The sequence below is a fragment of the Leguminivora glycinivorella genome, chromosome 1 (genome assembly GCF_023078275.1).
Source record: "Leguminivora glycinivorella isolate SPB_JAAS2020 chromosome 1, LegGlyc_1.1, whole genome shotgun sequence".
Classification (NCBI taxonomy): Eukaryota; Metazoa; Arthropoda; class Insecta; order Lepidoptera; family Tortricidae; genus Leguminivora; species Leguminivora glycinivorella.
The window spans coordinates 28,358,021-28,417,322 of NC_062971.1; the positions used below are offsets into that span (position 1 = coordinate 28,358,021).

At 37.4% G+C, this 59,302-nt stretch overlaps 1 protein-coding gene across 1 annotated transcript; it reads left to right on the forward strand.

Annotated features, from left to right (window-relative positions):
- The first annotated feature begins 5,055 nt into the window (after nt 1-5,055).
- Nucleotides 5,056-57,762, forward strand: LOC125229320 (acyl-CoA Delta-9 desaturase-like). Its single transcript, XM_048134131.1, has 7 exons — nt 5,056-5,209; nt 22,360-22,526; nt 36,637-36,767; nt 45,308-45,513; nt 52,131-52,316; nt 56,181-56,287; nt 57,520-57,762. The coding sequence occupies exons 2-7, from the start codon at nt 22,379-22,381 to the stop codon at nt 57,702-57,704; spliced, it is 963 nt and encodes a 320-aa protein (XP_047990088.1). The 5' UTR covers nt 5,056-5,209; nt 22,360-22,378; the 3' UTR covers nt 57,705-57,762.
- Nucleotides 57,763-59,302: the final 1,540 nt, after the last annotated feature.

A 59,302-nucleotide genomic window follows, 5' to 3' on the forward strand; every position in this document is an offset into this window, starting at 1 on the left:
TAATGTTATTTGGCTGCGGTTTTCTGTAAAGATGGTTTTATGTAGTTATTGAATTTAATTATAGAGGTATGCAGTCTATGACGTGATGCTAGAACTAAGCGCAGGAAACTAAAGCCGGGCTCTGTCTGGTCTAGCATGAGTCTTCCTCAAGTATGCCTAAACTAAATAATATGCGGCTCTTTATCCTTCCAGTTGCTTCTCAGCATACTAATTAAGCGTGGGCGGTTTCCTACTGCGCGGTTGTACATTGTATCCGAAAATACTTTATGGTTTGTTTGGAACAACAATTATGAAATTGAGTACTGTTCAGTTAGTAATACCTTTTGAAATATACGAGGAATAATTATTAGAAAAACCGGCCAAGAGCGTGTCGTGCTACGCTCAGTGTAGGGTTCCGTAGTTTTCCGTATTTTTCTCAAAAACTAATGAACCTATCAAGTTCAAAATAATTTTCCTAGAAAGTCTTTGTAAAGTTCTACTTTTGTGATTTTTTTCATTTTTTTGAACATATGGTTCAAAAGTTAGAGGGGAGGGGGGGACGCACCAAATTGGTACCAAATTTCAGCTTTCTAGTGCTAACGGTTACTGAGATTATCCGCGGACGGACGGACGGACAGACAGACATGGCGAAACTATAAGGGTTCCTAGTTGACTACGGAACCCTAAAAACAAATACTTACGTGTATGTAAATACAGAATATATTTGAAAATGTAGGTATCTTAATTTTGGCTTTCATGAAAATAGGAATAATTCTGAACGGTATATTTTACAAGAACACGTCCCTACTAGCATCCTCAAACTGTCCGTTTAAGCCTCGGCGACGGACGAAATTGTAGTAGTTTTTGAGATTATCGTGAACACATTACTTAGTTTTATAAGGTGTAGGTACCTAGTGATAAAAAACACGTGAAGTCAAGACGATATCCATTTATTTATTTAATAAGTTTACACGGCATTACAGCATAAACACCAATACACCGAATAAACTAAAATTGACAAAAAAATACAATTTATAATAATTTTTAAGAAAAATAATTTTTAAGAAAAAAAAACCGCCTTCCTTTGGGGTTCTGGTGATAAATACTTTCAAATGTTGGATTATGTTATCAATTCGTCTGTATATTTTTTAATGTTTGTTATTCGATATCTCCGTCATTTCTGAACCAATTTTGAAATTTGGATGATTCTGAAGTACTTACAGATGAGAATGATTATCAGAACGGAACTCTAACCAGGGGCGGCTCACTCTTCATCAGCAGTTCCACTGCACCAAATGTCACTGTTCTGGACGTAAGTGCATGCTGTTCTTATAAAAATACCAAAGTCACTATAAGTGTGCCGTTCAGATTTGAGGACTTCCGTTCTGACCATTATCAGCAATTCCACTGTTCTGGACGTAAGTACATGCTGTTCTTATAAAAATACCAAAGTCACTATAAGTGTGCCGTTCAGATTTGAGGAGTTCCATTCTGACCATCATTAGGAGTTCCACTGCACCAAATGTCACTGTTCCGTACGTAAATGCATGCTGTTCCTTTAAAAACACAAAAATCACCATATGTATGCCTTTCAGATTTGAGGAGTTCCCTCGACTTCTCCAGGATCCCATCATCAGAACTGGGTTCTGAGAAAAATGGGACCAATCTGTATGCATATACATTCAATCAAAAAAAAATTTTTCAAAATCGGTCTAGTAACGACGGAGATATCGAGGAACAAACATTAAAAAAAAAACATACAGACGACTTGAGAACCGTCCTTCTTGAGAGATTTGAGGCGACGGTTAAAAAAGTATTATAACGACACACAATTACTTCAAAATATCATACACCGACCGTGGAAGGCCTATCATCCATCGTCTAGCAATACCTCAGACACTCAAGATACACTGTCTTCCATCTCCATGCAAACAAATCGCAATCAGGTGCTGACGTCAGTAGCGCATTGAGAAGTGTCAAAGCTCGAGGAAGCCAACTGATAGAGGAGGATGACAACTTTTGTGTCAAAAGGCATGGTGGCCATCTTTGATTCCAAAGTCTCATCACGTCTGCGAAATATATGACGACTTTTGAGTCAAATACCTATTACCGGCCCTCCTGAATTCCAAAAGGGTCAAAATTTTGAATTTTCCTTCATGAGGGTGCCAAAAAAGAAATGGACATGGGTAATTTGTTTGTCTTGTTGTATTAATTGTCACGAAAATGTACAAATACCAATGCGAAATATTAAATGAGCATTTCTTTTTTTTTCGCCACTTTTATGAAATGTGATATTTTTGAAAAAAATTATGCTATTTCTACTCAGAATCACTAGATTTTTCAATCCTATTAGTTTAAAAAATTGTCCCATTTTTGCTTATTTTGTTACCATTTTCCGTACATTTTGTGTGGGGTAGCAAAAGAGGAAAGTAACAAAAATATATGGAAATTCTGGGACACTTTTTGTCTCCCAGTGAGATTGAAAGTAGGTACTCGTGATTCTGAGTACAATTGGCCTAAAATTCCCTAAAAAAATCAAAATAAAAAAATGGCAAAAAAAAAAAGAAATGCTCAAATAAGTACCGCTGTAAGTAGTAGGTTAAGGTTTTAGTAACTAAAGAACATTGGCCTCCGGTACTTAAACTAGTGCGTGATTATACCTAATCGTAGTGCAATCAATGGATGTAATTGACTGGTAAGAGTTACCTTATAGTTTACAATATTTGCTTATTTGAACAATCTAAGTTTTCATTTCTTTGTAACTTTTTTATACTATGTTGCTGGCAAACAAGCTTTCGGTCCGCCTGGTGGAAAGCGGTCATCTTAACCTATGGACGCCTACAACTCAATAGGTGTCACATGCGCGTTGCCGACCCATTAGAAACTTGTAGGTACACTCCCTTTTGTTGTGTTAAATATACACAACCAAAATGAGAGAGGGAGAGGTACCTGTGTTAGAGCAGGATCAAATCCAAAATAACATAGGTAAATAGTATCACACAAGAATGTAAGACAAATCAGATAATTATATTTACCTGCAACATGTTTAATATGTGTACTGGTTGGCTGGTCTATCAATAAAAAAATGTAACATTTCAGTTATAATATCTATAGTGCAGTAGTATTGAAAAACATGTCTTTTTTTAATTGCTGCTGTCCTCAAATAAATGCCAGGAGAGCCAGGAGGATGATTGGCGACAAGAAGCTAGCGGCCAAGCTACAGTCTTTGGCCCATCGGCGGAAAGTCGCCAGTCTGTCGGTGTTTTACGGCTCGGCCACGACATTGGTCTAAGCGCGACAGCGGTGAGCGGCAGCCATACATTGGAGCGAGACACAGCGATGGGACTTTTCATTCACACGTATGGCTGCCGCTCTCCGCTGTCGCGCTTAGATCAATGTCGTGGCCGGGCCGTTACAGGTTGCACTTCGGGGAGTGTGCTCTTCAACTATCTCCACTTAAAAAATCACGTCATTCCGTCGCTCCGCCGTTTTGCCGTGAAAGGCGGACAAACGAACAGACACACACACTTTCCCATTTATAATATTAGTATGGATACATTGAGTGGAAGACTAGCCTGTATTCCCAAAAGGGCTCGGCAGAGCACATAAAACTGCTTATGTTGTAATGCCACCTAATATAATAAATAAGTATAACCTACCTTTAATGCTGAGCACGCCGACAACGGTGTCGCGAGTTGGTTTACATCGTGAGTGTGTCAGTCGCAAAGGTAGATTTATTGAGATCACATCTAGGTTCAAGTTTAGGCGGTCTCTTAGTAAATTGCTAGCAGTAATACCAGTATATAAACAACTTCGATTAAACCTATAGTTACTTACTACACATTCCGAGCCCAACTATTAATATGTATAGCCTAAGGCAGGCGTTATAGGCATTGCATATTTTAAATAGGTAGGCGCAACGACATTAAAGGACAACGCAGTTGGAATAATTTTGAATGTAAAGTCAACACTTTGTATGAAAATCCTACACGTTGTAACCCTTTTTATTGTTGTTCGTAGTAAGGCATTTATTTTTGTGAAGTGCAAAATATTTGTTCCATGATTTAATTTCGTATCATGAATATCATGAATTCATGATACATACCTATGTATCGTATTAACGCGGTGCTCGCGAGGAACCCGCATAACTTGAACCACGCGTTTCTGAGGCCAAAAGAAAGAAAAAATGTTATATGAATTTTAAAATTTTTCGAAAAAAAAAAATGTTTTTTTGCTTTTTTTTCAACTTTTTTGGACGTATTTTCACATAAAAAGCAATTTTTATGCATAAAGTTGGCAATTAAAATGAGTTCCTTAATATTTTTTTCTAAAAACCAAATTTTTTGGAAGTTTTTCTTGTCACATTTTGACATCTATCAATGACTACTGTGAGACTATGCTCCACAATTGCGCATCAGCGCCGTTAAGAAGACCTTTTCTACTGAGTAACAATACCGAAATGTTTTTTTTTAATTGGCAATAACTCTGAAACTAGACGAAATTTATATGACATTTTAGTCTTAAAATGTGACCAAAAATATGCCGTTAAAGTTATATGGGTTCCTCGCGAGCACCTTGTATAGACCTTCGTTAAGTTCATAAAATAAAAATCATGTCTTCAGACTGTTTCGGGGATTTCCTTTCATGTAAGGTTATAAACCCCCGGAAAGTCAATACTTGAAACCAACAAGGAAACAGAAAAATACATATATTTATTAATTTTATTATAGGGATATTCTTGTAAAAAAATAACTACACATGTAGATAAAATGAAATTTTATCATTCGTTTTTGCACAATCAAGAGAGCCTGTAGCTGTTGTAGAGAAAATGAAATGTTAGGTACAGGTCCTCTAGCCAAGAGCCGTTCTGTAGCGTAGCGTATTGTACTCGTATTTAGTTATCGCTTTCTATTGTTCTTCTATATTGGCGCAACGGAAACACTTGCGTTTCGATCGCAACTCAGCGTTATCGATTGTTACTTCAGGTAGGCCAGTAGGTAGATACCGTTGGTAATCTACCTCCACCATGACGCGGTAAAACGGCGTATAATTTGCACTGCACCCGACTAATGTCACTGACTGTTGTTAGTTACGATCCGAGCGCGCGCCACACCGCAGCGCCCTTTCAAACGAAACTCGATTAAACAAACTATTAAACAAAACTTTCAAATAATATCTGGTGCTCATTCAATAACGGAAAACGTGAAAGAGTTGTACTTTATGCATTGAGGTGAGTTCTTATTACAATAATCGATAAATGTAATTATGCGAATTTATTGAGGTTAAGCATCATAAAACCTAAGCACAGGTTAAATTTATAATGTGTCCCGATGCCCAACCAAATCAATAGTCTGTGGTTTGTGTCTTTGGATTTAGCATATTTCAAACTAGTTTTTCTACACTGTTGCACTGATGACTACGTTAAGAAATGCACAGTTGTGCTCATTAAATAAAAACTGCAACCTAAATGCAATGCGCAATGTATCAAACAGTACCTACATAATTACTAGGGCCGGATGTTCCGTTTCAAACATGGTTTATTTAAAATCATATTTTTATCTCGTATTTAATAGAATCTATTTAATATTTACTTATTGATAATGCTATATGCTATAATATTCAAAAACGTATATTTTTTATATGTTTTTCATTATTTTAAGTCAAAATAGAAATTATTTAAAAAATATTTTGCGTCATATGTGAAATTTCTCTTTTTTGCATAATGATAAAATTAAAAAGTTGCGAGCTTTGACTTAACTTTTATGTAATTACTTAATAGATACTTTCCTAATTAATTAGCATGATGCAGTGCGTTCATTAGTAGTTAGGTTCCTTGACGGATTTTATAATGGTCAAAACTAGTACAAGTTACTTAAAGCTATAAATTTAGCTATGACCTTTTTATTAAAAATGTAAAAGAAGTATATTATCACGATAGCTTAGCTTTGCTAGTGTTAGTTTCAAAAAAATAAATAACTAGTATTAGTTTCAGATCATAAAATAAATAATCCTGCGCATAAAAATAAATAAATAAATTATAAAGTTACTTTCAAAGTTTTCAGTCTTTTTTATCTTATAATACCACGAAATAGTAGACGCCATGTTATGAGGTCATTTCGCTATGTAGGCAAAAGCGACAGCTTTACAACAATTTTATTATGAGGAGCAAACTCTGTAAAATTGCTATCGCCTCCGATTGCAGCGCCACCTATCTTTGGTTTTATATGTATGTGCACTTCTGATACTTGAAGATTTTTCTCCTTTCCTTTCTAATCTCCATAACCAGCGGATTGGTTTACATATCCAACTGACGTCACGACCACGGAGTAAATATGGCGTCCTGAAATTTCGCAAAAAAATTTGAAGTTGTGAATTTTAAAGGTAGTAGTAGTAGGAGTAGTAGTAGTAATCACAATTTTTTTTGTACAAGTTTATATACAATTTGTAGGAATAGAGATACAAAGGCGAGCTTATATGTAATTATAAGGGATTTCATCCAGCTAACTAGGTAGTTTAGCGCTTGCATAAAAAAATGTATGATTTTTTTGTGGTTCATTAGCTCTATAGAATTTGACTGAAATACTTTTCAAAAATGAGTGTACTTATAGGCATGTTGTAAATGTTGTACCTAATAAATAACCTTAGTTACGCCAATTTGACATCAAACATTAGGTCAGTGACACCGTGGATAAAATTGTGTGATAAAATTGTGTCCTCTGAAATAGACGTCAGGATTATGATGCCGTATAAATTCAATATTACAATTTACTAGGCACAGGTACTATATGAAGCCAATTCGAATTTCATTACGTTTTATCTGTTTGCTTGTACATCGTACTTGGCGCGACTCCAGAGACTCACGAGTGCACAATAGTATATTACATAATGGTAACTTTATGAAGGCTATAAAAGGTGAGTACCGCGTTTAGGCCACGAGAGCCTAAGTAAGGTACGAGACTTTTAGCCTTCATAATGTTACAATTGTATACTATACTTTTTCTACGACAGCCAAATACATACCTATCCGAGAACAATACAATGGGTTAATTTCCATGTACGCTCTCTTCGACTTTTCAGGTAACAAATTGTCAGTCACTTTGAGCGCCACGTATAGCTTTGATTTCTTTGGGAGTACATTGTTCATCAGAATCACTCATAATAATTAATAATTTAAGATTTTGCACAATAACGTCGACCGATAATAAAGTAGGTACAAAATACTGAAATAGTTTCGAAAAAGTTTACAAATTTCCAACAAAACACGCGCCGAACAAGCCATAGACAAGATAAATAGAAAATAAGCCGGTTCTCAATTACGAAAAATGTGGTTGGGTTCAAGAATATTTAAATGTCGAATGAATTATGTGATAGAATTAGGTAGATATGCTTTTTACCTTTGTTTTGCAATATCTAAGATATAAAACGCATTTCAGTATATTTTTTCATCTTGAATAAGAAAGTCTAAGTGTCTATAGGTTCCAGCAGCGGCTGATCCCACAGGCTTGCCTAAAATTGATTACTACTATTACTAGTAAAGTGCCTAATGTAAAAGTAGGTTTCTTTTTGCTCAGTGTTGTCTAGCAGAAATTTTCACCAGCCGCTATATAACTATATTATGTATAACGAAGCTGCTACCTATTTAACGTTACCTTGTATCACGGGAGTGCTAAGATAAGGGTTCAAGTTCAAATCCAAGGCTTCCCATCAAGTCATCTGATCCGGCGAAAGTACAATGGGTGTCCCTCTAGTAATATGTACTTAGTCAAAAAGTCATCGAAATTACCTACAGCCATTGTTAATAGAGGTACAATCAGCCACATAAATATGTACACACCTGTATTCAATTTTGAACCTTCTTCCTCAGTAATAGGTTACAATATGTATAGATATTTATACGACGACTGTATAATAAGCTTGGTTATATGGCTATTGTTATACTGATGGTGATGGCCATTGTGACGTGCCGTGTACTATGTTACGTTCCTTGTGGCATATTAACCCTTTGACCGCCAAGAATTTCACCACCCCTTATATTCCCGTGGGTATCGTAGAAGTCGACTGTGGGATATTATGGGCTAAATTGTGGCGTAGGCGAGAGGCTGGCAACTTGTCACTGCAATGTCACAATTTCGTTTTTTTTTTCAACCCCTTAATTGCCAAGAAAGGCTTCATTTGAGGGGGTAGTTTCATGTGCTGTACCTACCCCTTTATGGGATAGAGGCGTGATTGTATGTATGTAAACCAAAAACAGAATACAATTGCAAAATGTATTCAAATGGTAAGTACTGCTGGAGTTGGACCAACCTATCTGCCGTCCGATCACTAAAACCCCTCTAAGCTGCATATTACCAGTTTTCATTTGGATAAATATTCTTAAATAGGAAAGAATTCCCCATCGACTGGTCTTGGAATCATATTTTTATCATTTTTAGTTACCGAGATACAGAGTCGACATACCTCGCTAAGTGCACTATTTTATAACCCTTTTCAATAGTATAAAACCGCAAACCCACATTTGTCTTCTATAACTTATATTAAAGCGCTTAGCAGTTGTTTATCTTCATAGTTTTATCACACGATACATAACTATAACAACGTTACTTGACATAAGCTTCATAAATTCCCATTAAAGCCGTTTAATTGCGTTATTACATTTTATAACATTCACTTTTTTTAAATAAAATACTACGCTTAAATACGGCTAAAGTCCTTTAACCGTGTATTTAAAGACTTTCATTGTAATTTCGGTTACAAATACATCACTAAAACCTAGTTACTGCGCTTTACGGTGAATTTATTACTAAAAAATATTCATAATGCCACACTGAAATAGGACAAACCAGAAAAGCTACGCTAAAACCCCGCTAGTTGTAAAAGTATACCTTCCAAAGTTATTGCGCCAGTCCGACAGTCGGCCGAGCGGCTCGCGCGCAGAAGGTTGTGCGAAGGCTGTAGTGACCGGTGAATGAACATTTTCTCCTTAAAATGTTAAGAAACCGAAGACCAGGTAAGTGTTAAATATCTTTTTTTTAAGGTTTTTTCAAGCACAACTTGCGTTTTGCTAACGTATTATCACACGTTTGCCGCGACAAGTAAATACCTAACTCATAAGTTATTCGATCAAGAGCCCAGTTAAAACTATTGTGTACAAATAAAGCGTAAACAAAAAAGTCAAGAAATTACATTGTACCATCCTATTGCTATGTAGGCATTGCCATAGCCACATACATTTTGTAAGCATTTATTTACCTTACAATGTTTAAGTACCTATGTAGGTATTGTAGGTATGGATTACTTGCGCAACATTATATTACCGTCAAGCTGATTTAATAATGCAGTCAAAAATCAAATTAATTAATGTTATTTCTTTTAGGCTTGTTACGAACTTCAGGATACAAATGATAGCAGAGATTTGCGAATAAAATGAATACCGAAAAACCGACCACAAGTCATCACACCAGCAGTAAGTTTAGTAAATGTAGAACAGAAGGGGATTGCTCAACTCGATCTTTACCAAGGAACATTCTATCGTTGTGTATTGTTTCAAGAGTTTTTGAGATTGATACCTCAGAATTTTTTGCCTAACTTAGCCACGTCGAACGTTTCTGCTTTAATTTTCAATGCTGACGAAAATACATCAATTTTAAAACTCCCTTTTACTGGTCCAAGCTAAAACCGTTGCTGACGATCATCGAATTTGGGTTTATCCTTCGTTGTAACAAAATCGAACAACGTTTACTTCTTTAATCATTCGTAAAATGCTTCTCATCTTGATATAAGGAAAGAAGGTTTTTGACTATTCCGTCGCAGACATTCATACAAACAACAGAGAAACAGACTTAAATTTAACCTAGTTAATACAATTTTAAGCAATGATGCACCTGATTTTACCAGAAATTGTTAACAAAGATCTCTATATTGATTCTAGTTTAAAGAAAAAAAAATGTATGATATATAAGTATTCTGCTGTACCAATTCATTCAGACCCTTCAAATCCAGAACTTTTACATACAGAAAAGGAGGACTGACCTACACATAAGTACATATAACCATTTATCGATGTAGAACCACCGTCGATATAGAGCACTACACTCGTAATATTAATATTAATAATACAACTGTCGAAAACCAAACGCACAAAAAAAGAAAAATAAATTTTAAGAAGAACGGAATCAAGCGGAAAGAGAGAAAATTATTATTTCAAACAATCCTAAATGTATTTTGAATTTTTGAAGTATTAAATAAATAAAGATTGCTATTTTCACTTGCTTGGCGAATAATAAATGAAATCCGTGTTTCTTTTTGTAAGAACTGCCGACATCAACCGTTTTTAACCTTATATAACTCGGTAATAAAAACATTATTTTAATAGTGTATTATAGTAATAATACGAATAACTTTGGATATCCAAGAGCGACACCTTTCGCCGTGTCGGTATAGCAAATTGATTTGTTGCAATGTAGAAAGCGAATTTTATTGTTTCATATTAATGTTATGTTAGTTTTCACTAATGTTAGAATATTATATTAAGTTTAAATATGTTAATTTGTAACATAACTTATAACGAGGTTTTTTATGCATGCAAATAAATGGTTAAAATATCATACAGTTGTCTTTTATTCACTGCAGTTGCAGTTGTTTTTATTTTATTTTATTTTTTACTGCAGGTAAACGGGACATTGCTAAAATGATAAACTCCTTTTAAAAAGAATGACAATGCTAAAACCTAGTAATCGTCGCTGGTTTGTCATATAGTGGGCTTTTAGATTAGGAATGCATACAAATTATTTCGATGTTAGTAGTCATTGCATAGCTTAAAAACGGTTACAGCATTTTTTTAGAGCATATACGATAGTATAAAATTGTTTAGTGTCTTTGCGGTTATTAAGCTATGTTTTTAGATTATTATGCAATGCTCAGTTACGATTACTATAAACACGTAAATTTACTTGAGATATGGGTTTTTATGTTTTTTGCCCATATCTCAAAACTATCATTTGTGGGTTAGATGGGTTTTAGTGATAGGACGGCAGAAATGGTTTAAGCTCAGCTGGCTTTTAGGTTAGTATTACTAATCACAAATATAAAGAATTAAGAAACAATAAACACTTTATGAAATAATAAAGTTAATTGTGTATGTTGAGCCTACCCTTATTTTAAATTGAAATGTGTATAAGTTACACCTATGACCCACACTTTTACATAAAACATTTAACACGTCAGTATTAAACTCATTGAATACTGGAACGCATTGCCCGCATTTTTATATTTAAACATTTAACATACAGTTATTGGATACCATGTGCGTAGCCGAATGCACAAATGCTCACGACGCGCTCACAATAATATCTCTTTCGTAACTATCAATGTCTATCGCTCTTGCGTATTGGCGCGATAGAGCCAGACTATATTTCTGCGGCGTTTCGCGTCGCAGAAATGCCATTCGGCTACGGGGCCTGGAATGCATCGGTTCACCATTGCAGGCACGTTTGAGGGATGTTTTTCCGTACAGGTCGTGTCACACTAAAACCTAGAAAATACTGCGTAAAAAGACTGCTTATGCAAGCTACTTATGCTTCCGGCAAAATTTTGATCGAAACCTGCACAATATGCAGAAAGCAAGCCGATTTGCATAGTGATAATACTATTGGGATCACTACGAATGAATTGATCCGAGGGTTTCACAGGATGTCCCGGAGGGACGTCAAAAAGTGAGGATATGATAGAGCCCAGCTCTAAACTTTTACACTCAATCAAAAAAATGATCGGGAAAACACAATTTCTACTCACTTGTTTTAAATCCAGTGAATGATAGCCTATTGATAGCTATTGTTTTGTATGTTCCTCTTTTTGGCACATGGTAGCGCCCGTATAACGTACATAGGTACATGCGCACGACCTACTGCAACTATAAACAGACATCGTAACTTTTCCAGCAATTTCGGTGCAGCATGTTAGAAATAAAGGAATTCATACATGTTTATTGCATTATAAATATTACAAGACTGTGCCTGTTGTTGTCTCCTAGCAAATACGCTTTTCACTGTATGTGTCTTAATAACGTTAGTCTTTCTCCTACGTGTGCATGAATGATCTGGTTTGTACGTGGTTTGTTTATGGGTTTTTAAAATTAGATGGAGGACGTATAATTTTCTCACTGATAGTAGATCACAGAGTAAATAGAGTTCATTAGTTGGGAATCTAAACGGCTTTTGATACATAACTTTTAGTAGTGCTCTTTGAGCCCGCTCAAGCTCAAGAAACTTAGTCTTAGTCGCACCACCCCATACAGAGATACAATATGTGATGACTGATTGAGCCAGTGATATGTAAACTTGATTTAGCACAGCTTTTGTAGTCACATGTCTAAGATTACTAAAAGTCCAGATCAGTTTACGGATCCTATTCATAATGTTCTCTGCATGAAGATGCCACGTAAGACGCTGGTCAATGGTAATTCCTAAATATTTAGTGTATTCTGCTTTGCAAATCGTTGGACAGGAACAGGTGGACAGTGGGTTACAGCAGTTATGTATTTTTATAGAAAACTCACATTTTGGCTGTGACCGATTATAGTTGGCGAAGCATATGTAGTTGGTTTTACTGATATTAAGGGTGAGCAAATGTCTTTGTAGCCAGTTAGCAATTTTTGCTAGTCCGAGTTCTGCAGCATGACGAACCTCCTCCCACGTGTCTCCAGAGAATACCACTGCTGTGTCATCTGCATAAGTTAAAATTGTTCCTGCCTCTATAGAAATGTTGCATAGCTCATTTATATAAACCAGGAACAGTGTAGGGCCGAGCACACTGCCCTGTGGCACTCCATAGGATATGGGACGAGCATCACTGAAGTAATCACCCAGTTTGACCTTCTGAGTACGGTCCTGGAGGTAACTACTAAAAAGAGATAGAGGGGTGCCCCTGATTCCTGTCTTTTCCAAAATGTTTACAAGGATGGGAACAGACACAGTATCGAAGTGTTCTAAGTAGGTTAATTAAGGCTCATTTTACTGTTGTTGGTCCTAATTAACTATTCTAGCTGGCTCCGTACAGATATGTAGACAATACTGCTTCAAAACTGCTGGAAATAATCGCTAGATTTGGCAAACGATACGTTTCAGCCACATCGCTACAATACAATCGGTATTATGGTTGCTTTTTTTGATACATCTGTATTACAGGTTCACAGCTCAGGGAGAGTAGCAGCTCAGTGCTCGGAGTATGTGTGAAGCCCAGGGTTCTCTTTAAATGGATCTGATTTTGTTCAAAACAATTTTCGTGGAAAGTGTTTATTTTCCCAATTTTCTTCTTCTCTTTTTCGGAATCTTGGTGCATGGATTCATGGAAAAGTATTTACTAAACCAAAAAAATATTTTAGCCTTATTTTTATTCACATTTCGATTGGTGTTCCATAATTTCCATATGTTATGTTATGAAAAGATAATATATTATGTTTTCAGTTTGTCACAAATTCCTACTTTTACATTGCCAACCCAAAGTAAACGGGACAAGGGCATGCAAATAAAATCGTTTAGTTTTTGAAAAAAAAAAAAGGCTATTGACATATTTGACATACGGAGTTCCTACTGAACAGACGGGCGAACATAACGAAATATTATCCCATAAATATTTGCCACTTTGTCCTACAATATAAATAATTTATTTCATTTCGGACATCTAACTCTATGAAGCTGAACTGAACATCAGAAAATAAAGTTATCTATGTTTTTGTCGTGAAATATCTGGTGAAAAAATAAGAAATTCCGGCAACGACTGTGATATTGAAATGTTCGTAGCACCGCCAAAAATCCGGGACGCCGCAAATCAACGACCGTGACTTGGTAGATTAGAATCCAACACAAATAATAGAATATTTATTATTTGTGTTGGATTTCTGTGAGGATACGATACCGAAGCACGAATTCAAATTTGAGATTTTTAGGTCAGTATCGCCGTCGCGCTGACGGGGGTGGAACCCACAGAGGGGCCCTGTGTGCGTGCGCGTGGCGCACGCACACAACCGCGTCCGTCGCCGGCGCAAGTAGCTACTCGCGCTCGAGCGCTCTCTATATTTCTCTAGTTTCGGACTTCTGATGCGTAATGTTTTGGACTCCGTGAAGTATACTAAGTGTACTGATTTGACTAAAATGCAAATTTGTAATGTTTTAAGTATTGTAAAAACAGTTCCTTATCATATACATAATGTGATTATCTTAAAAGAAATCATGTTAGCGAAATAAAGTTATTCGGTTAAGTATGTAAAAAGCTAAAACATTTTCGATGTCAAAGAGAAGCCATATTATAGGAGTAGGTACGTACAGTCAACCAATCTGAATCCTAGGTCATAGGCCACTGTAAACCTCTTTCACAGTAAAAGTAAAACTGACTTCTATAGCAAATAAAGCACGGTGTCAATACGACAGGGTTCTAGAGTGGCCTAGGATTCTACATAATTGGTTGACAGTATCTACCTACCAAAAGTTTATGTGAATCTTATTCATTATTTTTTGCACATGTTTGACAGAAATGACAGCGTAGGAAAATTTAACTAGGGCAATTTGGTACCAGACACGATTATGTTCCAAGAGTGTAGGTAATTAGAACTTTTTAGCAGAATTCTAACAAAAAATCTGCCAAACAAAATCTTATTGCATATGAGGCATAAGGACCTATTTCAGATGGAAAGCTACATATGCATCTTATATTTCTAATTTTCTAGGGTTGTAGGAATACATATTATTATACCTACCTAGCATTAGAAATACAAGGCTTAGCACAGAACAAGACCAACCATAAAAATGCTTAACTAATTTGCCAGCTAAATTTAAACCTAGGTATCGGTACTTAAACGTATAGATACTTTTGATATCTTTATTATTTAGAACTTATTGATACTTAGATATCAGTATTTCTGTTACCATAGAATTAAAACGTAGATAACACTCATTTCATCTACCAACTAAGGGCATCTGTAATCTACATACAAATAAGGCCCGGTTAAAAGTCTCGAAATGTTATGTACATTTTATAATTAGGTAAGTGTAAATGGGTCAAAAATTTGGGTCCATGTGCAATTGTGCATTAAGTAGGTGCACACAGACCCAAATTGCTGCATGTATGAAATAAGGCCCCTCAGTAAGTTAACAAAAATTAAAAATTAATTAATTAATTATTATTCTTACATACCGAATTAAGCGTAATTGTGTCGCTTAACTTCAAACCTGAATAAATCCATTCTGCTATAAGGATAATATATATTTTTTATATATTCAATCTTAAAGCAGAATGGATTTAAGTACCCAAGTTTGAAACTAAGCGACACAATTGATAGTACGTATCTAGGAGATATTTTCTTTACAAATACAAATCGTATTATTCAAGAGCGCTATGATAAAAGCACGTCGCAGCGTCGCACAAATAAAGTAAAATTGACAATATTTACCGATGAGATTGTGCTCTGTGTGTAATGGCAAACATTATTAATATGAAATAGTTATTTGTTTTACAAGGGGGCAAAGTAGTTGTTTAACCGCACGTGCCAATATTGATACCAGAGCAAGCAAAAGATTCCAATATTGAACCGCGAGCGTAGCGAGTGGTTCAAAAAGTGGAATCTTGAGCGTTGCGAGGGTATCAAGGCGCGAAGGTTAAACAAACTTTGCCACCGAGTGCAACACAAAATTTTTCACCACACCAACACGAACAAAATACTGACTATAAAACATCAAAATAAATGAAATCGATAAATTTATTCAATATTTATGATTCAAAATCATCATTTATAGGTAAAATCTAGCAGCCAGATTAAGACATCGAGTTAAAATTTGTATGAAATTACTTTGCCCCCTTGTGGATAAAATGCAATTTTGCTATCTGTTTTCGAATAGCAGAGAAAGCCTTTACCAGTTGGTGTGGTGAAAAGTAATTGTTTTAGTTAGAGCATCTTCACTTGTCAGAGCAAAACCGCGTAAAGAACTGATTGACGAGCTCTTATTTGTAAAATTTATCTATCGTCAATTTCGTCTTACTCTTTAGTTGTGAAACATGGGTGATTAAGGAACTGACACACAAGCTGAAAGTGTTTGTCAATACGTCCTTCCGTTCGCCGGAAGGAAAAGAATAAAAATATATGGATATATATATTATAATATTTATCCCGTAGGACAGCAGGTTACTCCAAACTACTTTAATTAACTACCTAATTATAATGTTGTCTTCGGTTACCGCGATAGTTACTCATGAAATAAAACTATGAAACGGATTAGATCGCGTATAATGAGTCATATGTGGGGCAGACGAATCGAAGTATTTCCACACGGGTGAAGGAACACATAGCGGATGTCAAGCACCGTCGGCAAAAGTCTGCAGTCTCTGAACATGTCATGGATAAAGTCAATCATGCTATAAAGTTTGATAAGCCTCTGGTTCTTGCTAAGGAGAAGCGGTATATACCCAGAATGTTGCGCGAGGCCATTGAGATCAAGAAATATCCAAACTTTAATAGAGAAGATGGCTTTACTTTACCACCGGCTTGGGATCCAGTAGTACTTACATCTGATAATGGAACAAGCACGACGAAGACTGTGAGGCATTTGTGTTCGGTTGTATGGTGTTGGAAATTTGCAGTTTGTTTTTGTAAATTTTGTGTAGATTAATTGATTGCTTTTTTTTTGTAATATAGTAAAGGTAAATTTTTTGAACATTGTATAACTAGCTTTATTAATAGTGTGTGAACCTGCCTCAGAAATCTATTTTATTTGTAGTGATGGTTCGTTAATATTTCTTATATGTAAGTAGCTTTTGCATATTGTAATTTTTCCTCAGTCACCCGTTGACCACGAGCGCTGTAAAGTGTTCGAAACGTCGGGATGAATTGTAAATTCATTATACACCATTTAATCCGTTTCTATAGTTTTATTTCATACCTAATTTTATCCATTTAAACTATATATGAAATAAAGTATGCCAATGTTGTCCGCATTGACCTTAACGCACCACTTGCTAGGACTCGGACCCTCTAATTTTAGAGCACCATAACCTAAATGCATAGTCTTGAGTAAATGTGTTTTAGACGATAGACCTTAGTTTAAATACTTATTACAAAAATAGATAGTATTCATGAACACAATGTTTACACCAAGTTATAAAATTAACAAGCGAGCGATGGGCCTTATTTAGAGCAATAGTACTTTATCCTCTATAGCGGCCCACACAATCAATGGTACTTATTCTATGTCTGCGAAGAAAATGTACAAAACGGCATGATTGATAAAACTTAGAAGAAATATAAGCACTGGGCCTTATTAAGAGCAGTACAGGTATCAACCTGAACAAACTATGTATTACTAAATAAGGCCCATCGTTTTTTTAAATATTTAAAACATGAATTATATTATTAATATTATGTTTGTCTTTATTGTATGTAAATAAGTACATATAATATAACTACTTACCTAATTGGTGTTCGGCAGAATAGTAATAAATAAGCAATGATGACCGAATACCAAATTTTCGGCAAAGTGGCTGAAAAGACCGAATACCAAATAGTTGCCTAATATTCGTGGAATCTGTCGTAAAATACAGCATTACTTTATAATTGTTACTAGTAAACCGATGACGAGAAAAGTTATGCATGTATAAAATAAACCTATACCTGTATGCAATTGTTACGTACCTATACTTGTAAAAATATGGACTTCGTATTTCCACAAAATATATAAAAGTATGTATTTCTAACTAAAAAGTTCGTCAAACACGGTATGTCGATATTTCGACGTGGTATATCGATAACTTTTCACATCACTAGATTATCGACATTAGATGTCGAGTATTACCCATCACTTTATTTCAGTGTACGTATTTAAAAACTTAGCCCCGCCCCTAAATTTGGTGCGATAGGGACAACTGCAGCTCAGGCGCAAAATCCCGCGTAAAAACCGCAAAAATCGAGGTTTCGCTCTCGACTGTTTCCTCCTCCAAAACTTAACCAATCGTTACGAAATTTGGAAATCAGAATGACAAGGAAATTATCTGTGTCGGACCGTTTCGTTTTTTTGGATAATTGATCTCAGTTTTGAATACCACGCCTTTCTTTCTGGCAAATTCAATTAAGCCGTTTTGGCCAACTTTGAGAGGCTCTAATTCCTTTTAAAACAAAAATATCAAAAAAAGCAAAACGGTCCGACACAGATATTGATAATAAAAATCTGTGTTGAAAAAACCATTGATCTAGCTTCAAAAACCAGAGAGGAAACAGGCGAGAGCGTTTGTATGGAGAAATGAGGGGTATCGTATCGTCTTAATAATACCAGGAACTTGAAATGTAGGCCACATCTGTACATAATTACATATTATAGAAAAGAAAACCTATTGCATGCATGTAGAAAAAGTTATGTAGGTAATTAAGTATGCAACTGTAGTTAATTAGACATAAAACACTAGTGATTAATTCCCTGTAATTATGCACCAATCACTTTAATAAGTATACTACTAGCATGATTTTCGCAGTGCAATACCAATTTGCGAAAGCAAAATATCGTCACTACTTTGAAAAACTCTCCTATCTCACGCTGCTCCTCAAAGTTAAGACGCAGTAAGTCTATATGCATTCCATACATACTTACTACAATTTTCTTTTCATTGACAGACGAAGATACAAGTTTTTTTAAAGTAGTGAAGACATTTGTTTCACCTCGTACAAAATTGTGTATGAAATTGAGTTATTAAGCTATATCGCTGAGCTCGTGTCACCATTGCACGGGAACGAGATTCTGCAATACACTGCGGGAGCAATGCCCGCGGCAGAAAACAAAGGCCATAGGTGGGAAAGTGTCAATTTTCCGCGCTGCTTCTCGGGATTGTAGCTTCATCTTAGCTAAGATATCGTTCATACTTTGGACACTTTATGAAATACGTTGTATAACTTGTATTTGATACAACTTTGGACCTTTATAACCCCCAAACAAGTATTAAACAGCGTCGTTTAATATTCAATAGGTACACAATCAATATAAATAATGAACAATAGTCATATTATTAGATATACGATAAGTATTTACCAATCGCTTTTGGGTGATGAAAACATCGTAATGAATCCGAACTAATCCCAATAATGGCTAGTTTGTTTACTATCTGAGTGGATAGGCCGGTTGACAATCGCTTTCGTAAAAAGTGTTGGCGTAGGAACTAGCCTACGCCAATTCTTGGAACTAAACTCCGTGCCTGTTAATTAATACCAACAATATTCTTACATATACGCAACCAAATTGAAAGTTTGCACGTCTGTTACCTTTGCCTCCCTCCGTAACGATGTTGCAACAGGTCGCAGGTTCGACTCGTGTCTGAGGTGTACATTTTTCCATGTTCTCTGTAATTTAAAAGATTGCAAACAAAGTTCAACTAAATATAAGTACTATCGATAGATATCACCGTTTTGTACGATTTAGGATTGAAAATTTACGTAGATCCGTCCTATTCGTCTGATTGTGGTAACTGTTGACCAAAGAGCTGACGATATCTTTGCACAAAGTGTCCGTATTGCGATAAATCAAGGAAATGCCGCCAGTGTCCTTAATAGAATTCCTCAAAAGCCTGTTGCAGTCTGCAATGCAGATTTAAGTTAACTACTTAGTTGTATCCTTAAATAAATATTTACAGTAAATGTTTCAAAATCATGCTCGTTCATAGACCTAGAGTAAAAATTATATTCTAGAGTAAAAAGGCGAAGAATTATATTCTGGGGCGACTTTTATATTTAATTTTTATCACACTTGTGTAATGTATTGCGTATATTGCACAATATAATTCGATACTGATGTTGACTTCATAATTTTTAAAAGTGAACAAATGTTGAGTTTCGCAATAATTCCATTAAAAAATATTTCGGTTTATTTCGCAATAATTCCATTAAAAAGGTTTATGGCAGATGAATTGAATACCTATTATGATAAAATAAAATGCTTCACATTTTTAACTACAGTATATGAAACGTAAACATCAACATTCCATACAACACAAACATATTAAAACAAAATTCCACTACTATAGTACGACTTCTTAACCAATTCTACAGTCCCGTCTGGCAGAAAGCATGACACTTGGCATGTATATAGCTTATAGGGTTATAAGACAAAAGTTAGGGTTTGACGACCGGTCTGGCGCAGTCGGTAGTGACCCTGCCTGCTGCGCCGCGGTCCCGGGTTCGAATCCCGGTAAGGGCATTTATTAGTGTGATGAGCACAGATATTTGTTCCTGAGTCATGGATGTTTTCTATGTATATAAGTATTTATATATTATATATATTGTTGTCTGAGTACCCACAGCACAAGCCTTCTTGAGCTTACCGTGGGCCTCAGTCAATCTGTGTAAGAATGTCCTACAATATTTATTTATTTATTATTTATTTTATTTATAATAGAAGTAGAAACACGCCGAGGTGTCAATGTTTCCCCTCCTTCCCCCCACTTTTGTATCCCTGATTTCAGTTGTTTAATATTTCCATGAAAACCGTGAAAGCTACCATCACGATACATTCATCATGATATATTCTCCATAAAATTTACTACAATATTGTCTTTGGAAGTATATAGCTAGAACTTATAATTTTCAAACTATGCTCATTTTCCCCTAACAATGTTTGATGACCTGTACGAAAAGTAAGACTAGCGACTTTGCTGCTTTAGCTGTGGCGATGTTGCTTGACAAAATTGTTCCTTGGGTCAAACTGATCCGATTTAGCTCAATAGTCATGAAATCGCACGTCACTACCCCCCACAAAGACAAGGGGAAAGGGCCGGTTTCCTCGTCTTATACTTCCTTATAAATATACTTCCAAAGTCAATATATTGTAGAAAATTTTATGGAGAATATACTTCTCCTAAACATCGTGATGGTAGCTTTCACTGTTTTCATGGAAATATTAAAAAACTGAAATCAGGGATACAAAAGTGGGGGGAAGGAGGGGAAACATTGACACCTCGGCGTGTTTCGTATAAGCTATATACATGTCAAGTTTCATACTTTCTGCCCAGCAGGGACTATACATTCATACTGATTCGCCGTTTCCGCCCCGCACTACTAGCAGTAAAGTTAAACCGAAAGGTAAATAAAAACCGGTTAAGTGCGAGTCGTACTCACCCACCGAGGGCTCTGTACAAACTTTCAATAGTTGAATCATCAAATATTATTCACATAACTCTACAGACTTGACTAAATCCCTCAAGACTCAATTTCCCACTTAACAAGTAATATTTAAAACTTATACCTACAATTTTATTGTTAGATAACGTCCAAAGAAAATCAAAACTATTCGACTTCAATAGTTTACGACATGTCGTAAGGACGCTCCAGGCCCCGTAGCCGAATGGCATTTCTCCGACGCCAAACGAAAGCGATACGCCGCTGGCTCTGTCGCGCCAATACGCAAGCGCGATAGAGATAGATATCTACTAGCGCTTCGTTTCGTGAGCGATTGTGCCATTCGGCTAGCCACCCTGAACCGATCCCATTTTATCAGGCAAAACGCGATGTAGAAAATGAGAGTTCAAAGTACAGCGACATCTATCGGCAAATTAAGTAAACTAATGTGCGCGAGATAGTATGAAAGATGATTTTTCTGAGATAATTATTTATTGCGTGAACCGATTTTAACCATTTTTCCTCTGTTTAAAAGCAGGTACTTTCATTGTTATTCTGTAAAAAATACAGGTTCAATAAACACCCGCAAGGGTGTTGAAATTGAAAATGTAAATCTGAAAGGTTTTTATAAATTAAAAAAAAAAAGTTTTCAAGATACGTATACGGTTTTATTTTTCCTGTAATATTCATTATAATATCCATGTTTGATAAAAATTTCATAAAATATTTTTTCCACAACAAAAAAATTATAAAAGTAGGTACTTAGGTAGTTTTGATATGTGCAGTTAGAGCTCTTTCTAACGATACCCCAGTTGGCCTAGTAATTTGAAATTTACAGTTTGCCCCCCTTTCAGTTTGACCTTTTTCTACTATTAAAATTAATAAATAAATAAAAAATATACTTTCAATTTCTAGAAGTTTATAATGTTCATAACTATTCCAAATTTCAAGTTGATAGCTTTAGTAGTTCTCGAGATATTTCGTAATGTGACAGACGGACAGACAGACAGACAGACGGCGGCACCAATAGGCGGCACCATCCTTCCAGGGTTCCTTTTGTACCTTTTTGGTACGGAATCCTAAAAGGAACCCATATTTTTTTTTATAAATATGAAAATAAAACCTTTTTATATTCCTGTTTAAGTCGAAACCTCTTCCCCCCCCCCCCCCCCCCCCCATTATCAATGATTATTTAAACTAATTATTCCCATCTTAACTAATATTCCCAAATATTCCCATTGCAGCGCTCACCCGGCGTGCAGAATGGTGAGCATCAGCGAAGCGCCGGCGCAGGACAAGAGCCGAGAGGCCGACTGGCCCTTCGTCCTCTTCTTCATTCACATCCATCTGCTCTCGCTCTACGGGCTATGGCTACTGCTCTTTGAAGTCAAACTGCTGACAATTTTGTTCCGTAAGTAGACAGTATTTTCTCACTCGTCTGCATTTTCACCCAGGACAAGAGCCGAAGCCGACTGGCCATTAGTCCTTTTCTTCATCCACATCCATCTACTCTCGCTCTACGGGATATGGCTACTGCTCTTTGAAGTCAAGCTGCTGACAATGTTATTCCGTAAGTAGACAGTATTTTCTCAGTCGTCTGCATTTTCAACCAGGACAAGAGCCGAAGCCAACTGGCCCTTCGTCAATTTCTTCATTCACATCCATCTACTCTCGTTCTACAGGATATGGCTGCTGCTCTTTGAAGTCAAACTGCTGATAATCTTGTTCCGTAAGTACAGAGTTTCCTCACACATCTACATTTTCTGAGCCATTTTTAAGTACCATGGGAACAATTATTTGTCTCTCATATAAATTGTTAAAGTCCAAATGGCCAAAATGTATGAAGAAACGGTAAATTTGTCTTCGCGATTTCGGGGATGATCTCATAGTAAAGGTTGCTGAGTATGTTCTATGTATATTCGCACCCTAAATTATTGTACGTGAGTAAATAAACAGCCTGTTTGTACATAGGTAACGTCTGTCCTAAAATAGTGTATCGTAATTTACTTTTATTTTATTTTATTTATCGTACCTACTCGTATTTACTATTTTTTGACATTATTCCGGCCAGAGAGCGTCAAATTTCAGGCCGCTGCGCTAAACGAAATTGCCGCTTTCCAGTTCCGTCGAACAGAAAAATATTATACACACCTTGGCTAATAAATAAGAAAGCCACAGATCCCATGTTTGTTGCCCTCGGCTCGGCCGACAATCATATGATCTGAGACATTTTCTTACTTTATTGGGTATTTTCGCGAGAACAATCACCAAAAAAAAATTTTTTTCTGAGCTAGGTAAATTTTATGTCTTTCCTGATCTAGGACAAAAAACAAGAGACAATAAAATGGTCCCAAATTTTTATATTATTTCGCATACTTTCCACTTTGTAACCACTATACTAAGTGTTTGAAAATGGTAACAAAGTGAAAAAAATAAATTTGGGACGCTTTTTTTCACTTAGTAGGATCGAAAGGCTCGTGATTATGAGTAGGCAAAACATTAAATTTACCTATGTATTTTAGAAAAAAATGTTTTTGAATCTTTTTTCGTGGAAATGTGCTATTGGGGGCGTAGCACTACTTAGTTGGATAAACTTTATCGCATCGATGCGTCCCTATCGCACTTACAAATAGTGCGAAAAGTACGGCCTTTTTTTACGTTCAGGAAATGCATTTACGCATGCCATCCGGTCCGGGGGACCAGGGGCGATGACGGACTAACCAGGAGGACTACCGTCTAAAACCACCAACGAATTCCGTCTCCGCCTTGGGTGGAGTGTCGCAGGGTCGCTATAAAGCATTCCACCACGTACAGTCAACCAATTTGAATCCTAGGCCACTGTAGAACATTTGCACAGTAAACGTCAATGTGACTTCTTATGGCAAATAGAACATGATTCAAATGAGACAGGGTTCTAGAGTGGCCTAGGATTCAAATTGGTTGACCGTACACCCTGGCGGGCAGTTCAGTTGGGCAGGCACCCCCATTTGCGTGGGCGTTTAGGCACGGGTACTTCCCCGGAGCACCGCGCAGCCCATTACGGCCGAGGCATCAGGTGCGCGTAGCGCCTGGCTCTGCCGCCAGCCCGTCGACGGCGGAGTGGGTGCGCGTCAGGGTCGTTCTCGCGCGCACGTTCCGCTGTCTCCTTCTGTGACATAACATAATGGCTGAAGGAGACCATCGCCATCCATGCCTCCTCGCTGTCAAGCATAGACCACAATGCTTTGCAGCGAGAGGGCTGTACCTATTATTGCCTGGAGGCTGGCCCGCTGGGGATTATTGCCTGGAGGCTGGCCTGCTGGGGGTTATTGCCTGGAGGCTGGCCCGCTGGGGACGAAAAGGATGGCCTGACGTTATATCGTTTATCACGCGACCATGCTTGCCCACCTTGCCTAGGTATATAATTTAATATTTATTAAAGCGCAAACAACGAGAGTTTATATGTAAACATGGGCTTTTACGTTATAGAAAATAAAAAACACGAAGTATTTAATCATAAAATCTCTTTGATGCATAAACTTATGGATTACGCTCTGTTTTTAAAAGGTATTCGCGTAGAAAAGTACGACTTAGCAATAACGAAGGACACACAACAACAACAATTTACGAACTTCGTCATCGCAAAATGAAATGACATGTAGTTTTAATTTGGCCTGTGTCTTCCGTATCTTGAGGTTACGATGGAGCTTAGTCAATTCATTTAAGAATGTCCTGTACCTAAGTATTGAATACATTTATTAATAGTTACACAAATGTTTTTAATATACGTATAATAATATAAAAAAGTAATATCCTAAAGAAACCCGTTCTGTGCCATGCCGGCTCCAAACGTCCCCATCACGCTAGCAGCGTTACCCCGCTGTATGGCGATGGAGACCTGTTGGACAAGCCATGAAAATATTTATATTAATTTATCTGTATACTTACCTAAATATATTTTGAGTTATCCTTTAACCAATTCGTTAAATTTGATTTAGTATATCGATGAAATCTTCTAATTCAAGGCAATATGTAATTACATTAGGGCATGATTAGGGCATGAGATATGGAAATTTACTCGTAAACTCATTTATATTCAATTTTCTGGATTGTTTGTGTCGTGAAGCAATATCATATTGTAAGTGGATATCCTTGTTTACGCAAACGTTATTAGAATAATTTACATTGCCAGTATTATCCCATTTGTTAAGTGAACTTTAATAATAATAAGACTTTGAAACTGTTGGATACCTAATTCGAAGAAATGAAAAAACGTCAAATCCGATGAATGGGTAGAGTATACACCGTGTCCAATAAGTTCAGTTGTGGGCACCACGGTTAGAAAACATTCCGGGCAACCAGAAAAGTGTTCTTAGGTTCCAGAGCTCACCATCGGTCATGGTGTGGGATACAGTATGTAAGCGAGGTAGACAACCTTCAGTCATCATTATTTTTAAGAGGGCCTCACCCTCTGTCGTTGCAGCATTGTCCAATCGTGCCTATTCTCGGCCTTCGTCTTGACTCCTTGGTATGTGTGGCTACAGCACCATTCCTTAACTTGCGCCATGTATGGTTTTCTAGGTCTTTCTCTGCCTCTCTTCGCCTCGATTTTTCCCTCAAGGATGGTAATGTTGAGTCCTTCGTGTCTGAGTATGTGGCCTATGCATTTAGCTCTACGTTTTTCTATAACGAACATTAGGTTTCTTTTCTCTTTGGCCTTATCTGGAACCTCTTTGTTGGTACGTTTTTCCGTCCAGCTGATCTTCAGCATCCTGCGCCAACACCACCTGCAGCAACACAACCTTCGGTACTTATAGATAAAAGCCTTAAAAAAACCGCCTTCAAAAATAAGCGCATTACAAAACACGGAGAAACTAAAAAGCAAAAAATAATAAACCTTTGAATTCAGATTTCTTATCGGATTGCAATAATCTAAACATCCAAATTATAAACAAATCAATTATTTTTGTAGTCGGTACCAGACCTGTTCGTCGCCTTGTTATTTCCTGTTTGCTCCACCCAGGCTGGCCCCGACTCCAAAAATAATTGATTTGTTTATAATTTGGATGTTTAGATTATTGCAATCCGATAAGAAATCTGAATTCAAAGGTTTATTATTTTTTGCTTTTTAGTTTCTCCGTGTTTTGTAATGCGCTTATTTTTGAAGGCGGTTTTATTTTTTGTTAAAAAGTTTATTTATTTGTTGATTTTTAGTGATTCCTAGTGGTATTATATGTATCGGTCCGAATATATGTACAGTAGTGAAAGAATTATCCTTTAACTCCTAACCATTGAGGAGTTGACCTTCCATCATCAGCTCAGCCACATAAAATTATTACCATCAGGCGTGAATACTGGTGTACTTTTGAAAAATACACTAAAAACATTACATGTGCCTATAACATTTGAAGAGTTCCCTCGATTTCTCCAAGATCCCATCATCAGACCCCGACTTGGTGTCAATGGGACCATCTCGGGGTTATACCCGTTCGATCAAAAAAAAAATTTTGAAAATCGGTCCACGATTCTCGGAGATATCGAGTAACATACATACAAAAAAATAAAAAAAAAAAACATTCAGTCGAATTGAGAACCTCCTCCTTTTTTGAAGTCGGTTAATTAACGTATTTTACTATAAAACCGAGGTTTTGGAGAAAAAAATGACCCAAGGTTAATAAGAATGCTTGGGAATTAATATCATGTGTTCTAAACAAGACGCAGCTCCAGCACATACGGCAAATGACGTTCCAGCGAGGTTTCAGACTAATTTGGCAGTTTTTAAAATATAAAAATAACTGATTATTATATATATTTTTGCTTGTTCCTTGCCTTGCTATTGCCTGTTTGTCCCACCCAACTTTACGCGGGCTGGCCCCGACTCCAAAAATAATTGATTATTTTATAATTTCGATGTTTATTGCATTGCAATCCGATAAGAAATCTGATTTCAAAGGTTTGGGTAGGAAATTGTATCGTCAAATTATAAATCGGTCCAGGGGGTCTTCGAGTAATCGGGGAACATACATAAAAAAGTCCTCCTCCCTTTTTTTGAAGTCGGTTAAACAATTATAACAGAGTTAGCCTACTTAGCTGCGGCCGATAAAAAAATATTAAAGAGAGCCAGTTTAATCCTAAAATACAGTGTTGAGACTTAGATAACCTCACGTTTTAGAATCTTGTAAATGATAGCATTCAATTCAAACCTCTGTTGGTTTATATTTCCGATGATGTTTTTCCACCGTAGAACAGAAAAACAAGATTGCGGTAAAAAACCACGATTTCCCGAGATTTGCGGTGGATAGTAAATTAGCTAGTAAATAACGCGCAATTCCAGACCTAGGCAATTCAACCACATTTCATGCTTCTAATATGTATACCTCCTGCACTAGTACTAGACTAGCCTCCCCGCACGTCCGTGGAGAATATAATAAGTTTAAAATCTTTATTTATACTTTCATTTAGTGCTCTGCCATATTGGAAATAGTAGAAGAAATTGGTCAGATCCGGAAACCGCTACCAACTATTAGTAACGTACGAATTGGGCATTGTACTTGGTCTTCAAAACTGCCGCGAGACTGTTGCGCCGGAACGAGGATATCAAACTCACTCCCACCACGTTGCGAATATTGTGTAACGCGCCAAAAGGCCAAAATATTCATTGCAAAAATAATAGGGTATGAAATGAAAGCCGATTTTTACTGAAATTAATTTGGACTTTTTGTGTTGCAATATGTAGAACAGATTCAGAGAAATTTACTAAAATATCAAAATGATAAATAGTTATTTGTTTTACAAGGGGGCAAAGTACCGTGAAACCGGGCTACATTAGCCCTTTTTTTTGTCAGAGTGGGGAATGCGTTACGCCGTGGCTTGCGTGGGCGACGGCGATGCGACGCATAACGAAATCAAACCTTATCGATATGGAAGTATGAGACGCGACGGCGACGGTCGCGCGACCGTCGCCCACGCAAGACACGGCGTTACGCACCGTCCCCCCAGCCGCGGGAAGGCCTTGATGGGGGGGTGTGTGGGAGGGCTACATTAGCCCTAGGGAATAACTTTAACCCAAATCAAAAAAATGTTTCAATTTGCCATCACGTCTTAGTCTATTGATCAGTCGTAAAAGTTCCAGCTGAATATCATAGATGGCGATGTAAGCGCATAATTGGCCACGGTTCACCCAACCAAGAAAACATTTTCAGACCTGTCAGTCACAGTTGAAGCACAGTATAATAAAGAGTACTATCATACAGTATGGCCACTCCCGCTCCCCGCTGAAAGTGCCGCCCACCCCCTCTCGGTTACCTTACAGTTACCGTTTGTCAATAACGCGAACGCGTTAGGTTGTGCGAAAGTAGCCCTGCAAACTTTCTATTGGAATTTTGATTTTTGATAAGCACACTTTATTATGTATAAATTTTGAAGTAATTTATCTATTTAGCAATATACTCATGCCAAGATCAGAACGATAAACTAATATTAAGATGTGATGGTTACCAAAAATAAAATAAGGTAAACTTTGACCTGAATTACGGGCAACTATGGCCCTGTACCTGAAATTGATGATTAGTTTAGGTACCTCTAGTTATACTTCTTGAATTGAAATGAAGGCTGATTGCAAAATGAGACTGTATTACCTGCTAAGTTGATTTTATGGGAATTTTCATTCAAATACTGTTTTTGTGTTAAATAACATAAACTTTAAAAATAAAAAAAAATAAAAATAAAAATATTTTTATTCTTTAGCACATAAACTGTTTACAGTAGCAGGGTAGATGTCTCTTTTTAAGTATCTGAAGATACTTGTGATAAGAGACACCGCTCTTTCGTAATAGTACTTATCTTAATTAATAAGGTGATACAGGTAAACTTATAGTACTAGATTAGCTATAACTTAACTCACATGCATACTACGAATACAAGAGTTAGAAAATCCTTTTGAATTTACAAAATAAACAAATTACAAACTGAGTTTAGCAGTTCATTTGCGCATTGTGTGCGCGTGTGTGCGAGTGTGTGTGAGTGTGTGAGTGTGTGTGTGTGTGTGTGTGTGTGTGTGTGTGTGTGTGTGTGTGTGTGTGTGTGTGTGTGTGTGTGTGTGTGTGTGTGTGTGTGTGTGTGTGTGTGTGTGTGTGTGTGTGTGTGTGTGCGTGTATGTGTGTATGTGTGTGTGTGTGTGTGTGTGTGTGTGCGTGCATGCGTGGGTGCGTATGTGTATGTGTGTTAGATTGCGTGTTATCTGTGCTGTGTATGCTGGGTTCGAATCCTGGTAAGTCAATTCATTCGTGTGATATATATAAGTAATTGTATGTATTATAATAATTATGTACTATTATCTGAGTAACCTACAACCCAAGGGACTAATAACTACTTATGTCAAGAGATCTTCAATTTCATTATAGCTTTTATCTTTAAGCCACTTTATTAGCATTATCTTACATTCTTTAAGCCTCACAGGGTAAATGTTAATAATTTTATTTACCATGTTATACAACCTAGTTGATTGGGCAGAATACTGTCTTTTTGCATATGCTGTGTTACTGATAGTTACGGGAACTACATTAGGTTTTCTACGCGAAGTTATAGGAATGTTTTTATATATAGTATTTTTATGTTTTTTTAAAATTACATTTAGCACGTACAGTTTTCTTACTGTTAGCAAGTCACAGGTTTCATAAAGTTCAGATGTAGGAAAGGTGAACGGCTTAGTGTACATGACCTTTAAAAGAGCCCTCTGAGCTCTTTCAAGTTCAAGGAATTTAGTTTTTGTGGCCCCACCCCAGATAGGTATACAATATGTGAGAATTGATTCAGCCAAAGCAACATATATTCGATTCAGGACAGTTTTTGGAGCAGCGTGTCTTAGGTTCTTAAACAACCATATTAGTTTGCGTGTTCTAGTCATGATGACATCTGTGTGAACGTGCCATGTTAGCCTTTGGTCAATCATGACTCCAAGGTATTTAGTGTACTCTACTTTTTGTATAAGAGGACAGGCGCAGGTAGAGCTGGTTGCCCCGTTACAGGTATGTATTTTTATCTCAAATGTTGTATCCGGTTGGGTCCTGGTGGATTTTGTGAGACACATGAAATTTGTTTTATTAGTGTTTAGGGTCAGCAAATTGCTTCGTAGCCAACAGGCAATCTTAGAAAGTCCAATTTCCGCGGATTCTCTAGCCTCTTCCCAGGTGTTTCCGGAAAAGACGACTGCTGTGTCATCAGCATAAGAGAAGATAGATGCATTATCAATTTGTAAATTACAGAGCTGGTTAATATACACCAGGAAGAGAGTGGGACCCAAGACGCTCCCCTGCGGAACACCGTATTCAATTTCCATTTCATCACTTAGGTAGTTTCCAATTTTGACTTTTTGAGTACGGTTGCTAAGATAACTACGAAGCAACTGAAGCGGAATTCCTCTTATGCCAATGTTTTCCAGACATTTTATAAGAATTGGGACAGAGACTGTGTCGAAGGCCTTCATAAGGTCCAGGAATACCGTTACGCATTTTTTGTTGTTGTCGACAATTTTAACTATTCTAGAGGAAAGTGCGGCAACGGCATCCTCGGGTGATAGAGAACGTCGGAAGCCAAATTGATTTTTTGATAGAATATTAAATTTATTTAAGTAATTTATTAGACGGTCGTTTATTAGTTTTTCTATTAATTTTGATATTGCCGGAAGTACAGATATGGGACGATAATTTGAGACACAGCCTCTGTCTCCACTCTTATAGATCGGTGTGACTACGGCCTGCTTCAAGGAGTCTGGGAAGATTCCACTCCTAAAGCAAGAATTAGCCAGGTGTGTAAGTAAGGGAACCACAATTGCGCTAGCCTGTTTTAAAAATATAGTGGGAATGCCATCCCATCCAGGAGCACTAGATGATTTTAGATTAGCTAGAAAAATATAAACTTCGTTTGGATCTGTATCATAGAGTACAAAAGAAGAGGATAAGGAAGTACAGGTGCTTGAAGAAGAATGTGATAGTTGACCATTATTTAAAATAATTTCCGCAAGAGATTTTCCTATTTCTGAGAAATAACGATTGACAACATTAACGGCTAGCAGAGGAGTTGCTCCACTTCCCAGCAATTCACAATTGCTACTTGTAGCAGGTTTTCTGTGGGTTATTTCATTTACAGCTCGCCAAAGTGTTTTCGAATTTTTACTTGCTTTTATTAGCTTTTCTTTATCAAATTTGCGTTTTAACTTTTTGATTAGGTTATTTAGAAAATTGCGATATCTTTTGTAGGTTATTTTGAGTGTTATGTTATCAGGGTCCAAGCGAAGCTTTCTCTGCATATCGTTCCTATTTTTGATACAACGGAGGACACCCTGGGTAATCCATGGCTTAATAATGCGGCGACTTGTTGGCACATGGGTAGTTTTAGTGTTAGCTGTAAGGCATGACTTAATTTTATTTATTATAATATTAGTAAGTTGATTAGGGTCATAAACATTGTGTAGCTCAGCCAGGTTGCATTCTGCGAGAGAACTAAGTGCTTTGTCAAAATTGGTTTTAGTCATAGTCTTGAGGTTTGTTCTATTAGGATTAGACCTATTTAATTTTAGAAGAACCATCGCATGGTCTGTAATGCTTGTTTCTAATACAACAACAATGGCGTTTAATTTTGAATTATTATTACTATTTTTTATTATTATATGGTCAAGACATGTCTTATCTCTGGTAGGCAGGAGATGCCCTGGCAGGGCACCATGCATCGCCAACATATTTAAATAATTAAGTCGATTTGAACGTTCGTAGCTTTGCTCGGTAGGTTTAGGAATTAGGTTAATGTTTATGTCCCCAGCTATGATTACGTTTTTGCATGTCAAAATAGATTCTAGGTGCAAATTTAGGCTATTGATGAATTCATCAGCATTGTTTATTGAAGGTGACCGATATATGCCCAAAATTTTTATATCCGAAATTGTTACTTCAAGGCAAGACGCGTGCGTTAGTTTAATTTCTGTGACTTGGACTTTATGAGTATTTTTCACATAAATGACTACTCCGTCATTCTGATTAAGATGATTTGTTGTGGAAAATTGTATGTAGTTTTCTATGGATGGCACAGGTTTATCAGGATGTAATCTGCATTCACTCAGAATAATAAGGTCAATATTGAAATCTAACTGTGTCAAAGTCGTGATGAGGTTGTCTAAGTTACAGTATATACTCCGGATATTTTGGGATATGACATTGAGATCAGTACATGAAAATTGAATATATTTAGTTATGTCTTCGCACTTACATACCATAGTTTGTGCCACCGAGAGTTCATCTAATTCATGAATTGTTGATAAAGTACTGTCCATTATGTTGTATTACTAGAGGCTGAGTTGTTTAGCTTAAATCGTTTTAAGTAGTGTGTGATGTGTGTTGTATATCCGATTAAAAGCAGTTCATTTTTTGGGCATAGTACCTTTGGAATGTGTGTAGCAAGAAATGTGGTTAATGCAATATATCGCAGTTGTATGTTTTCCAAGTGTAGTGGCGATTTGGTGATTTTGGTGTGGTAGATAAGTGTCTTAATTTGTGAGTGAGTAAGTTTAGTTGTTTTTGTCGTATTAGTAGTGGGCTCGAGTTTTGGGCCAGTGTTTGTGAATGTTGTGTTGTTTGTGTATAATTGTAGTAGTGTATTATTTTTGTGACGTGCAAGGTGACTAGGAATACATGCGATATGAGGTAGTGTAATAGTGAGGTAGTGTATTATTAAATATTGAGTCAGTACTGTCAGTACCCAGTTTAGTGTATAAAAAGATACGTCTCGGGTACTAGGAAGACATAAGTTTTGCATGATCGAAACTATTATATTTAAAGTTAGGGGAAAGTGTGGCTTATAACACATATTTAAATTGATTATGCTACCAGGAATACATAGATAATACTTAGTAATTTTGATAATTATTACATTTATTACAAGCAACAGATGATATTTGTTACTTGATTTGTTACCAGGATAACATTCGTTATGAGAAGGTATCATTATTACATTATAACTTTTATAAGTCACTACGTGGAATACGTGGATTAACCTACAAAGGGACACATTTTGAGTACCAGGAAGATATAAGTTATAGAAAAACATAACTGTATAACTTGTTTGTGATAATTTCAGGTTATTATAATACAGGTTCAATGTGATCCTGCTACCAGGAGCGCATAGGTTACACACAGATAAGGCTTGCATTCGCTTTGATATGACAATACATAGAAAAAATATTTTTCTCAAACATGCAATGAAATATTGTCTTTACGTTCCTTAAAATTGGCTGGGAAGTATCGCTTTTTGGGCGCAACAACTCGAGAGGACTGTAAAGGGATTTCATATTATTTTTTAGGCCTAGGCCTGCAAAGTAACTTTTTTAAGCTGTCAGAACTGTCATGTCACTTTTTTTTTTTAATTTTTGTGTGACCTGGATACTTGTCACACTTGACGTTTGAGTGTATTTGTATTTTGTCACTTAATAAATAAAATATTGTCCTTTAGAGCATTTTTTTTTATTTCATTGTATGTTTGAGAAAAGCACTATACATGCCTCGGCGTGAAAACGGATTCCCGGCCTCGTATCCCTATCCGGCCTCGCTCGCACGCTCGCTCGGCCGTATATACCCACTTGGCCGGAAATCCTCATTTTCCCGGCCTCTGATGTAATGTACTAATAATTGTGAAAACCAGTCATGTTTGTAAGAATAAATTTTGTACTTGTGCCTCACTTTTTATCTGTATTACACGGGATGTAGCGTTTTTCCGCACATACACACGACCAAAACTGGTCCAGCAGTAAAGGTAATCTTTGGATTTAGCGAGGTCGCGCGCGAGAAAGTGTAGTCTAGCGGCTTTTGGGGTAAGTTGTTCTGTCACATATATCGGGTTATTTTCCTGTTTGGTGTGTCCTAGGTGCTTAGCACACAGTTTATCGCTAGAGTTTTTCACGTTGTGTTGTTTACACTTCTGAAGGAGGTCCGACTTGGTGATGGATGTGGTGAGTTCTACGACGATAGGACCTGCCTGCCTGCCCTCTTGCTTGGCTCGCACCCTGTATATGTCAGCTATATCGGAGGGTGAGACCACGTGACCAATCGAGTTTGAGAGTCTCATAACCATGTTTACCAAGTCACCGCGGGTCTCTTTTTCAACTTTAGGTACATTTCTTATTTCGATGGTGTTCTTCCTGTTTTCCCTTTGCAGATCCTCGACTTTCTCTTCCAACAGGTTGATGTATTCCTTATCAAAAAGTAATTTTTAGACAGATTTTATGCTTAACTGTCGTCACGAAACTGACAGTGAGTTAATTTTTGTTAACAACTTTCGCTAATTGGGGTATCCCAAATTCTGAAAATGCCCTTATATAAAGACTGTGAAAAATAATTACCTTATTAGACCTAAGTTAAGTAAAAAACGTTGCTTAGATGAAGCTTGATGATTGCCATGTTTATTAACTCTTTGTTACCTAAAAGTATTATTGTTTGTAGCTTAGAAAGGCTATTTATGAAAATGTTTGCAAAATATTTTTGTTGATTTTTTTGTTGCTAACTTTAGAAGTCAATATTTTGTTATTTTTTTCAATAAAACACTAATTTCTGTACCACATGCTTCTTTTTGTGTTTTTCTTACCCTTCGCTCTACTTTCATTGGCCCAATAGACTCTCAATATGCTATTTTATCGACTTTATTATTTAGGATCATAGAAGCCCGCTCCTAAGAACAACATTGGCCCAAAATAAAAAAAAATAAAAAAAATATTAATGAGGATCTTTTTTTTCATTTTATGTTAGGAAACTTACTGGTTATATATTTATCTACCTATTCAAACTAAATTAGTTGTTATATACCAACAACAATAAAAATGACAAAGGGATTTGTAAAAAGTCAGATTATTTTTGGACCAAGTAAACCGCAGTTACGGTAGTTGTTTAACCGCACGTGCCAATATTGATAACCGAGCAAGCGAAAGATTCCAATATTGAACCGCGACCGTAACAAACTTTGCCACCGAGTGAAACACAAAATAAAATTTTTCACCACCCCAACACAAACAAAATACTAACTATAAAACAGCAAATTAAATCAAATCCATCAATTTATGCAATACTTATGATTCAAAATCATCATTTATAGGTAAATTCTACCAGCCAGCTTAAGACATCAAGTTAAAATTTGTATGAAATTACTTTGCACTCTTGTGGATAAAATGCAATTTTGCTATCTGTTTTCGAATAGCACGGTAAGCCTTTAACAGTTGGTGTGGTGAAAAGTATATTTTTATATTTAATGTAATTATATCTCGAAGTGAAAATTATATCTTCTCGTGATGGGATAGATATACCTATGATGATATGATGTATACTTCTTTTGATCAGTCAGGCACATTTTAAAACACATTACTTTAGTACCTAGTTTTACTGGTTGTGTTGGAAATTAAAAGGGTGCGCGTTAATTTTCGGCGAATGCAAATTCGAAGTTGGGGCGAACGGCGAACTAGTTAATAATTACTCTCGCTGGACTATACTATCCAAGTCCAATGTTCCTGGAACGAAACACGAAAGTGAAAATAAAGGATAAACTCCAAAATCAAAACCAATTTTAAACATGAAATCTCTGTTTCAGAAACATTAAGGTTGTTTTCACGCCAACAACCAATACATTTTGTGACATTCTTGTCACGGGCACGGGTACTTCAATAATTTTAATATTTTATTAACAAAGCATGTAATATTCATGTTTCAGGAACCTCTTACGAATATCGTATTTATGTAGTACCTACCTTTAAGTATGATTAATATTGGAGTCCATTTAATTTTGACCATTTACCGGCCCGTACAAAGCGAGGCAATACGCTCGCGCGGCTCGCGCGGCAAACGTCCAATGTACTTATAGACGTGCCTCGGCCAAGCAAAACGCGACTTTCCTGGATCTGTGTAGACACGGCTATACACGGTGTAACACGATGAAACCGAATAATTTTAACAGCGTATTCCTCATCATATTAGAAGAGTAAAATGTCATACATGGATTACTTTTCTGGATTTCGCCTACTTTCAGAGTTATAGGCCCTTAATAAATAACAATTAGGTACTTTTTATTTCTCAGAACAAAACGCTATCTTGATGGCGATGATGCCGTTATCGGACATAATGTAACTATCCTCGTTGATAGATGTCAAAAAATAACTAGTAAGTACTTAACTCACTGCAAAAAAATGTTTATTTGAAAAAAAAAATATATATATATTTTAAGTGCCAATTTTACGAATAACATTTACTTTTTATGTGAAAATATATCCAAAAAAACTAAAAAAAATACACAAAAAATTTTTTTTGTGGTAATTTGCTTGATGTAGTCATATAAAACTTTATCTTTATTTTCCCTCAGAAATGCGTAGATAAAATCATTCAGTTCTACATACACCGTGTAAAAGAAATGTTTAAAAATTATCAGCTCATTTACAAGTACATTCATTTCATGATTAGGCATAAGTACTTATTATTGATTATGATTATCTATGCTGACTGTACTGTTTTTCCCGACAGTGATCACACTAACATCCTGCGCTATCCTGGGTGTGACGACAGGGGCGCACCGGTTGTGGGCGCACCGCACGTACAAGGCCAACACCGGTCTGCGGATCACGCTCATGGTGTTCCAGACCCTGGCTGGGCAGGTAACCAATTTTTCGACTTTATTACAACTAGCAAGCCGCCTTAGCCGCCTATAAAACATTCCTCTTGAATCACATTTATTTATCCGCATCTAAATCCATCACAAAAAATTAAATATCGGAGCATGTATACCTTTTTCTACTGCATATAGGGATAGACAGCGGAAAGCTACTTTGTTTATACTATGTATCGGTAAGTCCACGATTGATACGACCACGGTGGCTGCTTTCAACTCCGTTGTTGTCTCTGGTGCATGTGCTCGCAAGTGGCTGACATAGAGACAATGTTGGCATGGGACATGTGACCAGTGACCACGCCATTTACTTATGTAGTTGTATTGTATTTTTTATAAGAGGAGAAGGTAAAATGCCCGACTCGAATGTACTTGAAATCTTATTACCACCCTCCCTCCACCCACTCACCTCATGTCAAACCTGTAATAAAATACTCCCAAAGAGTAAGTAATCAGTTTTTCCGCAAAGTCGCGTCGGATTCTGATATAGTGTGATTCTAGGTATTGGAAGTAATACAATTTGATTCGAATAGGCTCTTCGTCCGTAGTGTTTTAATAATGTGTTATGAGCAAGCGATACGTAAGTATTGGTTTTGAGTATGAAAATTGGCAGACATGTAAATTGTAAACTCAGGGTGCTTCATAAGTGCATAACCCACTATATGATTGAATTATAAGCATAAGCACTTTTGAAGCATTGCTTGGCTTTGTCTTCTGGATACTACCGTAAGTAATAATTTTCTTGGGAAAATAAATAGGCTGTAAGACTTCGTGAACGACCACAAAATGTATAACAGGTCATGTGATAGTTTAATCACTACATCACTATCATCACTTCACTACATAGTATAAAACAAAGTCGCTTTCTCTGTCCCTATGTCCCTATGTATGCTTAAATCTTTAAAACTACGCAACGGATTTTGACGCGGTTTTTTTTAATAGATAGAGTAATTTTAGAGGAAGGTTTACATGTAGGTATAGTACCCGTGCGCAGCCGGGGCGGATCGCTAGTAAAATTATATCTTGAAGTCAGTGATATCAGCGGGTACAGACGTGAGTGGGAACACATATTCTAGCAAACTACAGAGGTACCTACATGTAATTTCCGACGAGGTACAAAAGGTACATCAGGGGTACATTCCACCATTGTTATCTGAGCACAATAAAGCGAGGTGGTCCGGCTGCAGAGTATCACGCGTTTTTAGTACTTACAGCGTGCGTAGCCGAATGCACAAACGCTCACTAAACGAAACGCTCATAGATATATATCTCTACCGCTCTTGGGTATTGGCGCGACAGAGCCAGACTACCTTTCGCGGCGTTTCGTTTTCGTTTCGCGTCGTAGAAATGCCATTCGGCTACGGGGTCAGATTGCCCTCTGAAGTTTCGACCTGCCGGCATAGCCGAATGGCAATCGTCGACGCCAGACGCCGACAGAAATGCAGTCTAGCTCTGTCGCGCCAATACGCAAGAGCGATAGAGATAGCTACGAAACAGATATTATCGTGAGCGTTTGTGCACTCGGCTACGCACACTGACAAGCAATGAACCACTTCTCGCACTAGTGCGTAAAAAAAGCACCATCTGATGTACTGAAATAGTACATAACGATACAAGTGCGAAAAAAAGGAAGTTCGAAACGAGTGGCGATAAATTAAAACACGACCGAAGGGAGTGTTTTAAATCGACACGATTTTTCCTTTTCGCACGTGTATCGTACGACGTTTTTCAGTACAGATGAGCATCCAAGTTTCGACCTGGCATATAATGAACCACTTCTCGCACTAGTGCGTAAAAAAAACACCATCTGTACTGAAAATATTATTAAGGACGTATTTTAGCGAATAGAACCCATTCTCTAAAAGTCGTTCTCGAAATAAAGACTTGACATACTTTAAATTTTGACAGAAAGTTCAAATTATATTGACAAAGTTTTGTGGATTGGATCCTTTTCCTTCTACGTCCCTGAGTGAATAATTATGTTACGTTTAATAACATAATTTAATTAAGGATCATACTACGCATAAATCAAGGCCTTGATTCAAAAACTTTCTTAGCCAAAAATGAAACGTCATCGTCATCAACTTGACAGATATTAGAATGGATGGTCGAAAGTTAATTGTCATTTTAAGATGAATTGCTTTGGTGCAAATGTTTGCGATTCCGAGGGTTTTTAATACTACAGAATAGACTGTAAACAGTGTAAACTTTCGTGAGACATATATATTATTATTTTATTTTTCGTGAGTGAATATTTAAGTTCATCTACTACTCACATTATTATATCGGTACCTACATCAGCTGAAGTTCACCTGGACGGAAAAATGTACTAACAAAGAGGTTCTAGATAAGGCCAAAGAGAAAAGAAACCTAATGTCCGTTATAGAAAAACGTAGAGCTAAATGTATAGGCCACATACTCAGACACGAAGGACTCGACATTACCATCCTTGAGGGAAAAATCGAGGCGAAGAGAGGCAGAGGAAGACCTAGAAAGCCATACATGGCGCAAGTTGAGGAATGGTGCTGTAGTCAAGACGAAGGCCGAGAATAGGCACCATTGGAGAATGCTGCAACGACAGAGGGCGAGGCCCTCTTAATAATGTAATGATGACCTACATCCGTTTATTTAAATAAATGTTTGTGATACTTTTATAGACATAGTACATATTATAATCACCTAAATAAACATGTTAATGTCCGAACGCCGCAAAAATATATTACACGATCTTATTAGTACAGCTATAAGAGCTTGCCATTTAATTTTACAGTCTTCGGAGAATAACATATTCATTTAGTTATAAATATATTATACACGGTGAAATAAAAAGGACCGTTCAAACTTTGCATAGTGACTTTTTGAATATAATGATAATGAGATATTCGATAGAATCATAATGAACAACTTTTATTATGGGACCAATGCTGAACCGCAAAAAAAATTTGGGTGTTTCATACATGTCCACTGTCATGAATGTCATGATGCCGCTCATTTCTATGGAACAGCCAAATTAGTTTTCGCGATTTCAGCATTGGTCCCATAATAAAAGTTGTTCATTATGACCTCAAAAGTCACTACGCAAAGTTTGAACGATCCTTTTTATTTCACCCTGTATAGTATACAAAGAATGCCAATTATAGGTACCTACACGACCTCACGATCAATTAATTTAATTATACTTTGATTGATGCTTTTCGATGCATTTCCGATAGAATCGCAATAAAACAAATATTACTGCCATTTTGAATTAGCCGAAATTATTGTAAACAAAGGTGTGGCCGGAGTCATAAAAATTTTCCACCATTCGAGGTATTAAAACGGCCCATATTTTACATATTTATTAGAAATCTTTATATATTATTATATTCCACAAATAATGACTCTCATTAAACGGAACTAAATTTTAACACAAAACGTTTTGGTATGTTTATTGAAATTAAAAAACTGTTTTTGTGTGGTAGTTTGTTTATTGCACATGTATCACTATGGAAATGTACCTGGGCGACCAAGTAGCGGTCCGCTAAACATTATTTTTCACCTACTTTCGAGGCTATAGGCGGTAGCCGATTTTAATGATTAAGGGGCTACCTTTGAACGCGCCACGCACCGCGCGCCAGTTGCCTGACGGCTCTCGGACGGAGGGGCTGTGCCGCTCGCTGCGCCGAGCCATTTTTTTTCTTAGAATAGAGAAGCGAAACAAAATGAAATTAAATTATCATTTCATTATTACAAGTGTACATTACATAATTCCTGTTTTAGAACAAAAACAAATTATTTCACAATGTACTATGTGACATGTATTGGCGAATTTTGCCCGTCAGTCGCAAGTAGAATTTGGCCGTGTGGGTTTCATCACCGCTTACGGCTCTCACTGATCAATGCGGTCCTGGTTTCGAGCCCGGGCAGTGGGATATCTTTTTGTGTTTTTTTTTTTCAAAAACGATTAGTTTCTACATTATAAAGGTTTTAATATCTCCCGGTTACAATATTTATGGCAAAATTCATTGTTTCGTATTTTCTCGCTGATGAAAATTATTTGAAGCTTCATATATATGTAAAAGTTTATACAAACGTTGAATTTTATCACAAATATTATACAGGAAGCCTGTATAGTTTACATGTGCTGGCTGTGTAAAAAAAAGCAATAAATAAATATGAAAATGAATACATAATTATTTTATATAAAATACACACAAGCTAAAATGCATGTGCCTTGTAAACGAGCGCGCAGGCATGGTTAGATTTGGTTAGGTATACAGTACCTACTGCGAGCCGGCGCGCGCGCTCGGGTGGGGTCGTTGACCTTGCAACCCCTGCAGGTAGGTTTTAGTTCGCGGCTTCGCGCACATAGCACGAAATGATATAGGTAACAAGGAAAGGTGATATATAAATAAATTTGAACTATTCTTTATATATAACGTGACCATAATACGTACCGTATGCCGCAACTAACAAAAATCTAAATTTGTAGATAGGTGTTCGTAGTTTCCGTTAGAATAACGAAATATTTTAAAATTATATAATTATTACGATCAAAGATACGGTACCTACCATAGAATTTTATCACAAATATTATTCATTTTTAGTTAAAAATATTGTGCCAAATTGTACAGGCTGTAATTTTTATAACAAGTAATATGTTAAAAAATAATGGAACCTGAAAATGTAATATTATATTTCGTTAAATTTTATATAGTTTTGGTGGCTTATGGTTGGTGTCATTTAAATGAATGAATTTCTTAGACACTCCATCCTATTCCGGTTAATAGGTGAATACTATGAGACTTCGTTAAATTAAGTTTTTTACCCGATTTGAAGAGCGTTGGCTTTAGCAGGCTGCTGGCTTCATAGCTGTGGTGGATGATATCCAGCTATTGTCAGAATAAAGTTGAAAGATCATATTATTAAATAAAATCTGCGAACAGCTTCGTTCAGCAGTTTTTGTTGTAGATTTTTTATCGAAAAGTGGTTACTTTGCTTTAAATGCTTAGTAACGGACACTGCATCGACTGAATTCCTAGTAAAGTGGATATTTGGAGACTCATCTACATTATCATTGTTTCATAGGAATCGTAAAGAAATTGCCTTTCAGATAAGGTATAATGTTGGTTACCTGGTAGTGTTGAAAATGATTTAAATGCAAGTTTCGTCAACAGGAATCAAGTTTTTGACAGCAATTTGTCGCCGAATTATTTTCAGCGATCACTTTAATTTTATCTATCTAGTTAGTTGAGAATTGCTTTTAAACATGATTCTAACATAATAATTTTGTGAATCTGGCAATTTGAATGGTGTAATGTATATATAAAGTAAGCTAGAAATTATACAAGAAAAAGCACTCTGAATTTGACAAATCCGTTACGAATCAGGCCTTAAATTGTTTTAAAAATAACCCTTTTCCTAGTGTAGGTTCGTTAGTTACCTTAGAGCGGAAATAGGAGGCCCGCGTAGCGGAGCTCCGTCGGTTTATTGGCGGAACAAAATTGTTTCAAAAAGTAACCCTTTAACTCGTGTAGTTAGTTTCCTTTTGCTAGTTATCTTTTGTCCTTAAAAGCGGATATAGAAATTGTCAACGTCGGCTCCTTGGCGAGACCAAATGGTTTAATAAGTGCCATGAAAATTTAATAAACACTGAGGAAGTTAGTAAGCCAAATTACAAGTTTCGAAAATGCAGACGAAAAAAACATTGCAACATTTTTTATGGGAAACAATAGAGAACCATTTAATGCTATTAGTGAAGAAACACATGGTTATTAAGGTTCACTATTATCTGGCAGAAACTTTTTACGCATATATTTGATTCGTATAATAGTTCTTGGCAGAAGTCATGTTTGGCAGAAACACCTTACGCAGAATATGCTTTGGCATAAATCATTTCGCAGATTTTTGTAATACCGAATCATCTGTTGTCATAATGTTGATGACCATAATATTCTTCTAGTCGAACATTTGCTTTTGCAAATAATATTTGTGCATAATATTTAGGTGGCATAAAGTTGCAATTTGCTATTTGATAGCGAGTTGAATGTGTTGGGGATGCAAGATACCTAACTCTCCTCCTCGCTTCGCTCGTCGTCGTACCTAACGGTGACTCTGGGGCAGTTTTTCTCTTATGATAGCGTGTAATAATTCTGCTAATGTAATATTATGCTATAAGATTATTATGGTACATACAATTATGCTAAATCAAAGTCGACCAAAGTAATGTTCTGTAAAACAATATTCTGCCAAATGTGTCTTATGCATGGTAGTAATAATGCCAACTAAATTTTCTGCAAAATTACCATTCGACTGAAAGTGTTTCTGCGAAACATGTTATGCGAAGTGTGTTTCGGACTAAAATTATTCTACCAGATGAGGGTAACCCGGTTATTAATCGTTATGACTTGTGATAAATCCTTAGATCAATTATTCCGAATAAGTTTATTTCCTTCAACATTATGGATTTGTACATCTATGGACTTTGATTATTATGGCTAATAAATTTTATGACTAACAATACTTATGACTTTCAAAAATCAGAACTACAATTTCTGACGTTTAATTTTATGACTAGTGATAATATGACTAAGAAAAATTATGACGGAAAACGTTATGGATAGTAAAAATCGGACTTAAAAAATTATGGGAACCAATAGAGACCCGTCAGTGGCGCTTCATTTGAATAGCCTCGTGATAGAGGAGCGTTAGAGAGAGAAGAGTGTTTTGAAGACAGAATCGAAGATTTAAAATGTACATAAGTAATAAACAAAATTGATGATGAATTTTGATGTTCTATTCTTTTTTTCACACAGCCAGCCGGCAGCCCATGTGCTGAAAATATTGCTTGTTATAAAAATTACTGCCTGTATAGTTTGGTTCCCTGTATGATATTTGTAACAAAATTCAACGTTTCTATGGTAGGTCGAATCTTTGATCGTAATAATTATCATATAATTTTAAAATGTCTCGTTATTCAAAATGTAACTTATAGGTAGGTACTTGAGTTGTACTGTGCGTGCTAAATATGCAGTCTGCCTGTATGCTGTATGCAGTCTTTCGCCGGCTCGGCGCTGCGGACTACCTACCTCGCAACTCGCAAGTCGCAACGCAACCCCAAACACAAGGCACATGCATTAGCTTAAGTGAATATTTATAATAGGTACCTATATTTATTGCTACGCGTTCTGTTTTATTGCAAAAAAAAATACTTTTTATGTGAACCTACAATTAATTTACATCAGGAAAAACATACAAAACAATGAATCTTGCCATAAATATTGTAAACGGGAGATATAAACCTTTATAATGTAGAAACTTATCGGTTTTGAAAAAAAAAAAAAAAAAAATATTCCTCAGGCCAGAATCGAACCCAGACCATACTAGTACTACACTCAGTCAGTAAGCGGCGTTACAAACCACAGCGCCAAACTCTGCTTATGACTACTGGCCAAAATGCGCTAGTACTTTTCACATTATACATTGTGAAATAAACAATTTGTTTTAGTACTAAAACAGGAATTACATTTTGTTCCGGTTATCGATACGGTCATTGATGATGCCACAGGGCCCTCTGGTTCGAGTTTAAAGGTAATTTTATGATACGTCAATACAACAACATTCATATTGATTATTGACAAAAAAATCTTCCATAATACGACAGCATTCCAGCCGCGGGTAACTGAAGGCCTTGGTCACTTTTCTTTAGTTTACTGCATTTATTTCCGTTTATAATAATATGTTTAGTAGTTTTTCTCGTTAAAAAAAAATTTGCATATTTATAGCATTAAAGTGTATTAGTACCCATACATTCGTACAGGCAACTCCTGGCGCTAGTAGCTTATAGTATTGCGATCTAGTACAAGCAACTCCTCCTAGATGGCGACTTGTTACGTATGGTGGTCTTAATCTCGATCGACGTATCGTATAACAGGGGTGCGGGGAGGGGAAGTAGCGCGATCGAGCGAGGGCATTCAAACGGGGGACCGTCTTAACTGGTATGACAGAACTTCGTCAATTTTGGACCGATTTTTATTTTGACTTGCATCATAATATATAACAGTCATTGTGTGTTTTTTGATTCACGATTTTAGGTGTGTAATAAAGTGATCGTTAATAACTTACTTTGACAGTGACAGCAGTTTGTTTACGTTTATTCTGTTCAATTTGAAATGGCATTATAGTGACATATGAAATTTATATAAATTTACAGTATATAGCGGAAAATAAACTATCATGTTTTTTCGGACACTATTGCATACTTAATTACTATTTCATTAATTTAAAAAAAACGGCTATTGCGATGTCGATGAAATTTACAATATAAGTACATATAAAAAAGATTATTTGGTCAAGGTTCATTTTTAAAACAACTCGTATGCCCTAGTTAGGCAGGGTGGCTGTGGGCCTCAAATAGCAAAATAATGATATGGTGTAATTTTCATACCAACGACTTCTGAGATTGATAAATCCATCCATCTATTTTATATTGTTAGTAGAATTCGCTATTTTGTGTTTTTATATTAAGGAATTGAATATTTTATCATCCAGGGTTCAATATACGACTGGGTGCAGAACCACCGGCTGCACCACAGTACATTCGGCACGGACGCCGACCCGTACAACCACAACAAGGGCTTCCTGTACGCGCACGTGCTCACGCGCATGCGCAAGCTCAGCGCGCACCAGGAGGCGCTCAGAGACGCCGTCGACATGTCGGACCTGCAGGACGATCCCGTCGTCATGTTCCAGAAGAAGTGAGTTTGTAATTGTATTATACCTATATGATAACCACGACACGTTCGACGCGGACACCGACCAACCACGACAAGGGCTTCCTGTACGCGCACGTGCTCACGCGCTTGCGCAAGCTCAGCGCGCACCAGGAGGTGCTCATAGACGGCGTCGACATGTTCGTCGTAATGTTCCAGAAAAAGTAAGATATAAGCTAGCCATACACGTACGGATTTGTCCGCCGGGCAAGCTTCGGATCTGATCCCCGGCTTGCCTGATGGACAAATCCGAGGCGGACATAATTATCCTTGCTATTAACTAAGGCGCGATCCGGCGGGCACATCCGCGCTACACACACACGCGCGGGCAGCCGACGGATCTGCCCGGCCCGTGCCCGATCCGTTGGTTTTGACTGTTTTGAGCACGGGCAGCGCACGGGTACCCGGCCGGCAGATCCGTGTCTATCGCCACACACGGACGGATGTGCCCGCCGGGCACCGGGCACATCCGGCCTGCCGGGCAGATCCGACGCGCAGATCGCTAGCTATAGGGTTTTAGATATTATGAAACCGTAGGTCGGGTCATAAAGAATAAAAATTAACAAGACCAGGCAGACAAGCATGGTCGCGTGATAAACGATATAATGTCAGACCGTCCTTTTCCGATACGATAAAGTTTATCCAACTAGTGTGCTATGTCCGCAAGTGTCGTTGACCGGGAGAGGCAAGCGTGTTTTAGAGAATCTCTGAATGCAGTTTTGTTTCTTTTGAATAATAAAGGAACGTCTCCTGTAAGTAAAATGAGCCTGCTTAAGGATTTAAGGTAGTTCCCCTACAGCGGGCCTAGCCCACTAGCGTGATCAACCTTATCACGTCAGGCCGTCATTTTCACACTACATATTTGTAAGTGCGATAGGGACGCACCGGCGCGATAAAGTTTATCACACTATTGACTACGCCCGCGGGGCCTTCTTATCTTTCCACACTGTATACTTATGTTTTGTTCGCATAAATATGCCAGCATTGAAGCAGTGCATAAAAATATGTCAAGCAAGACCATATCAAAGGCGTGCCGTGGTAATTAAAGGTACGTGGTGAGCCTTTGTCGTAGGTAGGTACGTGGTATGCTCTTGTGTTATAAATGTTATAATATTTTTCCTTCCCGATTTTATCGGGAATTTACCAACCGGAACCCCTGTTATTACGAGTATCTTTTGTTATTGTAAAAATGTGAGCGAGTTTAGTAAAACGTCCCACTTTATCGATTGCTATAAAGCAAATCTCGTATTTATGGTTAGCGACAAAAATGGGACGTTTTACTAAACACTATCACAAATATAAATACATTGTAAATAGTATTTTTATACAATCGTGGGTATAATACAGAGCTTTTCAGTCGAGTACCATGTTTTGGCCTGATAGTAGGTACGTTACGAGAGTGAAAAGCTTAATTATATCACTATTGTATACAATACTTTTTCTATGAGTCATCATCTTCATCATCAATGGACAAAGAATATCAGCATTCAAACAAGTTAAATTAATGTTAATAGCGTCGTTCACCGTTGCATCAACACCGAATTTCCTGGCAACCAATTGTTTGTTATAACTGTCCCTGATTGGTCGATTACGCGAGAGATAAAAAAAATATGTGTTTCAGATGCAGAAAAATTTGCCAGGTATCGGAAATTAGTATAGAACTTGTATGAAGTTCTATTTTTGAAATAACTAAAGTGAACTGTAATGAAATATTATAGTTGACTAAGTGTCAAAGACTATCCAACACTGAAAAGTCAGCACTTAAGGCTGGTTCACACGTATTAAGTTGTCAAGTAATTAACTAAATTTTAACTTAATTTTAAGAGACTTAATTTTAAGTAAGCGTTCACGTAGTAACAGCTAAGCTCTTTAGTCAGCCCGAGATGGACGATCAACAGCGCGTACAAGTTATTAATTCAGTCATTAAATTCGTATTAAGCGAGGTTTTAGATGAACTCAAGGAAGAACTAGACAGGGAAACGAGAGAATCTTTAATTTTTTTTAATTCTTGAGAGTATGTCGATCGGATACTTTTGATCTTTGATAGGTAGGTACCAAAATTAGGTATCGCCATGGCCGACACTATATCGGCAAGCCCTTGTTGTTTAGCTTGCTTATTTCTATAATTAAGGCTTCTTATATTCTTCGATAAACTTTACTGTAGTGTCTTCCGACCACTTCGACATATTCATAAAAGATACTTAAACTCACGAACATACGATCGCAACCGCTCCGCCAAACTTATACAATTAACTAATATTTAACTAAATCGTGCCTGTCCAAACGTGTCAAGTGGTAATTCACGCCCACCCACTTAACCGAAAATAGACGATACTTAATTGCACACTAAATATTAATTTGTAACTTATTACTAAATTGATTGTTTACACGCTTTAAGTCGCTTAAAATTAAGTTAAATACTTGACAACTTAATACGTGTGGACCGGCCATTATAGTTTAGTCTGTGGTGTCCTAATTGACAGATTAAAGTCGACGAGTAGAAAAACATTATTATGTAACAAATTGTGTCCTGTTAATGCTTCAAATACGAGGATGTGTTTTTAAATTGTCGAATTATAATTGCTCTCAAAATGGTACAAAACTATACTCAAAGCGTAATGAAACAAAATAAAAAATACTCAAATATTCTGCTCTTATAAGATTTATGTTGATAATATTTACCTAATGTTCGAATTATTAATGATTCATATCCGATGTTTAATTATTCGACCTGGATGAAACATTAATATGATCTGTCAGTCTCAAAAGTGGTGTTTTTGGCTGATGAAGTGTAATTATCGCGATATGAGATCCATATATTATTTAATATAAATCCAACAGGTAAGTAGGTAATTAAAACCAGAACACGACCGTTGTTAGTCCATACTAATATCTATGGGATACCCCCATTTGCCAGAATTTCATTTGCCATAATTTTATTTGCCATCCTATTCAACAATCATAATATTGTTTCTCATAACATCTTATGCCATAGGTAATCATTGTTTACTATATTAATCTAGTGCCAGAAACTTTGTTTCCCATAAAGTCAGTTTCCATAATGTCATTTGTCAGAATCATCGAAATCCGTAATTACCACATTCCATACCATCATTTGTCATACAAATTAGCGTCCAGAAAAGTCAATTTCCATAATGTGCTTTGGCAGAATCGAAAACTACTATAATAGGTACTAGAAGGACTAGAGAATGAAACTGCTATCAGAAAGTAGGTTAGGTTAGGTTAGAACTGTGAACCTCTGGAAAAGGAAACTGCTTGAAAAGTAGGTTAGGTTAGAACTGTGACCCCCCGGAAAATGAAAATACTATCAGACAGTAGGTTAGGTTAGAACTGCGACCCCCTGGAAAATGAAACTGCTATCAGAAAGTAGGTTAGGTTAGAACTGTGACCCCCTGGAGAATGAAACTGCTGGAAAAGTAGGTTAGGTTAGGTTAGAACTGTGACCCCTGGAAAATGAAACTGCTATCAGAAAGTAGGTTAGGTTAGGTAATAATATGGGCAACAATTAATATGGCAATAATTGCTTATGGCGTTTGAATATTATATGAAACCATATTATTGCACTTAATAATATGGCTAACAAATAGTATGGTATTGTATGATTATGGAAGGTAATATTCGGATAAACAACGAGTATGTCATATGATTTTTATGGTAAACAAATCATTCGGGCAAATGAAATTCAGGCAAGTTAGATTCGGGCAAATGAATATTATGTTAAATGACTGTCGGGCAAACAATAGACAACCAATATCTATATATAATTATATATCTTAGCGACTGGCTGGAGATTGCTCAAGACCGTGACGGATGGAGATCCATGGGGGAGGCCTTTGCCCAGCAGTGGAACACCATGTAGGTTATAAAATAAATAATAATAATATTAAATACTCACATACTCCTTTGGCATACTAAGGTGGACCCAGACTGAACTGGACGCCCTGGATCGGAGGGTCCGCTCACTGCTTACCACACACGTATGTTACACCCGCGCTCGTCTGTTATGAGATTGTACATCCCACGGAGGTCGAGGCTTCCTAAACGCCAAAGATCTTCACAACCGTGAGGTGTACAATCTCAGGAATTACTTCCTTAACAACGAGTGTGGGATGCATCGTGATGTGGTGGCAGTTGACGTAAACCTCACGCCGCTCTCCTTGGCGAAACAGAACTGGCGCAAACCTGTGGTACTAAGTACTGCGGACCGCAAGGCGGTATGGGAGAGCAAGCAGCTACACGGGCGGTTCTACAAGGCCCTCACGGGACCCGATGTAGATCTGCTCGCATCGGTGAACTGGTTACGATTCGGGGACCTCTTCGGAGAAACCGAGGGTTTTGCCTGTGCAATTGCGGACGAAGTTATGATGACGAACAACTACCGGAAATATATCCTGAAGGACGGTACGGTCGACATTTGTCGGGCATGCCGCCGTCCCGGAGAGTCACTCAGGCATATTATTTCCGGTTGTTCTCATCTAGCTAACGGCGAGTACTTGCACAGACATAATCTCGTAGCCAGGATCATTCACCAGCAACTTGCTCTTCAATACGGCCTTGTGGACCGCGAAGTACCGTACTACAAGTACTTACCTGCGCCAGTTCTCGAAAATGGTCGTGCCACGCTCTATTGGGATCGATCTATTATCACTGACAGGACTATTGTAGCCAATAAGCCTGACATTGTGATAATAGATCGACTGCAACGCCGGGCAGTGCTCGTTGACATCACCATCCCCCATGATGAGAATCTCGTGAAAGCCGAGAAGGACAAGTCCAGTAAGCACCTAGACTTGGCTCACGAGATAACCGCCATGTGGGATGTTGAATCAACGATCATTGTTCCGATAGTCGTTTCAGCGAACGGTCTCATAGCGAAGAGTCTCGACCAACATCTTAAGAGACTCTCGCTAGGTGGCTGGATCAAGGGCCAGATGCAGAAGGCGGTGATCTTGGACACAGCGCGGATAGTTCGACGGTTCCTCTCTCTGCAGCCCTAACCACCGGCAGCTTGGGCCCTGCCCCGCTGCTGGCGGCACCCTAGGTTAGGTTTTTTATAATATGTTTATATGTTTTTATATTGTTTTGTAAGTGTTTTTTTATTTTACTTTTATACTCATATTGTAAAAAACCTAGCATAAGAAAAAAGATAAATAAAGGAATATTAAATATATCGTTGTCTGAGTACCCCACAACACAAGCCTTCTTGAGCTTACCGTAATAGACAGTCCACTATCATATGTTTATCATAATATAAACATGATCATAGGCAACATGCCGTCCTTTTTCTTCACGTTGGAGAAAATGGGAGGCATACAGACCTATGATCATATTTCTATGATAAACATATGATAGTGTACTATCGGCCGGCCTTAAGAATGTCTTATAATATTTATTATTTATTATTATATATTTATTATCTTCCCCTTTTTTTCTTTACGGCATAATGAGGGTGACATGAAACGTGCCAGCAATTTTCTAATTTCGATTCTTGCGGTCTAAAAATAATCCTTCCTTACACTGTTACTACGCAGCGACAGACATAACTATCTGATTAGGAAAGAAGGTGGAGTGGGGTGATATCATTAGGGTTTATTTAATTTCACGCGTCTCTGTATCTGTAAACCAAGACTGTGTAAACGGATAAAGATTTTTTTTTTAAAAATTCCTGTCGTGTGACGTGGATCCTATTGAACAGCTTTTAGGCACGTAATCAAGCCCCGTAGCCGAATGGCATTTCTGAGACACGAAACGAAATCGAACCCCCCCCCCCCCTCCCTCCCCCCACACACATATCAGGGGAACGCTTTATGTATAGGCTTTGTCTGTCCCGGTATTATATGGTCCTTGATAATGAGGACATTATAAATATTAATATTATTTATTTATAATAATTTATATCATGTACTTAAACTAATATGTGTCGCAATCGCAATGCTTACAACCTACAGTGTATACTATGCCAGGATCGTGTCTCATCATATTTAGCTATTAATAATCAACATTGATTACTAACGTAGCAAGCCAGGTATTAGGTTCAATTACGTCCCGTGTAATCAGCACGATTACCAGTATTCTCAGAAGATGTCCCTTAGTGTGTAATGTACTTAATCAAATTATAATTGGTGTGTTTCGGTATTTTATTACAGGTGACGTGACGACTTGTCAATACAATTACTCGTATTTATTACGAGAAAAATACCAACAAGTAGTATGATACAAAACGAGATTTAAGCGCACGCATCATGTCGTACTGCATTCGAATTCTGTGACATAAATATTCTAGTTTTCGTCCGAAGTATAACATCTTATTACTTATATCATTTTGCAGTAGCTTTTATTTTATTAAGGACCCCGGTTGCGAATCGGCAGTTGATAGAATTAAGATGTGATATAAAATTTGTTGATTTTACATGAATGCAGAATTTAACAGTAAAATTGTATTATACTTAGTAGCAACACTGTTAGCTGTACATTTGTAATCCTGATTACAAGGGCATAAAGTCTACCAATGGTTAATTAAGATTGTTGCAGTTAGTATAAGTCGGATAAGGACAGAACATTAATTCACGGTTGCCTTTCAGGTTCTACTGGGTTCTATACGGCGTGCTCTTCCTTCTTCTGCCCCTCAACGCTCCTCTTGAGTACTGGGAAGACTCCGTGCTGAGCTCCATCTTTGTTATTGGATTCCTGCGCTACTTGATCGTACTCCACGCTTCGTGGCTCATCGAGAGCGCCATCTGTGTGTGGGGACTCAAGCCTGGCGAGAAGTAAGTGCTGTTCGATTCTTTTTGGTGCGATGTATTCCGTTTACTGGCGCTCTCCTCGGTGCTGAACTCCATCTTCGTCATCGGATTCCTGCACTACTTAGTCGTACTCCACGCCTTGTGGCTTATCGAGAGCGCCATCTGTGTGTGGGGACTCAAGCCTGGCGAGAAGTAAGTGCTGTTCGATTCTTTTTGGTGCGATGTAGGTATTCCGTTTACTGGCGCTCTCCTCGGTGCTGAACTCCATCTTCGTCATCGGATTCCTGCACTACTTGATGGTACTCCACGCTTCGTGGTTCATCGAGAGCCTCAAGCCATCTGTCCGTCTTTTTTGGTGCGATGTGTTCCTCTACTGGCGCTCTCCTCGGCGAGATCTTCGTCATCGGATTCCAGTGCTTGATGTCCGATCTTTTCGAGAGCGCCATCTGGTGCGCCTGGCGATGTGTTCCGTCTGTGCTCCGTTTACTGGCGCTCTCCTCGGTGCTGAGCTCCATCTTCGTCATCGGATTCCTGCACTACTTGATCGTACTCCACGCTTCGTGGTTCATCGAGAGCGCCATCTGTGTGTGGGGCCTCAAGCCTGGCGAGAAGTAAGTGCTGTCAGATCCTTTTTGGTGCGATGTGTTCCGTCTACTAGCGCTCTCCGCGCCTCTTGAATACTGGGAAGACTCGGTGCTGATCTGCTGATCATCATGTTCGTCATCGGATTCCTGCACTAAATACTTGGTCGTACTCCACGCCTCCACAGCTCATCGAGAATGCTATCTTTGTGTGGGGCCTGAAACCCGGCAAGAAGTGTGTGAGGTATTTGACCATAGTAACATTGACACTTGACACTGACAATTCTGAGGATGATAAGTAACATTATTATTCAGCGTCAATATTTCCTTGTGAGACAAGCAATGAACGCCGTAGTGTCACTGTCGAGCGACAATGAGGAGGCACACTCAAAGGTTACTTCAGATGGCGCCACCCTATTAGTCCATTGCACAGATAAAGAATTTCATACGTAAGAGCGAGAAGATGATTTTTTTTCTCTCTCACATATATGAATGACAGTGACGTGCCTGGGGGCCGATTTTTGAGTCTCACGGCGTTCGAATTCAGAAAATTGTCACTGAAAATAATAAGCAATTCACCGTTTTCAACCGGTTTTTTTTGACAGTGAGACTCAAAAATCGGCCCCCTGGGCACTTGCATAGGCGCCGCCTGGCGGGATAAAATGTCAGGGTGCCTCCTCATTGTCGCTGAATCAGGCCACTGTTCGATCATTCATTTCTATTGTTTTGTCCGTTTTGTGTTACTTCCAAAGCTGAGCGTGCCTCCCGGGCGCTAGAAGGATTCAGTGCAGGGTGGCTAGCCGAATGGCACAATCGCTCACGAAACGCTCACGAAACGAAGCGCTAGTAGATATCTATCTCTATCGCGCTTGCGTATTGGCGCGACAGAGCCAGCGGCGTATCGCTTTCGTTTGGCGTCGGAGAAATGCCATGTTGTTCTTTTGTTTATTGGGGATCGAATGCCGCTCCAGCAAGTTTTCCTTACAAAGAAAAGGATTATCTAAGTTTCAATAGTATCAGTTACCTACTGTTAACAAAGCGATTTCGGCAAACGATGTTAATTAAATAGACGTAAAACTATTTAAATTACTGTTCATTTCCAACTTCTCGGATATGAGTAAAATATTATCGCAGCTATGATCTCATTACAAAATATGTGAGATGACAGCCGTAAAAATGATGAAGATAACATAGAAACGGTGTATACAGTAATAATATTTTTTATTAAGAATAGGTAATATTTGTGTTTAGAACGACATTCTGAATGCATCTAAAGTAGTATCGATACTATTTAAATTGAAGTGAGCGAAAATGAGCGAAAACCAATTTCAACAAACTTTTTCACAAAATTACGGTCTATTATGTCAGTTATTAGGGTTCCGTACCAAAAAGGTACAAAAGGAATCCTTATTGTTATTGACAAACATAATTAATGAATTCAAAAACGCTGAAAGAATTTTTACGTTTGCCCCTGCCAAATCGTATTATGTCAGCGTTCAATAAATAAATAGGTCATAAATATTATTTAAATTTAACCCACTAAACCATGGTACGTAGCCAAATGCACAAACGCTCACGATAATATATGTTTCGTAGCTAACTATCTCTATCGCTCTTGCGTATTGGCGCGACAGAGCCAGACTGCATTTCTGTCGGCGTCTGGCGTCGACGATTGCTATTCGGTTACGCCGGCTGAGCAGAACATAGTCCACGTAAGCATTGTTTGTTTCGTTAATTGGGATCCCCATTTCTTTTAGTGAGTCTAGCCATGCGCGGATCCAGGGGGGGGGTCATGGGGGTCATGACCCCCCCTGGAGCCTAAATTGGCCATACAAATAGACCACGTGACCCCCACCCCCTGGGGCCCCGGGCCTTTACCACGTGACCCCCCCCCTGGGCACGAAGCTGGATCCGCGCTTGAGTCTAGCGTGTTGTGTGCCCCAAATACCTACAACAGTACAACCTTGGTACGAGTAAGACAAAACCCTTGCTAACACGATAAGTAGACAAGACCATAGCCGTCCACATGCTATTATTTGCCATTCAAATTAAAGATCAAACCGGTGTGCCTTTTATATTATTGGTATATCTTTTTTTAAGTATATTTGTGTCTGTATGTCCAGGGTTGTATGTTTTTATGAGGGTCGTGCCCTAGCATAATAGTCGGTCAATTGTAGACGATATAAGGTTCCCATTGTTTTAAAGTCCATCCTTAGTTTGTCAAGTATATAAGGATTCGTATGGGATTTTACTCTCTAAATATGTATTTTACTCGTAGAACTAAGTGACGGTTTTCTTCGGATGCCTGCTATCGAGGTTCTTTTTATTTTTATATTTTCCGCAGCCATTACTCCGACCTTGTTGTGCGAACTAGGTATTTTTGACAAGTTGGCAATAGAAAATATTACGGCAATATTCTGCCGCCAGAATGCAGCTCTTGTGAAGCGGAAATCATAGAATAACTTATGTATAATACGCCTTATAGTCCTTAATTAGTTTTTGCGTAAGATTCCCTATTTTTCGCGGCTATGTATGATTTTCACCTTCAAAGATTTCTCATAAACTTGTTACGTATCGATAATACTGATTAAGATCCTAATTGACTTAGCAAACAATTATGAACCCAGCCAAGGCTCACAAGCTCAATTACTGGGGTTCATCATTTAATCGATTGCTTCCAGTTTCATATGAGGGCATGTCTATTGCCCTCAAGCTCCGGTATAGGGGTTTATCATTGAAACCACTACTTTCAGCTACATTTTCTTTATTACATTGATTGTTTCAATTACAATGTCAATTAATAATCAGGAATATAACATCAATCAATCATCTCCTCTTAGTATGTACTCACAATCCGTACAAAAACTAGTATGTATAACCTCAAAAGTGAAGTGCCGCCAAATCTGACATTCGTTAAGCCCATGTACAGATGAGCTGCTACAATCAGTATAAGGCCACGTACAGAATGTTATTCATTGTGATGCTTACACAAGGTATTGACTTAGATCAAAATATGTAGAATATTCTACACCCGAGCCACAAACATGGTCTCCATGACCAATCCTTCGGGCACAACTTCGTATAGTGGTTAACGCCCATGAACACACAATCCTCATGAAGGTCAGCTTGCGTTTTACTGGCGGATTGAGGAAGAGCAGCCACCGAATACGTAAAAAAATTATTAACCCAGTTATAGCATTCCGTGTATTCTTTGTCGAATGATAGTTTGTAAGCTGCAACTATTTTTACTGTGAAAGATAAATTATTATAATTATTCTTTATTACACTTATTAAATTGTTTTTACAGATATCCACATGACTCGAATTCTGTGTTTGTGCTGGCGAAAACGTTTTGGCCTCAATACCACTACCTCATCCCGAACGACTACAAATCCGGCGAATATGGCACATATGGTAAGTTTCCGTTTCCTTCACCTTATGAAACAAAGTCCCGCGTCTATCTGTATGTCTGTTTGTTTGTCATATAAGTTCTCAAACAATACTGAACGGATTTCCATACGGTTTTCATCTAGTAATAGAATGGGCAGTTATTAAGGAAGGTTTGTTGTAGATTGGTTGAAATAAAATGCGTCGATATTTGCTAATCAAGTCAGACGAAATTGCGCTGGCTGAGAGCTTTAGTCGAAAACTTATGTTTTTATGATCGACGAACCATCAGGTTCCGTACTTTTTATAGGCACAGTACAAAAACTGTACATACAAAACGTACCTACACGGCACTTGCGTCGTTTTAATAGGAAGACCAGTTTTATTTAATTTTAAAACTTATTAATGGCCTCCAATTTTCGTGAATGATATTTTTATTTTTTATAGCTTCTTCTGCTCAGGTGTTTTTACTAGCGCCGTTAGAATGAACTACCTAATAATGGCACATCACATGTTTTTTTTTATAGCTTTGATGTTCAGTTTTATTTCGTAGTAATTATAGTTAAAAGTGAACTAGGTATCTAATAATGGCACTTTCACATGTGTATTTTAGCAAATAAGAAATATTAATCATTATAATTTTCAGTTAGTCTGAAAATGTTTTTTTATGTATTTCTATTTGAATACCTACTGTTGTATACGATTTCAATTACGCTTGTCACCTACGATCAGACAGACGAACATAACGTGACGAAACTAAGTAGGTATAAACTGGATTTTATTAAAAATATATAATCTTCTCGTACTACACTGTCAATATTGCCGCTGGACAAAGGCAATGTATAACAACATAAAAAGTTTATCCTCGCTTACATTTTTCCTTGGCGGAATAAATTTCTCCTTTGTTGCAGGAACTACTCACGATTTCAGACGTATTATAAATAATCTTCTATAATATTATGCTAGTAACAAAGGACCGTCGTAATAGTTTATACCATATTGAATCGTACAAAATAGGCTAATTTCCTACAAGTCAAATCAGCTTCTTTTTAAGAACTGTCAAAACGATTTGCTAATATCTAATTATGGCCTTATTATGAAATACCAAAGAGAGTATGTTTAAAAATGACTACTGTCCATATTTTTTCTTTTAATTGAGTGCTTTATTATGTGCACTACATAAAACATTTAATTTTAAGTATAGGAAAGTAGCCTATTATCGCATATCAAATATTTTTCTAATAACATTTTTTTTTCAGATTGCGGCTGCTCGACAGCCTTCATCCGCGTTTGGGCAGCTTTAGGGCTAGCCACAGACCTGAACACCATAGAACAGGCAACCATGCAGCAGGCCCTAAAGGCAGCTGCCGACTCCAAGCGCCCGTTGAAGACTTGCATCGCAGAGGCCGCCAAGCATCAGACGCTTCAGAAGATCACTTTTTGAGGAGGGGTTAGAAATAATAAGATTAACATAATTTATGAATAAATTATATTACAATACATTTCTGGATCGCTTTATTTGTTCAGTACGTGAATTTTAACACACATTTTAGGGAACAACACTAGCAAAAGTTCTCTATCATATCCTAATCTTAACAGTCAAATACATTCGATCAAGCCCATAAAGTTCGTTTGTCCCTTTCCGGCGTACTGATGTGATAGAAAGGGACAAACGAACTTTATCGGCTTGATCTGCTTTAGTGAACGCTTATGAATAAGGGAGTAAGTAAGTACATAAGGTCAGTTGGGGTAAGTGAATCTATGGGGAAAGAGAATCTATATGCTATAAACTAAAAACTATGCGATGCAACAAAGTGGTTACTGTGTCAGTAAAGCAGTATACACGGACTAATTCCAATTATCTAACACAGGTGAGGGTAGATCACTTATGTGACAGTTGAGGGTGCAACAAAAAAATCAATTGGCTTCTTGTTAGAACTCGAGCTGGCAGGAAGTTTTGCGTGCGGCGATAAAATAATAAATATAAGTGCTCAGAGGCTGACTTTCAAGGTAGTGCAATATAACAGTTTTTACTTTATTCACATAACCACATTTTTTTAAATTTTCGTCATTTTGTTATTGTTATGATGGCTTAAAAATACATCATATATAAGATACCGAGTGGGGAAAGAGAAACTGGTAACACCGGGAAAGTGAATCATATGTCTCTCTTTCCCGGTGTCAGGAGTTACAAACATTTACATTCTCGTTCGTATAAGAAGTTGAAGAAGAGTTATTTATTTATTTATTTTATTTTTCATTGGACATCTTACACTGATCAACCCAGCCCTAAACTAAGCAAAGCTTGTACTATGGGTGCTAGGCGACGATATACATACTTAAATATAGATAAATACATACTAATATACATAGAAAACCTCCATGACTCAGGTACAAATAACTGTGCTCATCACACAGTGTGGTTAAACATATTTGACGCTTTTTGTTTTATATGTTGTTGTCCAAAAAATTAAATATTTATTTCTGCATTTCCAGAATAGTCTTTCAGTGCACATTAGTGCGTAGTTTATCACACTAGTGCGAGAAATTGTACTTTATATGTGTCGAAACTATAAAGGGCTATGTGTATTGTGCACCTACTGAAAACGTCGTACAATTACAATACACGTGCGTAGAGGAAATTCGTAACCTGTGTCAACTGTCAATTTAAAACACCCCGTTCGGTCGTGTTGCAATTAATGAACTTAAAACTTGGGTTTAGCGCCACTCGTTTTGTGCATCCTCTTTCCCGCACTTGTATCTATAATTTTGAACCAACTGTTTTACACGTCTGACTACATCCCGTATGTTTCTCTTGCCCCGTTTTCGGCAATGTCACTCTAGTTCCAAAATTAAACCTTATACTAATATGTTAAATATTATTTTGGATTAACTTAACTATACTTAGGATATTTAAGCGTGAACTATTTCATAAAACGTCAAATTAGCAAGTAAAATGGAACCAGTTTCACTTACCCCAAAAACCGGGAAAGAGAAACTGTTCTGCGCTGTGCTACTTAGTTGATGATTTAAGCCTTATGC

Coding starts and splice junctions, on each gene's coding strand:
- LOC125229320 (XM_048134131.1), top strand. CDS start 22,379: ATGGTGAGCATCAGCGAAGCGCCGGCGCAGGACAAGAGCCGAGAGGCC. Junction 36,768..45,307: donor TCCAGACCCTGGCTGGGCAG/GTAACCAATTTT, acceptor TTTATCATCCAG/GGTTCAATATACGACTGGGT. Junction 45,514..52,130: donor GTCGTCATGTTCCAGAAGAA/GTGAGTTTGTAA, acceptor GTTGCCTTTCAG/GTTCTACTGGGTTCTATACG.